General features: G+C 51.3%; 5 protein-coding genes across 6 annotated transcripts in view; 4 read left to right on the forward strand and 1 right to left on the reverse strand.

Annotated features, from left to right (window-relative positions):
• LOC111139563 (TCF3 fusion partner) overlaps positions 1–2,609 on the forward strand; it is an 8,440-nt gene extending 5,831 nt beyond the window's left edge. Inside the window, exons 4-6 of the mRNA XM_022491879.1 lie at positions 1,769–1,838; positions 1,933–2,151; positions 2,455–2,609. Of these exons, the coding sequence (XP_022347587.1) occupies positions 1,769–1,838; positions 1,933–2,151; positions 2,455–2,574 (409 nt within the window). The 3' untranslated portion in view covers positions 2,575–2,609. The remainder of the gene's footprint in view (positions 1–1,768; positions 1,839–1,932; positions 2,152–2,454) is intronic.
• Positions 2,610–2,659: 50 nt separating this feature from the next.
• Positions 2,660–5,018, reverse strand: LOC111139570 (NADH:ubiquinone oxidoreductase subunit A3). Its single transcript, XM_022491887.1, has 4 exons — positions 4,923–5,018; positions 4,626–4,700; positions 3,230–3,307; positions 2,660–2,810 (listed from the first exon to the last, which is right to left on the reverse strand). Exons 1-4 carry the CDS (start codon positions 4,930–4,932, stop codon positions 2,719–2,721), a joined length of 255 nt encoding a protein of 84 aa, XP_022347595.1. The 5' UTR covers positions 4,933–5,018; the 3' UTR covers positions 2,660–2,718.
• An 870-nt stretch (positions 5,019–5,888) lies between these two features.
• LOC111139567 (osteoclast associated, immunoglobulin-like receptor) lies at positions 5,889–11,176 on the forward strand. Of its 2 annotated transcripts, XM_022491882.1 has the most exons (5): positions 5,889–5,925; positions 6,624–6,656; positions 9,255–9,554; positions 10,384–10,668; positions 11,049–11,176. In XM_022491882.1, exons 1-5 carry the CDS (start codon positions 5,889–5,891, stop codon positions 11,174–11,176), a joined length of 783 nt encoding a protein of 260 aa, XP_022347590.1. The 2 variants fall into 2 exon arrangements, with proteins under 2 accessions (XP_022347590.1, XP_022347591.1); XM_022491883.1 differs by lacking the exon at positions 6,624–6,656.
• Positions 11,177–24,659: 13,483 nt separating this feature from the next.
• LOC111139560 (T-cell-interacting, activating receptor on myeloid cells protein 1-like) lies at positions 24,660–37,836 on the forward strand. Its single transcript, XM_022491874.1, is given in 12 exon segments — positions 24,660–24,711; positions 26,622–26,691; positions 27,258–27,293; positions 27,422–27,712; positions 27,988–28,057; positions 28,059–28,282; positions 33,079–33,123; positions 33,529–33,612; positions 33,715–33,742; positions 34,172–34,233; positions 34,781–34,818; positions 36,122–37,836. Coding segments are annotated over 11 exon segments (1,083 nt in total). The 5' UTR covers positions 24,660–24,711; positions 26,622–26,630; the 3' UTR covers positions 36,266–37,836.
• A 2,513-nt stretch (positions 37,837–40,349) lies between these two features.
• On the forward strand, positions 40,350–49,848 carry LOC111139564 (T-cell-interacting, activating receptor on myeloid cells protein 1-like). Its single transcript, XM_022491880.1, is given in 6 exon segments — positions 40,350–40,383; positions 46,431–46,466; positions 46,597–46,887; positions 47,163–47,232; positions 47,234–47,457; positions 48,722–49,848. Coding segments are annotated over 6 exon segments (798 nt in total). The 3' UTR covers positions 48,865–49,848.
• The last annotated feature ends 19,740 nt before the right edge of the window (positions 49,849–69,588 follow it).

Below are 69,588 nucleotides of genomic sequence, written 5' to 3' on the forward strand. Positions count from 1 at the left end.
CCCCAGTTGTACCACTAGCCAAGATTCTCTCCTACAGTAAAACCAAGAGAGTTTATGGAAGGGAAGGCTGACCTTTCTGGTTCAAACATCCGAAGTTCGGGAGGGCGTCTGCACATGCTAAAGTTCCCTTAACTGTACAGATCAGTCGGGGTGATCGTGCCTTCGGAACGGTCCACCTGGAGCTCAGCCCCGTGCTTCTCGGAGCGTGGCCCCTGGACCAGGGACCTGGGCACTACCTGGGGACTTGTCACAAATCCAGGTTCCAAGGCCTCACCCCAGACCTACTGTGTTAGAAATGCGGGGGGTGGCCAGGAAGCGTCCTAAAGTTTAAGACATGCCACTGTGTAAAAACTACATGGCCATTCCCCCAAATTTAAAAACAATTACCCTACGATGTAGCAATGCCACCTATCCATAAGCCCCCCAGAAGAGTTGAAAAAAGGGGTCACTGATGTGTCTGCCCACGATCATAACCGTATTCACGAAGCGGAAGCATCGAGGGTCTATCTGGGTGGATGGAGAATCCAGGGTGGTCCCCATGGAGGAGGACCACCCACTCTCAGAAAGGGTGCCGCGCCACGAACCGCAGACATTGTGCTGAGTGCAGTGGGCCAGTCCCAGCAGGACAAACACTGTGTGATCACACTCCGGTGAGGGCTGACGATCACGGAGCCCAACAGGAGAGCGGTGGCCGCTAGAGGCAGGGGCGTGGGGAGCTGTTTAATTTAGGGAGGATGGAGAGTCCTGGAGACAGATGGGGGTGATCGCTGCACAAAGTGTGAATGTGCTTAATCCACCGAGCTGGACACTTGACTGTGGTGGCAAATGCCGTGTTAGGTGTATCCTACCACAATTTTAAAAATTCTTTTTTCAAAAGTTAAAAAAAAAAAAAAGGAAAGGCAAGATAGACCAAGTCACTTCTCTGTTCAGAACCCTGCAAGGAGTCCCACCTGAGTCAGAGCCAGAATTATCCTACAACGGCCAATAAGGAAGGCCCTTTGTCACAGCACACATGCTGCTCCTGCGCAGGGCCTCAGCACTGGCACTGGCTCTTCCTCCCGCGCCACTCCCTCACCTTCTCAGTGAGGCATCCCCCACCATCTTTTGGAGGTTCCAGCCCTCTTCCGGGCATCCTGTGTCTGCCTGCCTAGCTTGCTGTGTGTTGATGTGCTGATGTCCCCCGAGTTCAGTAGGCACAGGGGATTTTGTGTGGTTCCCCGATGTAGCACTAGGCGGAGAACCCCTGTGAGCCCGTGGGACACACACCCAGTAAGAGACTGGACACATGGGGCGTGTGAAGTGCCCCGCCGGGGTGCTGGCCCCCAGGCAACACTCAGAGCTTACAAAATCCCCGGCGTTCTTAGAAGCAGGCACAGGGGGGAAGCAGAGAAGGCAGTCCCCGCAGGAGGGCTCCGCACCTGTCTTTCTCTTGCCCTCCTGTTACTGATAAGGACACCGGCTGACCGCGGAATGTAGGCCAAGCACTAGGAGATGCCCCTTCTACCTACCCTGTCACCCAACCCCGCTCACGGTTGTCCTGTCCTGTTGACAGAGCAGGAAACAGGTGCAGAGAGGTCCCCTTGTCTGGCCCAGGGTCCCGCGGGCTGCTCAGATATTTGGCGCCCAGGTCTCAGACTTGGAAGCCCCGAATCTTCTGGGTCTGTGGGTCCAGGGCAACCTTGGCTTCAGAGCCAGGGATGGGCTGTGGGGTGTCCCTTTCCCCACCCACCAGACGCTGAGTTGCAACCCTGGTGGCCTCCGGACACAGGTTCCTCATGAGAGTGCTGGACGCTTATGGCGATGACTACCGCGCCAGCCAGCTGACCATCGTCCTGGAGGTGAGTGCGGCCTCCGGGCAGGCCAGGGGGGCAGGGGGAGCAGGGGCTGGGCACCAGGACAGAGCCTTCACTGGCTGCCCCTTCTCCCCACCAGGACGAGGGCAGCCAGGGCACAGATGCCCCCACCCCTGGCAATGCTGAAAATGAGCCTCCAGAGAAAGAGGGCCTGTCCCCGCCCCGAAGGACACCTGCACCCCCAGAACCCAGCAGCCCGACCCCCGGTGAGGGGCCCAGCGGACGCAAGAGGCGGCGAGCGACCCGGGACGGACGCCGAGCGGGAGCCGTGTTGAGTCCAGAGCTGGCCCCGGTGCAGGTGGGACCAGGGCTCCTGGGTTTGGCAACAGTGCTGTGGGGGCTGGGGACCACTGGGGAAAGGAGGTAGGGCTGGAATGGTTGGGGTGGGTAGGGATGGAGAAAAAGCTGGGAAAAGCCAGGTGAGGGCTCTGGTGGAAAAGGAAGGAGAGAGACCTGGAGGAGGCTGGGGGGAGCAGGAAAGAGGACTAGAGTAGAGAGGGAGGGACAGTCGGAGGCCACTGGTGGAAGGGAAGGCGGGAGTGCCGGGGTTTTCGCCCCGGTGCACAGGGGAACCCTGCTCACGCCTGCTCCTCTCCCCCAGATTAAGGTCGAGGAAGACTTTGGCTTTGAAGCAGATGAGGCCCTGGACTCCAGCTGGGTTTCTCGGGGGCCAGACAAACTGCTACCATACCCCACCCTAGCCAGCCCTCCCTTTGACTGACCCCCACCCCCAATAAACTGACCCCCACAAACGCCTTGGCCGTCTACTGTTTCCACCTGTGCTCACACACGAGCTGATTCTGGGGTTGCTTTTCGCATTTTATTGACTCCAGGGGAGGGTCTGCCTCCGTGTCACCGGGGGTGCTCACAAGTTCTTCAGCCACTCCAAGCTGGGGCCCTGGGGGTCCTGAGGGTGGCTGGGCACGTCAGGCATGTTCCCATCATCCCGGACGGGCACTGGGGGGCAGGAGGGCGGGCCACTGAGACCAGCAGATCTTGGGAGGCTCCTAAAGGCTAGTCTGTCAGTTCATATTCAAAGAGGGAAAGGGAACCCCAGGGGAGAGAGAGGACACAGAGAAGCAGGACGATAGAGACCTACAGGCATGGGAAAGCACAGAGAGAAGCAGAATGACGAAAATCCAGAAAGGAATACAAATGTGGAATGACAACAGAAACTCAACAAAAGTGTGAAAACAGACAGGAAATGAGTTTTACGGCACATGGACTAGATCTCAGAAGAAAGAAGTCCACCCCACACTGCAGATTCTCAGACCGCGGCAGAGGAAAGACCTGCCCATGACTCTTTCTCCTCTGGCAGGAGGAGGTTACCCCACAACCCCCACTCCCACTTGGAGCCAGTCCTTGCTCCCACTCACCTGGATAGTTGTAGGGCGTGACCTGGTTGATCATGGCGGCGTATTTGGTGAAGGGGCTGAAAGCCGGCAGAATTATAGCTGTGGAGAGACAAGGGTGAGGCCAGGGGAGGGGGGGGGCTTTCAGGCGGGGGTGGGAGGGGAAGGGGCAGAAGCAAAACCTTGGCAAACTATGAGTCAAATACATGGGAGGAGGGGAGCAGGGAGTTCCTGACCCTCCAGGAGACCCCCTGGCGTTATGGGATCCCCGTTTACCAGCAGGAGAGGAGATGGGAGCCAGCAATTCAAGGACACATGGGATCTAGAGGGTGGGGGGTGGGGGAGCCATGGGGGTGGTCACAGTATTCAGTGCATGTCCAGAGGGGGTCAGGGAGCAGAGGGCAGTGCTGAGGGGAGTGCTCTGGGAATTTTCCAGAAGAATCATGAACTGTTACAAACTGAGGAAGGGAGGGCTGTAGGAGGACTAGTCACTGGGAAATTACAGTCCACAGTCCGCCCAGGGTGGGAGCCAGGAGTCTGGGGGGCAGGGGTAGGGGGTAAGAGCAAAGTTCCAGGCGACACTGTCCGATAGAATCGTGAGAGCCACACCTTAGTTTTACGCCTTCTAACAGCCACATTAAAAATAAAGTTGAAAACACATCAATTTTTAAAATGATTTAAGCCAGCATAGGGGAAACGTCGTTTCAACGTATGATCGAAAGAAGCGGAGATATCTTGTAGACTTGTCACCCTCTCCGCAATCCAGCGCGTCCTTTCCGCGAGCGGAGTGTACCAGCTCAATTCCTAGGAGCTGCGCTTCAGGCGCTCAGCGGCCAGGGTGGCCCGTGGCTGCCGGCAGGGACAACAGCTCTCCAACCTCACCCGCGGCGTGTGACCCACAGACCGGCCGCGCCGACAAGATCTGGGGGCCCGGGGGATGGGCCGCGTCCCCGACCCCAGCCCAGCCCCGAGCAGTGACAGCCTGCGTCCTAGCGACCTCCCGCACCTGACAGCGCGGGCTGCCCCGATCTAGGACAGCGCCTGTCCACAGAACCGGGGAGGGATTTTCACAGCACACGGCTTCCCCTGCGCCACCGCCACCCCACGAGCTCCCCACCGAGCGTGGAGGGGGCGAGGGTGAAAGACGGGGAGCATCTGGACACTTATTTTTGTCGCTCAGGTGGTTTCAGGACACAGCGGGGCTGAGAACCTCTCCTTGGGGAGTCAGGTTGGTGTGCCCGGGGTGGGAAGGAGCGGGCTGGTGAAGGGGTCATAATATTAGGGATGGGGTGGGCAAGAGGTCGTCGTGGGGGGGGGCCGACACACGAGGGGGCCACGGAACGTGGAGGGGTACAGGATGGAACGCTAGTGGGGAGCACGGGGCCTTGGGGCACGGTGGGGGCGATGCACGCTCACGCACCGAGGCTCCCGATGGTGAAGGACGCGACCAGCACCGGCTCCTTGGCCCAGGCTTCCTTGAGGAAGGTGGCGAGTCCTGGAGGGGCGGGGGAAGAGGGTCACCCCAGCAGGGGACGACTCCGGTGACCTCTAACCCTCCCGCGCCGCCCCCGCCCTGGAGAAGCCCTCTCGTGACCTCGGCACCCCCTCCGGCCAGGACCCCACCGCCTCCACGGAGGTTCCGCCGTGCCCCAGCCCCAGCACTACCGGGGCTCCCGGAACCACCGGACCCCGCGCGCCCGCGGCCTCCCTCACTTACTCCCGGCCATCTTGGTCGCAGCGTCGGCGGCAGCCGCGAGCCAGCGCGCGGAGCACTCTGGGAATTGTGGTCCCTGCGCCAGAGTCTTCGCTCTCCGAGTCTGCGCGAGAGCCCTGGCACGGAACTACGGTCCAGGGCGGGGGGGCGGGGGGCAGAGGGCGCGAAGCACTCTGGGAGTTGTGGTCCCCGCGCGCCAGCCTCAGCCCCCTGAGTCTGCGCGTGCGCACTGGAGAAGAACAGCTGTCAGAAGCGGTCGCGGAAACGCCGACGGCGCTGCAGAATTAAACGCCGACCTGTCTCCTCACCCAGGAGTCCAGCCTGAGGTGTGCTCCATCCAAGCCACGGCCCATCCAAGGCGGAATGCAACAGTCTTCATTTTAGAGTTTACTCACGAAGGCCCGTTTCACAGACGGAGAAACGGAGGCCGGGCGAGGACAGATGACACTATCATTTGCGGTCGCAGCTCAACATCAGTTCGTCCTGGAAGCTTTCACTCTCGTCCCAGAGGAGACCCAGAGGGTCTCGACCCAGGGGTCGTCTGTGGATCCTCTCAGAGCCACCTGTGACTTCCAGGGTAGCTCACTTTCTTTTGTAACCCAGCTGGTCCGCCTGTCTTTAATTCAGACTGGGCGCTGCGCTAGGGCATTAATAGGGTCTGACGCCTCTCTGTGCCCCCAAAGTAGCGCCGCACAGGGTCTGGTACATAATACATGATACTTTCTAGTCTTTTTTTTTTTTTCTTTTTAAGCTTACTTGATAAACACAACTGGTTATGACTGCCCCTTCTCCCAGGTTTTTCCGCAGCACCATGGGGCTGTGACACAGTCTCCCAGAGGCCCCCACTTCCCTCCTCCCTTCCTTAAACAGAGCTCTGGCTCTGGCTCTCGGACATTGCATTTCCTGAGAGGTGAGACGGCACAGCTGAGCCCTGGCTCCTGCTTCTGCTCCAGCCGAGATCTGCCCGCCATGGCTCTGGTGCTGATCCTCCAGCTCCTGACCCTCCGTGAGCCACCGCCCCCTTCTCCCTGGGTCTCAGGCTGATTGGGGTGCAGAGAGACAGGCTCTGGGGACCTGGACACCCTGAGTAGAGAGGGGGAAAGGAAGAGGGCTACTGACTCTCCCTGGGGCAGGTGCACCGTGGTCAGGCAGCCCAAGCTGAAGGTTTGGAATTCTAGACCGGAATAAGGGGACAGGACCTAGATCCTTGGGTCCTATCAAGGAAGGACACGTGGGTCCTGAATTCCTGTTCCTGGACAAGGAGACTGGGGGCAGCATTTTCTGGGTGTTGAGGCAGGAGGGTGCTAAGGACCTGAACTCCTGGGGATAGCAAGTAGAGTCCAAGATTTCAGAGCAGGAAGACATGGAGCCAGAACACCTGGATCTCTGGGAAAGGAGGGAGCTGGTGACCCAGACTCCTGATGCCCGGGGAGAAGAAACTGTGGGCTCCGATTATTGCTTTCTGGAAAAGGGGGAGTCCAGAGGTCTGAACACTGGGTGTAGAGGCAAGAGGGGGCTGGGGCCAGACTTCAGGCTTCTGAAGTAGGTGGGGATTACGAGCCTTGAGTTAGAGCTACTGAGAGAGGACTTATGGGTTAGATTCCCATTTCCCAGAGGAAGGATTTAGATTCCTGAGTTTGCAGCGAGGTAGGACTGGGAGAAGCCTAGCGCTCTGAAAAGACTCAGCTCCTCCACCGTCTACAGGGCCTCTGTGTCATGGAGACGTCACTCCAGCTGGTGAGTAATATCGCCCATCCACTCACCTGCAAGCTGCTAGAAGCCCATTTCCAGTTACTCACATTTTATTTTGGTGCTCCGCCTCACCTCAGGTTTCCATATTTCCCTCCCTCTCCTCTCTTCTTTCATCTTTTCCTTCCCTCCCCTCCTTCCTTTCTTTCCTTCTTATCTTATTTCCTTTAGTGACCAGCATAGGTGGGTAGAGAAGACCATGAACTTTGGAGCTAAAGAGACCTAAGCTGGAACCCCACTTTCACCATGTTATTCATTTACAACGTTGAACGAACCACTGCTTGCTACTCAGTTTCCTTCTCTGTGAAATGGGCTGTTGTGAGGATTTACTAAAACCACCCACGTGTACGGGGCGCCTGGCTGGCTCAGTCTGTGCAGCATGTGACTCTTGATCTTGGGGTTGTGAGTTTGAGCCCCATGTTGGGTGTAGAGATTACTTAAAAAATAAAAGAATTTAATGAATTTTAAAAAATCACATGTGTAAAACCCTTGACTCAAAGCTTGGCACAGTGTGGGGCTCAAGAAATAGGACCTCTGGCAATGCCAATTATTCCCCCATTTGGAAGCCCATTTCCACCAGAGTAGGATCATTCACCCGGAAAGAGCCTTGAGTTTCTTTCCAGGTCTCCTGACTGGTGAGATCTCTGTCTCTCAAACCTCCCCACTACACCACAACTTCAAATAAAAATCTCCTGGAAAACCACTGATACCTTAGCTATCAATTTGTTTTATTTTTTAAAAGATTTTATTTATTTGTTTGACAGACAGAGATCACAAGTAGGCAGAGAGGCAGGCGGGGGGGTGGGGAAGGCAGGCTCCCCACTGAGCAGAGAGCCCGATGCTGGACTTGATCCCAGTACCCAAGGATCATGACCTGAGCCGAAGGCAGAGGCTTTAACCCACTGAGCCACCCAGGGCGCTCCAGCTATCAATTTATTTTAAGTTATTATTTTTAAAGCTAAAGCTAACATATATTCATGGTTTAGAACATGATTCCCAAAGGACATATAACCTCCCTCTTCCCCTTCCTCATCTTCCTTAAATAAGCTCTAAATCCTTACAAGAAATTTCCATGCATTCAGACGCATACATATATTTATATACTCCCTTGTTTTCTTGCCAAGGCAAAATGATATTTCATGACACATTGTTCTGCACGTTTTTCACTTTACAATCTCTCTTGGAGATGTGGCCATATCGTTATAATTAACTGCATGGTTTTTTTTTTTTTTCAAAAGATTTTTATTTATTTATTTGACAGACAGAGATCAAAAGTAGGCAGAGAGGCAGGCAGAGAGAGAGAGAGGAGGAAGCAGGCTCCCCGATGAGCAGAGAGCCCCATGCTGGGCTCCATCCCAGGACCCTGGGATCATGACCTGAACTGAAGGCAGAGGCTTTAACCCACCAAGCCACGGAGGTGCCCCTAACTGCATGTTTTTAACAGCTACGGAACATTTGCCGCTGTGTAGCTGGGGTCTAGTTGGCCCTCTTCATGCATAGTTAGGTTTTTTCCTGTGTCCTTCCCCAGCCCCACGCCAGTCAGCGCCTCAGTGAGTACTCCAGTGTGAACTTTCTGTGCCGGTGTACGTACTGTGGTCTAGCATGAAACGGTGGAATCATGAGGGTATGCCCTTCATGTATTTAGACAGAAAGGAATAAACCGCTTTCTCAAAAGGTACACTCAAGTGTACCTACCTACCTGTTTCACCGTGTCTTCACCCAAATAGAATATAAACCATTATTTTAAGTTTTGACAACCTGATAGGCAAAAAAACCCCTGTTGTTTTAATTTTTTTAAATGATTGCTAGTAACATTAAGCAACTTCCCCCCCTCCCCGTGTGTTTTCACCTATTGGACTTCCTCTTCTGTGCCCTGCCTGATTCATGTGTTTTGTCCAATTTTCAACTCGGCTGGGTTTGGGATTTCTTTCTATACTCTTAATCTATGTGATGAATGAATGAGTCCTTTCTGCCTGTGATGTTGCTTGCGGTCTAGCTCCATTTGTCTATTCTCCTACACAACTTTAAAATTTTGCAGTCATCAAATTAACCTTGTCTCTTCTGAATTTTTTGTTTTATATTTTAAGATCACTTTCTCCATCCCCAGGACGAATGCATTTTCCTATATTTTCTTCTAATACTTTTACAGTAAAATAAAACAATATAGGTCTTTAATTAACCTGGAATTGGTTTGGGGGAATTTGGTCTGGAATTTGGTCTGAGGTAGGGCTATACCCTCTCTTTTGTTTTATTTTTTTCTCATATAGATAGCAAGTTTTGGCAACTACTGAAATATGTTGACCATGTCACAAATAGTTTGAAGAGCATTTAAAATTACAGATTTCTGGGACCCAATCCCTTAACACTATGTTTAAAAACCATGGAGTAAAGCTTGGTAGTTGCCCAGCTATGCTCCTTTGCAGTGAGGGCTGCCAACCCCTGACTGGGGTCCACCATCTCCCCTATTTTAGAAGCAGGAAACTAAGGATGAGAAGGAGGAAGGGGCTGCCCCAGGTGATTCTCTTCCCACCCCCATCTCCTCAGGCTCCCAGGAAGCCCACGGACCCAGCAGCCCTGTTAATTCAGTCCCCCCAGCCTTATCCCTCAAGCCATCGCTGGGGGCTCAGCCTGCCGCAATTGTAACCCCTGGGGTCAATGTGACCTTGAGGTGCCGGGCACCTCAACCTGCCTGGAGGTTTGCACTCTTCAAGTCTGGGAAGATCACCCCTGTGCTGTACCGGGATGTGTCCATGGAGCTGGCAGAGTTCTTCCTGGAGGAGGTGACCCCAGCCCAGGGGGGCAGTTACCACTGCTGCTACAGAAATCCAGGCTGGAATCTGGGTGTCTGGTCTCACCCCAGCGATACGCTGGAACTGCTGGTCACAGGTGAGGTCCTGGCAGGGGGGGGGGGGGGGGGAAGAAGGGACTTTGGGGTGTGATGAGGGATGGAGAAGGAGGGACGGAGACATACAGGGAGAGATATAGTGAAAGAGACATACAGAGACAGACTTGTACGAGGACCCAGAGCAACAAGATCTATGAGGGAGAGAGAGAGAACTGGAGAAAGGGGTGATCCTTAACCAGGGGACTGTGCTCCCCAGGTGACCTTTCTGGCAATATCTGGGGACACTGCTGGTTGTCACTACCACCAGAGACGCTGCAAAACATCCAACAATGCACAGGACAGTCCCCATCCCCACCCCTACAACAAAGAATTATCCAGATTTGAGCGCTGAGGTTAGGAAACCTTGGGAGAAACCCAGAACACCGGAAGCAATTCCAGAGGCCGCCTCTGAGATCCAGGTAGTGAAACACGCAGGACCGGACTCAGGAAGAGAATTTTGGTGAGGCTCCCCGGCCAAGAGAGAAAAGGGGACATCCAGGGAGAGAAAGAGCCACAGAGAAAGGTGCACTTGGGGACAAGACACACAGGGAGCCAGGGACAAGGATGCAAAGGGCACAGAGACCGACAGGGAGGCAGAGACACTGTGGGAGACACTGGCAGAGATAAAGAGAGACACGATGGGGAGAGGTAGTGCAGAGTGAGGTACAGGCTAGGGGGCCGGTGACGGGACTGAGGGAGAGAGGGCAGGAGGGAGGGAATGAGGAGGGAGGTGGGGGACAGGGCGCGGGAGGAGGGGCGGGAGCGAAGAGGGGCGAAGGTCCGGCGGCGCAGGGCCACGCCAGCGCTCGTCCCGGTCCGTGCCCCTCGCAGACCAGCTCCCGCCCCCGTCGCTGGTGGCGCTGCCCGGGCCGGTGGTGGCGCCCGGAGCCAACGTGAGCCTGCGCTGCGCGGGCCGCCTGCGGGGCATGAGCTTCGCGCTGTACCGCGCGGGCGAGGCGGCGCCGCTGCAGTACCGCGACTCGGCCGAGCCCTGGGCCGACTTCCCGCTGCCCGGCGCCCGCGCGCCCGGCACCTACAGCTGCTACTACCACACGCCGTCCTCCCCGTACGTGCTGTCGCTGCGCAGCGAGCCGCTGGTCATCCGCGCCGACCACGGTGAGAGCGGCGCGCCCCGCCCCGGCCCCTGCTCCGCAGCCCTGGGTCCGACCCCGGTGCCTCTCTGTTCCCCAGCCCGGGGCGTCCGACCCCGGTGCCTCCCTGTTCCCCAGCCCGGGGGGTCCGACCCTGGTGCCTCCCTGCTCCGCAGCCCAGGGGTCCGAGCCCCAGCCTCTCTCCCTGCTTCCCAACCTGGGGGTCAGGACCCTACCCCCCTCCTCCCCAAATCCAGGAGTCCAGGACCCCTGCCCCTATCCACTACAACTTTGAGACTGGGAGCTGTGTCCCCAGTCTCACCCTGGAGGCTGGAGACCCAGATGGCAGGCCCAGACCGTGGGTTCCGGAGCCAAGGCCTCTCCCTTGCCGTCCTGCAGGCTCAGGATCCTGGGACTACACGCAGGGCAACGTCCTCCGTCTGGGGCTGGCCGGCCTGGTGCTCATCTCTCTGGGCACACTGATCATTCTTGACTGGCGCAGCCAGAACCATGCCCCAGGTGTCAGGCCCTGAGCCCCAGAGGACTGGATACAGATGCCTGCAGTGTGAGAAGACCTCCCAGAGACCAGGATTCCTGGGGTTGGACTGGCCCTCCCAAGAGCCCCACAGTCCCTCTGGCTGTGCCCAGCTTCTGGGTCATAATACGCTTCCTACAGTGTGTTCTAGCTCCCTTCTGGGTCATTCTTCTAGTAGGTCAGTGGAAGGCTCTATCCATGGTTAAGGCTTCCTGGTCACAAGGACTGGGTTCAATTCCCAGTGCCAGCCACCGCTCACTCACTGGATTATTAAGAAAGAGACCTTTCCCAAGTCTCAGTTGCACTGATTGTAAAATGGGCTCACTGATAATGCCCACTTCTTAATCTTGTTGTAGGATAAAGTGGGCAATACACGCAAAGCCCTTGAAAGTGACTGGCCCATAGTAAATGCTCAATAAATGTTAGCTATCCTGTATCTGCGGTTTCATCTGGGCTGGAATGACGTTAGTTAGCTCTTTTTCTCCCCCTCCACCGCACATGAAAAGCTGAACCTTTAAGCGATTCACTGCCACTTCCTTCATGACATCATGGCAAACCTCTTCCAAACCCCTCCTCAGTCCTTCCCCAAAGGTAGACCCAGATCAGATCAAGGACAACTTCTTCCCTATTTAAAGCTTCATTTGCATGCAGTGCAGGCTGTTTTCTGGAGCTGTCATTATGATTAAGCGGAGTCCATTGTCAAGGCAAGAGCAAGGGCAGTGTGTGCCCTAGAGCTCCGACCTGGACACTTACACTGGTGCCTAGCCTGCTTCCCATGGCTCTTGGTGGCCTCCACAGTTGTAAAGATAATGCAAACCCTTCCCCCTTGCAGCCTGTTTGCTCTCCCCTCCTGCCTCTCTTTCTGGAAGGCCTGACTACATTCAGTTTCTCCAGAGTTTATTAATTTAACTTCTGTTTTAATCTTGGTAACTCAGATGCCTTTATCATCCTCATACACACATTTTCGGTCTCTAAGCACCTCTTACCGCTCCTTTCTTGCTTTATACCTAATTTTGATGGAGCATACATCCTCTTCGACTGTTACTAAATTTTCCACCGTCCTCTCCTCCTCTCCCCACTTTATGAAGGAGAGGATGCCTTCCATTTTTTGGAAAGCCCCTCCAGGGGGATGGAATAGCCTTGAGCTATCTACAGACCCTCCTGAGTTTTTAATCCCTGAAAGAGGAGGGGAAGTATCTACAATGTTGGTTGGAGATAACCAAACAAGATAACTTCTCCCCAACATGTGGAGAGAGATCAGAAAAGCAAAGGTCAGCAGTTTTAACCTATCCTGCCCACCCCCCTTTTGGGGAGACATGAGCAGGAAGCAAAGCTTACATCACAGCCCTGTACACAGATCCATTTACATCTATAAACTAGAGCTCGAGTTCTATGAAGCCATATTCACATATTATTTTATTATAATCCACTTTATTAAAAATGCTGATCATGATTCTCTTCACTGATGGAGCAGCTCCCTAACACCCATGATGAGACACGATTTGAGGAAGTTGAGCAATATTTGTTGGTGTTCTTTGGTTACAGAAACTGATCTCTGGACTTGTGTAAAGACTGGGAAATTCAAAATACAGCTAAACAGCATAAAATGATGCTGTTTCAATACCCAGTTCTCCTGGTGGCTGAGATTTGGATACTGCAATTAAGCAGAACTGAAATTTGAAGTCAGATTAGCTGCCTGGGTCCACCGACTTGCTGAAGGGATGGGAGGAGAGACTGGAAGCAGGACTCTCTGGGTCTGTACTGAGTCATGATGCGGGACTCCTGCGGAGCATATCCTGGGCTATCTCCCCATGAACTGGATGTGGATGTGGGAAATCAAGGGGGAAGCGGGGACCCGGTATCACAGGAGGGACCCAGACCTGGATGGGGCTGCAAAGGCATCAAATCCAGGCTCCTCGTTCTACAGATGGGCAGTGGCAGCATGGAAGGGTGGCATGAAGCCCCCGACAGTCACACAGGAAGTCAGTAGCCCATGAGGGAGGCTCCTCATGAGCTCGTACTTCAGCTCCCTGCATCCATTCATTCTCCAGTTCCTTCGCTATCCAACCACTCCCCCCACTCACTGTCATCCACTGATTCTCATCCTTGTTTCTTTCTGTCCTGGCCAACCATTCATCCCCTTTCCTCTTGCTCTTTCTAAGATTTTATTCATTTATTTGACAGAGAAAGAGACACAGCGAGAGAGGGAACACCAGCAGGGGGAGTGGGAGGGGAAGAAGCAGGCTCCCCACAGAGCAGGCAGACAGATGCATGGGGCCGGGCTTGATCCCGGGACTCTGGGATCAAGACCTGAGCCAGAAGGCAGCCGCTTATCAACTAAGCCCCCCAGGCGCCCCTCCTCTTGCTCTTATTTGAATATACAACCTTCCTTTTGCCCTTATGTATCATTCATTCATTCTTACATTCATTCATTCCTCGCTTTATTAATCAGTTTGTCAGTTTATGAATCCACTGACCTATTTATACTTACTCAGTATCCATCAACCAACCTATGCGTTTATTTATCCAATGAGCCTGAAGATTTCTTCTTCACTGGGCAGAGGGGGAGGGGGAGTTGGAAAATTTAATAACAACAGAAGAGGATGTGTGCCCCACGAAAGGTAGGCATAAATCAGGAAAGGAACACATGAGTGTTGAGTGGTGAGAAGTGCTCTGAGGTGGAAAATGTGTGTATGAAGATGAGAAGGGAATCAAGGCTAGCTGGATGAAAAATGTAATATTATTGACAGATAATATTGATAGAATATTATTTTTATTTTTAAAGATTTATTTATTTAAAGATCATATTCATTTGTTTGAGAGAGAGAGAGAGAGAAGCAGCACACGTAGTGGGGGGAGCTGCACAGGGAGAGGAGGAAGCAGGCTCCCCGCTGAGCAGGGAGCCCAATGCGGAGCTCGATCCCAGGACCCTGGGATCATGACCTGAGCCCAGGTGAAGCTCAGACGCTTCACCAACTGAGCTACCCCGGAGTCCCTATTTATTTATTTTGGAGATAGAGAGAGTACATGAGAGCATGGCGAGGCGCAGAGGAAGAGGGAAAGAAAATCCTCAAGTAGACTCCCCACTGGGCCTGGAGACTGACGTGGGGCTTCATCCCAGGACCCTGATATCACAACCTGAGCAGAAACCAAGAGTCGGCGGCCCCACCTGCTGAGCCACCCAGGCGCCCCCGTCACTTCCACTTTTGAATGAGGAAGAGAAAGGGGACTATTATCACATTTAACTATTGCAAAGCAATTTACTGTTCTTGAGGCAGTGGTTCCTCTTTCTTTCTCTCTCTCTCTTTTTAAAGATTTATTTTAGAGAGGGGGAGGGGCAGGGAGAGAGGGAGAGAATCTCAAGCCGACTCCCACTGAGCGTGGAGAACCCCATGTGGGGCTTGATCCCACGACAACCCTGAGATCCCAACCTGAGCCGGAACGGAGAGTCAGATGCCTTCCTGACCGCACCACCCAGGTGCCCCCAGGCCGTGATTCCTTTTGTCACCCACAAATGCTCATCACTCCCAGGGTGCTCATAAGGCCCTTGTGACAGACCAGCTCTCCTTTCTACGCGCTCACGCCTGCGCCAGCACGCCCCTCCTTCTGGTCTCAGACTGGATGCTGTCTCCACTGCAGACTGCTGCCCGGCCCAAGTGTGTTCCCACAGAGCCCTATCGGACCCGAACTGTATTCGGATCCTCTCTCTCCCAGACGAGACCACAAGCTCCACCCAAGAGGGACCAGGTGTGTCCGGGGCCTCGCAGTGTGGCCCGCGGAGCTCAGCACGCTGCAGGTGACCTGAGTGAGCTCCTTTGGCCTTGTGCCTTGGGCAGAATGAGGTCCCCCGCCACCCCCACACGTGATGTCCCAATTCCTGGAATCTGGGAAAATGTTGTAGTGGCCAAAGGGCCCTCACAGTTGTGATGAAATACAGCATCATGAGGTGGCAGTGGGAGTGGGGTTATCCCAGATTATTTAGGTCCTGTGCAGCACAAGGGTCCTTATTTGTAAGAGGGAAGGGATCTGAGTCAGGGAAGCGAACATAGACCCGGAAGCAGAGGTCAGCATGACGCAGGGTCACGAGCCAAGGAACGCGGGCTCCTCCAAATCTGGAAAAGTCAAGGAAGTGGATTCTGCCCTAGAGCCTCCAGAAGGAATGCAGCCTCTCAACCCATTTCGGACCTCTGACCTCCAGAACGCAAGGATAAAAAATTTATGTTTAGGCCACTACTTTGTGACCCTTTGTCATGACAGCAAGAGCAAAACTAATACCGTCAGCTTCAAGGGAACCTCTTTCCTCTTCCCACAAACCCAGGCATGTTCACCCTTAGGATTTCCATTTCTGTCCCCAACCCTGCTTGTCCCCCCAAGTTCCCACTCATCCACTTGCACACATCTGTCCAATGCTCACCACGGGCGGGGCGCTGTGCTGGCGGCAGGCATAAGCCTGAAGCTTAGGGGGAGAAGCTTTAACCGAATTGCTACACACCGTATTGATTAGGGAACACTTCGAGTGGCTGTAACAAACAGACCCCCTCCAAGGAAAAAACTATGTGATTTTATTTCTCGGGGCGCCTGGGTGGCTCAGTTAGTTATGTGCCTTCGGCTTGGGTCATGATTCCAGGGTCCTGGGATCGAGCCCCATGTTGGGCTCCCTGTTCGGCAGGGAGCCTGCTTCTTCTGTGCCTGCCTCTCCCCCTGCTTGTGCTCCCTCTCTCTGTCAAGTAAATAAATAAAAAATCTTTAGAAACATTTATTTCTCTCTTACTTAACAGTATGCAGTTGAAACAGCCTAGGGCCATTATAACGGCTCTGCTCTTGTCGACACATGGCTTTCCTGCGCGGTTCTGAGCCAGCATGAAGGAAGAGCGAGAGGGAGAGAGATCACACGGTCATTTTTAAAGAGCAGGACCCCAGATTTGAACATGTGTCTTCTGCCCTCATCCCATTGGCCAGAACTCAGTTCCACAGCCAGGTCTAGCTGCAAAAGTGGCTGGGCTCTAGCGTGTGCCCTTCTAAAAATGGGGGGGGGGGCTCCTGCTACTTAAAGGAAGGAGGGGCGCCGGGGTGGCTCAGTGGGTTAAGCCTCTGCCTTCGGCCTGGGTCATGATCTCAGGGTCCTGGGATCGAGCTCCGCATCAGGCTCTCTGCTGGGTGGAGAGCCTGCTTCCCCTCCTCTCTCTGCCTGTTGCTCTGCCTACTTGTGATCTCTCCCTCTGTCAAATGAATAAATAAAATCTTTTTTTTTTTAAAAAAAAGGAAGAAGGGAACTTGGGTTCTAGGAACCTGTGAACTGTCTCCATCAGTACGGCTATAGCAAGAAAGAAGAGGGATATTTGAAAGCCTGTCATCGAGGATCTGATCTCATCTCAGAGATCTCGGATGGCTTTGCTGAAATGCAGAGGTGAGATCTGAAAGTTGAGCAGGCTTCACTATAGGTGAAGGTGCTGGAAGCCCAGCAGGTGCAGAGGCCCCCTGCAGAGGAGGGACAGCGGTGGGGGTGGGGGGGAGAGAGGGGAAGCAGTGTGCTACTGCCACCTTGTGGTCACACCCCCCCCCCCCCGAAATCCCTGAATGCCCTAACAGGCGCTTCAGGGGACTGTAGCCATCCTCCTCTATTCTGGCTGGACACTGAGTTGTGACTGGCAGTGACCCATGTCGCTTCCGAGCTGGAGCATGTCACTGTAAGGGCTCCCTCCTCCCCACTCCATGCTCCCTCCTCTCCTGGACACAGTGACCAGCAATGTTGGAGATGGCGGCTGCTCCACTGGTCTGCATGCCTGAGGGACCAGGATGAACCCGGGCCCCAGCCAGCTGTTTCTACTACAGTCTCCCTGCCCCACCGGACTCCAGGCACTCCTCCCAGGAGCCCATTGATACCACCATCTTTTTGTCCATCTGTCTCGGTCAACTCGGGCTTTTAAAAAATGCCATTCACTGGGTGGCTGGAACAACAGAAACTTACTTCTCACTGTTCTGGAGGCTGGGATGTCCGAGACCAGAGGGCCAGCATGGTTCTTGTGAAAGCCCTCTCCCTGGCTGGCAGGTGGCCTCTTGTATTCTCACAAGGCAGGGGGAGAGAGGGAGAGAGAGAGAGAGAGAGAGAGAGAAGAGGAGAGAAGAGAAGAGAGGGAAGGAGCGAGAGAAAGAGACCCAAGGTTTCTCTCATGTCTCTTCTTTTAAGTAGGACACTAATCCCAACCATATGGTCTCCACCCCCATAATGTCATCTAAACTAATCACCTCCCAAAGGTCCCACCTCTTAATACCAGCACACTGGGGGCTAGGGGCTTGATCACAAGAATTTTGGGGAGACCCCGACATTTAGTCGGTAACAGCATCCTTCTGGAGATCCTGTATCCCCTGCTTATTTTTAAAGAATTATGGAAAGTTCATGCTGTGGGAAGGGGGTGGGGAGGCTCTGCTATGGGATCCTGGAAACCCTTCCCACGTCCGCAGAGTCAGACGCTGGCCCTGCAGCTACTGCGAGTCTGGGCACAGTGCCTTGGGATCCTCCTGGAACATGAGAAGACGAGAGGCTGGTGGGGAGCTGCTGGGAGCCCGTGTCCTGCTCACCTTACTTCCCCAGGGAGACTTGCGCCACATGCCTTCCAGTTGCTTCTCAGGTTCCAGTGAGCTGAGGTGCTTTCTGCCCTGTTCCCCTCAGACAAGAGGCAGAAGATAAGCACACTTAGCCACAGTCTAGATTGCGCTCTTGTGATTCAGTGGCCTTTGTTTCTGGTTCCTGGCACAGAGCTCCTAAACCCCTTATTTCCTCAGTGACAGGAGCATTTTTTGTGCAAAGGAGGCCACTCTTTTTTTTTTTTTTAAAGATTTTATTTATTTATTTGACAGAGAGAGATCACAAGTAGGCAGAGAGGCAGGCAGAGAGAGAGGAAGGGAAGCAGGCTCCCTGCTGAGCAGAGAGCCCGACGTGGGACTCGATCCCAGGACCCTGAGATCATGACCCTAGCCGAAGGCAGCGGCTTAACCCACTGAGCCACCCAGGCGCCCCAAGGAGGCCACTCTTGATGAGCCTCTAGGTACCTTCGGGATGGGGGCTGGTCGTCAGAAAGGCCAGCCATGCGACTAGAAGCTTGGAAACTTTAGCACCAGCCCCATTTCTGGGGAGAGGGGAAAAGGCTGGATATTGAGTGAGTCACTCAATGGCCAATAATTTAATCAATCATGCCTCTGTAATGGAATAATGTAATGTGATAAAGATTATTTAAGAAATCTGGTTAGGGACACCTGGATGGCTCAGTTGATTAAGCATCTGACTCTTGATCTCAGGGCAGTGAGATCCCCGTGCTGGACTCCATGCTGGGTGTGGAGCCGGCTTGAAATTCATCAGTCAGTCTGGTTAAGGTATGAAGGTGAAAGCTTTGCCCAAAGTATCACTTTTGTTCCCTGATCCAAGTAGGAGAACGATGTAAATATTCATTCATGACTTTTACTAAACTCTTCTCTGTTGAAATAAATCTATGCACAGAAGTGATATTTAAACAAGAGTCTTATAAGAGTCTCAAGACTTTAAAAATTGTCGCCACGTCTTTTGAAAATCGCCTTCAAAGAAACGCCTGTCATTATAGTTGGTTTCTCTCCTTGATAATCCATTGCCTTGTTGATTTTTCTGTATCACTAAATGGAAAGACAAGTAAGCCCTGTCAAGACAATCATCTCAGGGGCGTGGCGCTTGTCTCCCAAACGAATGGTGTGAAATTCATAAAAACCTACCATGTGCTTGGTTTCTTATTTTCACAAAGAGATTGAAAATGTTGTCTTATTTAAATTAGCATATCTATCAAATACTGTTTGTAGACTTGTAGTTCGAAGATTTGAATCCTGATTTTTAAAAGAAAACTGACAAAAAGAGTGGATTTGAGATGATTGAGGACATTTGGATCCTGGCGGGATATTAGACGATATCAAGGAAGGACTGTTAGTTTTCCTGGGATGATACTGCTTTGGTGGTTACATATTTTTTAAAAAGATTCTCATCTGAAAAAGATAGCTGTGTACTGAAAAATTGGGGGATTAAAAAGATGAGTTCACAAGAGAAGTCACTCAGTAAAATTTAACTATTACTTTATAGCTACTATATATTACTTCTTTGATTGCTGTGGCTAGGACTTCTAGCACAATGTTGAATGAAGTGGTGGGAATGGACATCACATATATATGTGTACGTGTATATATGTGTGTGTGTGTATATGGTGTATATGTGTGTGTGTGTGTATACACATACACATATATATGTACATACTATATATAGCTCCTGACTATTATTTAAAGTTATTTTTTAGTATGGTTGACACTATCGTTTTCAGGTGCACAACAGAGTGACACGGCTTCTCTCTATGTTACGCTGTGCTCACCACACGTGTAGCTGCCGTCCATCTCCACGCAGCACTACCACAGTATCAGGGATACATTCCCTGTGCTCTCCCTTTTATTCCTGTGACTCATTCATTCCGTGGCTGGAAGCCTGTATCTCCCTCTCCCCTTCACCCATTTTCCCATCCCTCCCCCATCCCTTTCTTTCTGGCGACCATCCACTTGTTTTCTAGTTGGATTTCACATATGAATGAAATCATACAGTATTTGTCTTTCTCAGTCTGACCTACTTCACTTAGCATAATACCCTCTAGGTCCATCCATGTTGTTGCAAATGACAAGATCTCACCCTCTTTATGGCTGCATAATATTCGTGTGTGTGTGTGTGTGTGTGTGTGCGTGTGTGTGATTTCTTTATCCATTCATCTATTGATGGACAGTTAGGTTGCTTCCATATCTTGACTGTTGAAAATAATGCTGCAATAAACATAAGGGTGTATATGTCTCTTTGAATTAGAGTTTTCATTTTCTTGCATAAACACCCAGTCGTGGAATTATTGGATCATAAGGTATTTCTATGTTTAATTTTTTGAGGACCGTCCATACTGTGGCTGCACCAGTTTGCACTCCCGCCAACAGTGCAAGAGGGCTCTCTTTTCTCTACCCTTGTCCATACTTTTATATCTTGTTTCATTTAAAAACATTTTTTAATATTTATTTTTTATTTTTTATAAACATATAATATATTTTTATCCCCAGGGGTACAGGTCTGTGAATCGCCAGGTTTACACACTTCACAGCACTCACCATAGCACATACCCTCCCCAATGTCCATAACCCTACCCCCCCTCTCCTAACCCCCCTCCCCCCCATCAACCCTTAGTTTGTTTTGTGAGATTAAGAGTCACCTCCCTGATATGAGGGAGAGGAGATAAAAACATTTTTTTTAATTGTAACCATTCAGACAGGTACCTCATCGTGGTTTTGGTTTGCATTTCCCTACTGATGTTGATGCTGCTCGTCTTTTCATGTGTGGGTTGGCCACTGGTATATCTTCTTTGGAAGAACATCGATTCAGATCATCTGTCCATTTTTTAATTGGATTGTTTGTGTTTTTTTCTGGTGTTGGGTTGTATAAGTTCTTCATATACTTTGAGTATTAACTTCTTATCAGATATATCATTTGCAAATATTTTCTCCCATTTAGTAGGTTGCTTTTCTGTCTTGTTGATGGTTTCCTTTGCTGTGCAAAAACTCTTTGTTTTGATGTAGTCTCCATAGTTTATTTTAGCCTTTTACCTTTTGCCTTAGGAGGCATATCTAGAAAGATGCTGCTATGACTGATGTCAGGGAAATTACTGTCTGTGTTGTTTCCTAAGATTTTTATGGATTCAGGTCTCTTAGATAAGGAACAAGACAAGGATGTCCATTCCCACCACTTTTATTCAAATTGTCCTAGAAGTCCTAGCTACAGCAATCAGACAAGAAAAAGAAGTAAGAGACATCAAACTGGTAAGAAAGAAGTAATATTTTCACTATTTGCAGATGACATGATATTGCACATAGAAAACCCTAAAGACTCCACCAAAAACAAAAACAAAAACAAAAACAAAACAAAACAAAACAAAACAAAAAAACCCACCAAACTTGGGCGCCTGGGTGGCTCAGTGGGTTAAGCCTCTATCTTCAGCTCAGGTCATGGTCTCAGGGTCCTGGGATCGAGTCCCGCATCGGGCTCTCTGCTCAGCAGGGAGCCTGCTTCCCCTCTCTCTGCCTACTTGTGATCTCTCTCTGTCAAATAAATAAATGAAATCTTTTTAAAAATTTCTTTAAAAAACCCACCAAACCTACTAGAAGGAATAAATGAATTCAGAAAAGTTGCAGGATATAAAATTAACATCCAGAGATTGGTAGCATTTCTATATACATTAATAATGAAGTAGCAGAAAGAGAAAACTAAGAAAGCAATCCAATCAGAATTGCGCCAGAAAGAATAAAATACCTAGGAATAAATTTAACCAAGGAGGTGAAAGTCCTGTACACGGAAAACTGTAAAACAATGATGAAAGAAATTGAAGGAACGGAAAGGCATTCCACGCTTGTGGATGACAAGAATTGATATTGATAAAATGCTCATAGTACCCAAAGCAATCTACAGACTCAACGTGATCCCTATCAAAATATCAAAGCATTTTTCACAGAACCAGAACAAATAATACTAAAATTTAAATGGAACCACAAAGACCCCAAAATAGCCAAAGCAACAAAATCTTCTATCAGGCATAAGCACGGCCCTGATCCATTTCCCCTCTACCCCGAAAGGCAACCATAACCTGGTGCAAGTCCATTTTTTTTCTTTTTTTTTTAAGATTCTTTTTTTTTTTTTAAATAATTTGAGAGAGCAAGTACGCCTGAACACATGAGCAGGGGAGAGGCAGAGGGAGAGGGAGAAGCAGGCTCTCCACTGAGCAGGGAGCCCAATACAGGACTCGATCCCAGGACCCTGAGATCATGATCTGAGCTGAAGGCAGACGTTTAACCCACTAAGCCAGCCAGGCTCCTGGAAATTTTCCTTTTTAAACACTGCTGTAAACTACACATAACATGAGGGCGCCTGGGTGGCTCAGTGGGTTAAGCATCTGCCTTCAGCTCAGGTCATGATCCCAGGGTCTTGGGATCAAGCCCCATATCAGGCACCCTGCTCATCGGGGAGCCTGCTTCTCCCTCTATCTCTGCCTGCCGCTCTGCCTACTTGTGATCTCTCTCTCTCTCTCTCTCTCTGTCAAATAAATAAATAAATAAATAAATAAATCTTAAAAAAAAAAAAAAAACTACACAGAACGTGCACCATCTCAGCCATGTTTAAATGCATGGGTCCATGACGCTAAGTACATTTACCCCGTTGGGCAGCCACCACCACCGTCCACAGATCTCCTCGAGCTGCACAGCTAGAACTCTGTGCCCATCAAATCACGCCTCCTCCTCCCCTCCCACAACCCCCGGTTCCACCGTCCATCTTCTGTCTCTATGAGTCTGACTGCTCTATGGACCTCATTGAAGGGACTCGTACGGTATTTGTCTTTTTGTGTCTGACTCATTTTGTTGAACATAATGTCCTTGAGGGTCACCCCCATTGTGGCAGGTGTCAGAATGCCTTTCCTTCCAGAGGCTGAATAATATTCCATTGTGTGTATGGACCACATTTTGTTTGTCCGTTTATTCGTCAATGGATACTTGGGTTGTCTCTACCTCATCTACTGCGAACGGATGGAGAAGTATCTCTTTAAGACTCTACTTTCAATCCTTCTGAATATACGCTCAGAAGTGGAATTGCTAGACGGTGATTAAGTTAATTCCGTTTTTTGAGCTGTAGTGAAGCCCCAGAGTCAGGGGTTGTGACTTTGCTTTCTGGTGCCCCACGGAAGACATGCACCTGCTTCTTTTCCAGTTCCTGTAATTGTATCAACATTTCTTTTTTTTTTTTTTAAGATTTTATTTATTTGTCAGAGAGAGAGAGAGGGAGAGAGAGCAAGCACAGGCAGACAGAATGGCAGGCAGAGGCAGAGGGAGAAGCAGGCTCCCTGATGAGCAAGGAGCCCGATGTGGGACTCGATCCCAGGACACTGGGATCATGACCTGAGCCGAAGGCAGCTGCTTAACCAACTGAGCCACCCAGGCGTCCCCCTGTATCAACATTTCTTGTCCTACATTTGCTCCTTCCTCATTCCCTTTCTTCCTTCTTAGCTTTTGCCCTCCTAATGAAGCCCTTTAATGTCTTTCAGTGAGGTTTTGGGAAGAGATATGTCTGCCCCATCTGCATGGTTCTGTGGAAGTTCTTGTATCTGTCCCTAAATTCAGCAGTCCCAGATTCTAAGCTTTACAAGAATTCACTTCTTTTTTAAACTTAGAGTTTTTTCATCCCACAGCACCTCACTTAAAATTTCTAAAGGCTTAAATTTCAATAACATCTAAAAGGGTAAAATTAACTTATCAGTTTCAGCCAATTTATAAAGCACATATAAGCAAAAGGAACAAAAAAATATCGAGCACGATTCTACTACTCAGAGAAAAACACTTTAAATAAACTAGATTTACCTTCTAGATTTTTCCACGTGCACATCAGCCCCTGCCCGTCGCCTGGGTCCACTGTCTGGGTTGTCTCTCACTGTCTACACCTCCACCAGATGCAGAACACAGCTCCTCGAGTTCTCCTGAAGAGCCTCCTTCCACCCGAGATCTAATGACAGGGGATTTCCAGAAGAGATTTCACGGAGGAGATAGTTCCCATCGTGTCCCCACGACAAACCACTTACAAACCACCGCAGACATTTCTCTTCTTCAATTTCCTTTTTTGCCATGCTGCCTGCCAGTGAGGGTTCTTCTGTCTTACCTTCTTTTTATAGGGCCTGTTGCCACATTCTCCTGGATCCCCACCGCTCCCTGATGCCCTATGACTTCCCACCTCTTTGCCCTCAGCTCTGACCCCATTCCTGCCCTCAGCGTCCCTGGGACATTACCCAGAAGTTGTGCACGTCACTTCGCTCACATCCTGTGACCAAAAGGGCCCCCGGTTTCCTGAGGGAGAGAATTATTGTTTTTTTTTTTTTTTTTTAAGATTTATTTGAAGGGGTGGGCAGAGGAAGAGGGAGAGAGAGAATCAGACTCCCCACTGAGTGCAGAGCCCAACACAGGGCTCCATCTCACAACCCTGAGATCACAACCTGAGCTGCACCCAAGAGTGAGATGCCCAACTCACTCAGCCACCCAGGGCCCCGAGAGAAATGTGGTTCTTACTCTGGATCCCTGGGAGCCCAGGTATTTGCTGTCACTGTGCAGAAGGGGATGATGGTGATTGGGGTCCCACCGGCCCCATCTCCCATGTTTTGCATATTCATGGCTATGCCCTAGAAGTGGGTGACTGACTTCTGTGCTGTTGGGAGGACTCAGTGTGTCAAACCTGTGGGAAGTGGCTTGAGAGCGTGTTGCAACAGTCATTTCCGGATAGAGCCTAGAAGACAGAAACGGGGTGTGCAGAGTGGAGGATTGAAACACCAGGGGCAAAGCTGTTCCTGTACGTCCTGGAGTCAAGACAACATCTTGGCTTCTCACCGACAAAAAGACTGACGGAAGATCCTTGGAAGAGGCTTGTGGGTGCCGCCATGATGCCCCAGCTGCTGGCTCTGCTCTGCACTGGTATGTCGTCCGGGAGGGCGGCTACTGGAGGGGTAGGGCTGGGCTGCAGTAGCAGCTGGAGTTGGTGGGGCTTGTGGGGTGGGTAATGGTGTGGGGTGAATAAACACAGACTAGAACCTTCCATTCCCTGAATGCAAATTAGGTGCAAGGGGGGGTGTTGGGTGCTTTACACACATTCTCCCATTTCTCCAAACTCAGTCATCCCTGAACTTCCCCCATGACATTTTCCTCTATGTACGTGACCGCTGTATTCTTTCCCACGTGATCTTCCTCTTCAAATTTCCCAGGTTTTTATATTATTATTTTTGTACTCAACTCTATTTTAAAAGAAAACCTGTAAAATACTTCTGTTAGTGGAAAATCAGTGTCCCTCATCAAAAACGGACCCTGACCACCTCTGGTCCATGGTTTCCCGGGTCCTGTTTCTGAGAGGAGGCAGTGATTCCGGGAAGCCAGCTTCCAGCAAGCAGCCGGCTGTGATATTCTTCCATGGGATCCGAGAGAGAACCAAGAACAGAGAAGAGAGACTTTCTCACACAGGCTCAGTGACCCTTCCTCTCCCGTCATTGTATGACCTGAAGTCACCTTCCATCTCTTAGAAAAAGTCTCCCAAATAGTTCTCTTGACCATACTGCATTCAAGGAATCTGATAGTCACAGCTGACGTATGTGCCAGGGTCACTCTTGTTCTAAGCAGAGAAGGTGAATTCAAATTCTGGTCTGCACAGTGCCAAAGACCATAGTTTTCCACTGGTCCATATGAAGGAACCAAAAAGGTCCTATTTTGGGGACATGGGGGTGGAAATGTCCGGAGGGTGGATGAACGAAGTCATGATTAGAAAAACCTCAAGAAAGTAAATGAACCGTGGATCCAGTGATCTTAGTGGGTGCTGGCAACCTTCTCCTGTAGAGGGCCTCATAGACAGGCTCTGTGGTTTGCGTGGTCTTTGTTACTTACCATCCAACACCTGTCAGGATGGCTCTCACCAAGAAGCCATGAGACAAGACATGTTGGTAAGGAAGTGGGGAATAGGGACGCGTGCACTGGTGGTGGGGATGAAAACTGGTGCAGCCCCTGCAGAAGACAGTATGGAGGTTCCTCAAAAAGTTCAAAGTGGGGGTGCCTGGGTGGCTCAGTTGGTTGGGGACCTGACTTGTGATTTTGGCTCAGGTCATGATCCCAGGGTCATGAGACTGAGCCCCAGGTCAGGTCCTCACTGAGCGCAGAGCTTGCTTTGGATTCTCTCTCTCCCTCTGCCCCTCCCCTATGTGCTCATGCTGTCTCTCTCTTTCTAATAATAATTTTTTAAAAAGCTAAAAGTAGAACTGCCATATGATCATCAGCCCCACTTTGGGGTTATATATCTAAAGGAAATGGAAAGAGGAAATTGAAGGGAGGTCTGTCCCCATGTTCACTGCAGCGTTATTCACAGCAGCCAAGACATGGAAATGACCTCAGTGTCCATCCACGGACAGACGGTTACAGAAGATGTGGTCTGTATGTAAAATGGGATATTATTCAGCCATGAGGAGGAAGGAAATCCTGCCATTTGTGACAACATGGATGGACCTTGAGGGTGTGGCCTGAAGTGAAACAAGGCAGGCAGGGAAAGACAAATACTGTATGATCTCACTTAGGATCAGTTTGGTCTAGATCTGAAAGTAAGGCCACCAGAGGGGAAAGGTGGGGACATGCACCCCACCCTTCCAGGTAATACCAATCTTAGATTTTTGAGATTGACTCTGGGGCACCAAAGAGAGGACTCATGGCCAAACCTAACATCAGGAATGCATTTAGGCCATTCCCCAGGGGCAGACAGAAGCTTCTCCACACAAAGGACTGAGTTCTCAGCAGCTAGTTGTCCCTTCTCATAGGGCAGGGATCTAACCACCCCTTTCCCCCACCCTCAGTTGACTCAGATGGTTATGCTGCTGCGTTCAGAGAGAAATTTGAGAACTCATCATTTCTGGAACTTACCACGTAAGGAAATGCAAGGTGGCGGGTGGAACTGAAGTTGCTTATCAGCTGGTCTTAAAGGAGGAGGCTTCTTCCGGATTATCTGGGTGGTCACAGTGTAACCACAGGGTCCCTAGAGCAGGGAAAGAGGCAGAAGAGGGTGTCAATGCACCAACCACTGCTACTTGTAGAGGCAGAGGCAGAGGGCGCCACCAAGAGGTGTGGGCATCTCTAGAAGCTGGAGAAGGCCAGGAAATGGGTTGTCATCTAGAACCCCCAGAAGGAATGCAGCCCTGAAGTGGTTGGAGCCAGTGGGACCTGTGTTGTTGGCTTTCCTAACCCATGGAACAGCAAGATGAGAAATCCATGTTTTCACAAGCCACTAAACTTGTGACAACTTGAGACGCCAGCAGCCCCAGGAAATTAACCTAAGGGCAAACCAGCACTCATGCTAGATGGGTTCTCTGGCAGGAGGCTGGGACCGCTGCTGAGTGTGATGACAGGGGTCCCTTCTCAGCGGCAGCCCCCGGGAGGCCCCGCGGGACGGGCTCCGGGAGAGTGCTCGTGTCTCATGGACGGTTCTCTTGCAGGGCTGTGTGCTGGCCAAGGAAGCAGGGGGACCAACGGTGAGATCCCTCAGACAGATCCTCCTTCTCCTTCACTCCAAACTCCCCGTATCTTCTCTTTCCTTCAAGGGGTTTCTCGGGAGCAGACAAGGGCACCAAACCCCATCCTGATCTCTGCTTCCTTCCAGAGTCCCTTCCCAAGCCCTCCCTCAGGGCCTGGCCCAGCTCGGTGATGCCTCACTGGAGTAACGTGACGCTGCAATGCCAGACTTCTACCAAGAATGCCAACTTTGTTCTCAGCAAGGGAAAAGTTCCTTTGGAGTCTGGGCAATCATGGATTTCCACAGATGGGCCGGCTGAATTTCACCTCACTGACCTACAATTCAGCAATGCTGGAAAGTACACCTGTGAGTACTACAGACGGGGGGCCCCGAGCACACGTTCACAGCCCAGTGACGTCCTCCTACTACTGGTGACAGGTGAGGAGGGTGCCTCGGAGGGACACAGGGTCTTGCAGGGACAGGTGTAGGGGAGGAACCGAGGGAGGGAGGGGGCAAGGCGAGACGGAGAGACACAGAACAGAAAGAGCCAGGGCTTGAAAGGGAAATCGCCTTCCCGCTGTCAGAGTGGAAGGAGGGTGAGACCAGGGATCTGTCACTTCCCCCACGTGGCGGGAGCCCCTGCCGGGAGAACAAGGGTAGGTGGGGGATGCAGGGCTTCTCCCCATGACCTTGGAGCCCTCCTTCTCTTCCAGGAAATTTTCCTAAACCTTCCCTGCAAGCCCACCAAAGGGGTGAGGTGACCGCAGGAGACACCGTGACCCTGATGCCAGACGGCAGCCAATGTTTACGAGACTATAATGTTTGCTCTACTGAAGGCGGGAGCAGCAGGGCCCGTTCAGCTCCAGGGTCCAGTAGAGAAGGAGACGGACTTCTCCCTCCAGAATGCGACAGCTGGTGACACCGGGAACTACAGCTGTGTGTACTTCCAGACCAGCGCTCCTTTCTGGGCCTCCAAGCCCAGCAATCATCTGGAGATCCGGGTGACAGGTGAGGTTTGTACTGCCGGGTGGACCGTACCTGGATTACCTGCCGCTGAGATGCTGGGACCTGAGGGAGTGCGGTGTGGACACAGTCTGTCTCCACGAGACTCCGCAGCTTGGAGAAATCTTGAGGAAGAACCAAGGGAGGGCCGGGATTCTGCAGAACAGTATAGAGGATCTTCTGCCAAGACAGAGCACAGAAGGTGGAGAATCACATAAGAGGAGGCTGGGTGGGGGCTTCCCACTGTAGGTGGCCACATGTGCTCTGGGTGAGGGGGAGCAGCCTTCGGGGTGAGGGGAGATCTGCAGTAACTGACCCCCCCTACGCAAATAAGATGTAGCCACAAAACCATCACACATCTCCTGGGCAGGGCACAATTCATTTAGACTAAAGTGTGAATGACACCTCCTGGGGTTATGTGGGTGGAGATTCTAGCAAAAAGGCAGAGGAGGAGGGAGAGAATAACAGAGCCCAGGAGCATCTTCTTGAGAAGGACTCGCAGACTCCAGGAAGATCTGTGTTCCATTTTCATTGGGACTCCAGCACTCCTGCCTTTTAGCTTAGCTGAGTCGAGCTTTTCTCTTCCTGCCAAGCCCTTTCTTTCAAGACGCCTGATTTTTTACAAGTTATGGCAAAAGTGTATAATGTAACAGTTACCACCTTATTTTCAAGTGCACAGCTCAGTAGTAGTGCACCTACACCAGCTGCCTCCAGAAAGCCTTTCGTCTTGCAGAACTGAAACTCTGTCCCCATCAGACAGCCTCTCTGTACCCACCGGCCCCCAGCTCCTGGCTCCCACCATCCTACATTGTCTCAATGCATCTGACTAATCCATCACTGGGACCATATGCTGCTTGTCTTTCTGGGATTGGCCTTTCTCACTCCAAAATACATTCTCAAGGCTCACCCATACCGTAGCATGTAGCTAGATTTCCTTCCTTATTGAGGCTGAGAACATCCCATTTTAGGGACAGGCCACATTTCACTTACCTCGTCATCAGCTGATGGACATTTGGGTCCTTTCCACCTATTTGGCTACTGGCCTGTCACCTCCTGGCCACCAAGTGGCTATCAGTTCTTCCAGATGTATATGCAGAAATGGGATTGCTGGATCATAGGATGGTTCTCCCTTCATTGGGGACCCACCATCATACTGTTTTTCTGAGTGGCCACACGGTTCTACATTGCGACCGACAGTGCACAAGGATTCTGCTGGTTTGTTCAGGAGACGGATGATTCCTGACCCTTGTGCATGAGGACTATTTTTGATGACTGAGTTTGTCCAGGACGAGGGGAGAAAGAGAGACCATTAGGAACCAGGCTTCCTCCTGGATGGGGGCTGAGCTCCCTAGTCCTGAAAGGATGACCAGTCATATCAGCACAGGGCAGTGAACACAAGAGTTGTGTGTTCCACAGTTTCATGTTGAAATCCTAACCCCTAACGGGACAGCACTGGAGGCAGGGCCTTTGGGAGCTGTTTAGGTCATAAGTGTGGAGCCCTCATGATGGGTCTAGTGCCCTTATTAAAGGAGACCCCAGAAGCTCCCTTGTCCCCTTCTGCCACCCAGAAGAGCCCCGCTCCCACCCGTGGACCATGCTGGCACCCTGATCTCAGACTTCTAGTCTCCAGATCTGTGAGAGAAAGATGTCTCTCATTCACCTGCCCCGCTCCCAGCCTGTGGCATGCCATTAGAGCGGTCCAAAGGGACTAAGATGGCTAATGAGGGTGAGTGTCTGCTCAGCAAAGCTGTTTGCTACAGAATTACAGAGCCCTGGACAGAGCAAGAAAATTCCAAGGTCCCGATGCTGATCTGGAGACCACGGGCAGCGGCAGGTGAAGGAGTTTTCTCTCTACCCCAGGGTCAGGCCTCGGAGCCCAGGCAGGGAATTCCACGTGCCTAGGGACCCCTTCCCTGCATCTAAGACCCAGCTACTCTGTTGTCTTCTAGGTCAATGTGAAGGACATTCCCCCCCAGAGAGAAGTCAGGTAATCGGGAGAAAGGGAAGACCAGTCTAACAACCACAGCCACTTTACCAGGGACAGCACCTGCCACTTGGGTAGATGGCCCCCCTGTCTGGAAGGCTGTGGACCCCCTCTTGTTTTGCAAATAATTACAAGCCTTTGGATTTTAGCTCGTTAACAAGCTATCTGCCTACAGATTACTTATCCTCTGCCTCAGCTTCTGTCCCTGTTGAATGGGATTGATAGTAGCACGTACACAAGGGCCTCAGGGATGAGGTTTTGAGGAGTTAATTTACCTAACTCCTTCCTAAACTCCGTCTGTTGGACGGCAAGTGTCATCTAAGTCTTTCCCGTTACGGTCATTATGAACGCCCAGAATTTCTCTCTCTGCACGCCAGAATAGCTCTGCTCAGAGCCGCACTCCTAGTGGGAGACTTGCCAGGAAGCAGAGAATGTGTGTACCCCGCAAAAGCTGACGACAAGTATCTTCACCGTTACAATGACTCACAAATATCAGTGGAGAATTGCATGACCTCCTGAGGTCTTCCAGGGTCTAAAAAGGCCAACGGTGCCCGTCTGTGTCTCTAACTCAGCTCTGTCGCATGTGACAAGGCTAAGCACAGAGGAGATGGTCTTTTCAAGACACAACACTCAAAGAGACAAAACCGGAAGAAAAATATGGTAGGCTGGACCTGCTCTCTGCAGAAGGCAGAAATTTTAAATAATTTTGGGGTATTCAACGACTGGTGAATCACTTTTTTTGTTCTCTTCTTGCTCCTCTGAGTTTCTTGCGTGATGGTCATCCACAGGCTGCCCAGCCCGAGTACGTGAGCGACAGAGCGGCTCACCGGGAGGGACCCAGGATGCTGTCATCACGCCCACTCGCCACCCTTTCCTGTTCCTTCAGCCCCCATTCAAACCCTGACAATCGTCGCCAAGGGCAACAGGCTGAGGAAGACAGGAGGGTGGGGAGCGGGGTGTTTGGCACGGAGATGACTGGATGCAGGTGCAGGGACAGATTACTGCAAATGGGGCCCAAGAGTTTCCCTCTGGGATTCGCCAGAGCCTTTCATGAGCCCTTTTGGCATTTCTGGTGGTCACCGCTGGGGATGGGGGATAGAGCATGCTCCCCGCATCTAGGAGGTTGAGACCGTGGAAGCCGCAAAACATCCCGGGATGCCCAGGACCCCTCTCCACCAAGAGCCCCTGAAAATTGATGGCGCCCAAGTCGAGCAACCCTGCTCCAGACCCTCTGTCTGATCTCCAGCTAGACTCCAGAGTGCCTGCAGGGATTTTGAGGGTGGAGACCACACTCTCCTCCAATTCCTGAAGCCTCTGATTACTTAAACTATGTGCCCCAGACCAGCAGTTTTTCCAGAAACCACCTACCAGAATACTGGCATTGTTGCCTTCCTTCAAAGTCACTTGTGGTGTTCTAGGTTTTTTTTCCCTTTTATTCCAAACTATGGTTTGTCTCCAGTTTCCCAGCGATTTCTTCAGAGCCAGACCCTAGGGTCCTGATGGTTTGTGGGGTTTACTCACCATCTCTGAAGCTGGAATGAGATCAGTGATGTCTCTGGTTTGGAGAGAGCAGAAGGCAGCTGGCAGGGGCAGGAGGAGAGAGTGAGTAGACAGGAGGGGGTTGAGTCCAACTGTCCTGACGGTGTGGCTCCGTAGGACAGAGGTGAAGAGCTGCGGGGGATACCACCCGGAACAGAGGACACTGTGGCCCGGAGTGAGCACACATCCCAGGCCTGCTGCCTTCTTTGGAGCACAAGGCTGGGGGAGGAGGTGGGGTCTTCAGATGGTCTCAGGGATGTGCTGCTTCTGCTTTGGTCCACTCGCAGCTAGCACAGCTGTGGATGGTGAAGTCAATGAAGAGCAACGTGGTGAGTATCATCACATTAGCGGGAGTCCCACCCCTGGCTCTGCTACTCACTAGCTGTGCGACCCCAGGCAACTCCTGTGGCCGGCAGGGTAGACACATGGGAGAGAGCTGATGTTGAGTCTGGGGGCAGCTGGAAGCAGAATTCCTTCACCCTCAAAGGAGATCGGTCTTTCTCTTCGGACTTTCAACTGATTGGATGAGGCCCACCCATATTATGGGGAGTAATCTGCTCTACTTACACTCTCCTGACTTAAGTGTTAATTACGTCTGTTTCTAAAAATGCATTTTAGTTAAGATTGCATTTCTTTTATTTTAACTCCAGTGTAGTGAACATGCAGCATTATATTAGTTTCTGGGGTCACCTTCCTGGCAACCGGTCCAGACGGGTATTTGACCAAGTAACTGGGTACTGTAGCCTAGTCAAGTTGACACAGAAATTTCACTATCACACCCGCCACCCGCGAGTCTTGGGTTTCCTGAGTGGGGTCCGGACACTTCCAAATACACTTGCCTTTTCTTTCTGTTCTGTTCCCTAGATAGACCAAAAACTCAGCAAACCCTCCCACGACCCAGCAAGAGACCTGATAAGAATTTCCTTTCTTTTGAGAAATCTGAAAAATACTGCCTAATAGAAGTAACAATCAAATAAGAGATAGTCCCATATCCACAGCCCGGAGTTAGACTTGTTTATAGTTTGTCGTATTTGTTCCAAACTGTTTTCTTTCCACAAATAAAGATTCTAAAAAAGACAGTCCTCTTTCCTTCTCAACATTATTCCCATGATTTTCCCCCTTCCAGAACCTTCTGCCCTGAAGTTCGTGTTATTTCTGTGCATGGTTTTATATATTTTTTTTACTACATGGGCATGCCTTTGTAAATAACGTATAGAGTTTGAAATTTTATTTAAATTTGTTTAAATTGAAAGCTTGACTCAAGAATTCTGTCTTCTAGATAAAACTGAAACAAAGCGTCCCAAGACGGTGGGAACAGGAATAGGTAAGAGAGCAGAGCTTCCCGGGACATGCACTCATCCACCCGCAGGATGAGACATCCTTGTGAAGCCACCAGTCATCCACCCTTGGGAAAATTCGTGAGGATGTCTGTCTTCTGGTGGAGCCTGAAGGCTGTGGCTCAGTGCAAGGTCTTTCGAGGTGGGGAGATCACAGGCACAGCTCTGCCTCCTCGGTAGCTGGGCCACTTTGGAAATGGTACTTTAACCCTCTGATGCTCTGCATCTGTAAAATGGGCACCACTGTCTCTCTCCCAGGAGACCTGTAGGTATGAACATAATGTAGTGAGCTCTCTGGCGCGTGGTAGGAACTTGATCAATGGTAGACACACTGAGGCACCAGAACGTGTCTCAGGAGACCATGGGCCCTCTTACCCCTCGCCTCTCCCCAGGGACCCCTGGGATCACCCTCATTGTCATCTCTATCTTTCTCGTCCTCCTTGGAGCCTTCCTCATCTGCAAATACACCCGGTGTGGTGAGTTCGGGAAAACAACAGCTAAATATTTGGGAGGAAACGGGAGAAACAGAATGGGGAAGTAACACCATGGGGCTGATCCTGTCTCTCTTTTGTCCCCAGGGGCAGCTCCTGAGAAGGTGACCAAACGGTAGGGCTGCTCAGCGGATCCCATGAGCCCTACTGAACGTTTCCTCTATTGCTGCCCTGACTACTCAAGACCTTCTCTCTTCCCTCAACAATTCATGTGGCCCCAACCAGCCCCAGCGACCCTCCCAAGTGTCTCTCCATGTCCTCTCTTCTTACGACCACCCTCCACTTCTCACTCTGCATTCTTTCCTTGGGTCCTTACCTCACGGACCACGCTGACCCCAACCACTTCCCATCCTCAGCTCTCAAGACTGGGCTGAGCACCTGAACAACGTGGGGACCACGGAGGGGGGTCAGAGTGTGGAGGAAGTGGGGGGACTTTGGTTTACACATGATCTTGCTTGGCATCTCCCTCCACCTACCCACAATGATCCCCATGTCCCACTCCAACTACCTTTACCTCCAATGCGTCTCGGTTTCTCTCCTTTAGCTCCCACTCTGAGGGACCTGAAGAAGTGAGGACTTGTACTCAGCCTGAGAAAGAAAGCGGTGGTGGGTACACGTGTGTGCGTACTTGTAGGTGTGCTGTGTGCATCCATGTGTGCAGCCTGTGCTCGCGTAAGCGTGTGCATTTGAGCGTGCATGCGAGTGTGCACGTGCGGGCACGCAGGGATGCCTGTGTGCATGTGAACACGTGTGTGCACACGTGCGAGAGCATGCATGTGCAGGCGTGCGTATGAGTGTGCTGCATGTGTACATGTATGGCTTGCACGTTCGTGTGCATGTGGGTGTGTGTGTGGGTGTGCATGCACACACATGTGCATTGAGAGAATACATGTATGTAGGCATGTATGGTTGTGTATGTGTGCTGCACGTGTACATGTGTGGTTTGCACGTTTGTGTGCATATGACCGAGTGTGCGTGCGTGCGTTGAGTGTTCGTGTGTGGACATGCATGTGCGTGCGTGTGAGAGCACACACGGGTGTAGGTGTGCGCACATGAGGGTATGTGTGGTGAGTGGGCGTGTGAGTGTGTGTGTGTGTGCAGACTTAACCCCCAGAGCCTGGGATGAAGCAACAGCACCATGTTTCCCCCTCAGATCCGTCCGCAGCTATGACGAGCAGCTCTCCGGCCTCGGTAAGTCTCCCCTGGGCCATTCCCGTTCCACCCGTAGTCCCAGGCTCTCTGTCACTCCCGCCCTCCGGCTTTGTCAATGGTTTTCGCCTCCGCTTTCCTCCACCCCTACCCTCGCTCTACTGTCCAGGAGAATCTGGTCTGAAATCTTCTGTGGCTTCTCTGGCCAGGGGACCTCCATCCCATGACGAGTCCTTTTGGGGAACATTTCCCCTGCATGACATGGGGTTGACGCTGCTGTTATTATAAACTATCTGTTTCAATCCTGGGCCGATGACCTTCCCGCCCCGAGCCTCTGTGTCTTCATCTGGGCAAAAGGAACAAGGTGCTTTTTATGAAAATATGTGAGCTATTTATGAAAATTCGGCAGCCGCCGACCATGAAGTGGCCACGTAGAACAGCCTGGAGTAGCCCTTGCTTTTGGCATTTACACTCCAATTTTTAAAAAATAGTGGCAAAATGCACATAACACAAAATTCACCATTTAATCAGTACAATTTAGTGACTGTTGGAGTATTCACGATGTTGGGCAAGAATCACCATTATCTAGTTCCAGAACATTCTCATCACCCCAGAGGAAACACCTGTAAGCACACTCTGCATGCCCGCCCCCCCCCTGCCCCCAAGCCCCTGACCGCCACTAGCTTTCTGTCCCTAAGGACGGACCTATTCCGGACATTTCATATTAACGCTCTCTGTGACGGCTGTTTATGCGGATTATCTATGGGTTCAATAACCAATCAGCCCAAACACGCGACTGAGGACAACGCTTACATCTCAGCGGGGTCCACAGGTCGGGAATCTGGGTGTGGCTCAGACTGGGTCCCACAGCCTGGGATCAAGGGGTTGGCCAGGGCTGGTTCAGGCTTCAGTAAGAAAGGGTTTGTTTCCACACTCACTCAGGTGGTGGCTGGCAGGGGTCTGTTCCTCACTGGCTCTCCGCCAGAGACCACCCTGGCCACATGGGCCTTTCCACAGGACAGCTCGTAACACAGCAGCTGGCTCGGTCAGCATGAGCGAGCGACCTGAAAATAGGTGGGAACAAGAGGGAAGTCCTGTCTTTCGTCACCTAGTCTTGGACACGAAGGCACGGGACAGCCCATCCTTTTCACTTATCCTGTTGGACACAAGCATGCCTGTAGGTCCCACCAACCTTCCAGAGGGTAGGGGAACGCACCAAGACTCGAAGAGCAGGAGGCTCTTTCTAACCCAGCTGTCTACCACACTGCTGTCGCAAATGCCAAATCTTCACGACCAACCTCCTCCCCAGGAATACTTGGTTCCTCTTCTCCTTGCTTCCCTTCAGGATAGAGCAGCCCTGGTCTCAAGAGCTGAGGAGCCCCACGGAGTGACTTATGCTGAGCTGAACACCAGAGCCCTGAGCAAGGGTCCCTCCAGCCAGGCGGAGCAGCCTCTGGAAGCCTGTGTGTACTCGACCCTTAAGGCATAGCCAGGGGACCCCAACAAGGGGACGGACGAAGGAAAGAGGACCCTTGAGGCACTCGGTGAATGGGAATCCCTTTCCTCAAATCTCCAATGAAGACTTGTTTCCTTCTTCTAAAAATTTATTTATTTTTAAATGAGAGGCATCATTTGCATAGAGAAAACTGCACAAACTTTGCTAAGTAAAAAGATATGTATATATATGGGATATCGCTACCTATCCCCTTGGGTATAACCACCGTCCAAATAAAAACAGTATTTCTAGCACTCCAGAAGGCTTCTTTGTGCCACTCTCTGGCTAACCACCCTTCCCCCGAGATCATTCCTTTTTCTGACGTGCATCACCTTGGAGGACTTGGGCCCGTTCCTCGCATGAACTCACACCACGCACGACACCACGTGCATTCTTCCACGTGGGCTGCTTCCACGCGAAGACGTTGTTTCTGAGGTTCATTCCGGATGTAGTTACTCGCATTGTACCTCCTTCCCTTTTTACTGATGAGTATTACTCCACCGTGTGTTCATGCCGCAGTTTGTTGATCGGTTCTCTGGTGGGACGCTCGGGTTGTTTCCAGGCTGAGGCTTCTGTGGGTCAGCTTGCACGAACGCTCTTAGCTACGTCTTTGTACGTACAGGTGCGTACGCAGGCCTTTCCCTGGATTATACACACGGGGGCGGCTGGGTCAAAGAACAGGTGTGTGCTTCATTCCATGAGACACTTCTGAACAATCTCCCAGAGGGGTTGTCCCACTTCCTGCTTCCTTCTTCACAAGTGCCCAGTGCCTTTCTTGACTGCCTCCCTTCTGCTCCCACTCCCTTCTCTCCGCAGAACTGCCTCCATGACCCCACACACGTTTGTGGGCTTGATGAGCCTCCACTGTGGCCTGTGACCGCCAATCATTCTCACTCCTGGTATCTGTGCCCCTGTGTGATCCCCTCCCCTGGTTTCGGAGACTTGCTCCTAACTGACAGAAGACAGCAAAGGAGACGGGATGTCACTTCAGCAGTCGTGTTGATAAAGGATACACCCACCACCTGGCCAGCAGGCTCCTTCCTGCCTTCTTGGATTGTGCACTCACACGATGACGTGAGCTCCCCGTTTTGGAGAAGCCCCCTGGGCCAGGAACCGAGAAGAGTCTCTAGCCAGGGAGGAACCGACTCCTGCCAGCACGCATGTGGGCCTGCATTGTATAATAAAGAAGTGGGCTGGTCTTTGTCCTTGGTTCTTGGGAGGTAATCTTGACGCGACGTGCGTGGAACCTCTCGCATGGCAGAAGCATCTTCGTTCTTTGCAGTGGGCGCTTCGTACCACACCCGGGTTTATGTCAGTGAGGTGACCCAGGATGAGGGCTGGTGATGCCAGGAAGACCAACCCTGTAATCACAGCCTTGACCTCTGAGGATGACAGGGGGCTGGAGACAGAGTTGGGCATGTGGGCAATGATTCAATCAATCACATCTGTGAGAGGAAATCCTGATGAAAACTGGGGACATTCGGGGAGCTTGCCTGCTGGTGATGCATCGTGAGGACATAGGAAGCTTCGCTTTGGGGGCTCTCCCAGACTCTCCCCTGTGTGTCTCTTCAACTGGGTGGTCCTGATTAGTATCCTTTATAATAAAAACTATTATCATAAGTACAGTGCTTTCTTGAATTCTTCGAGTGGTTCTAGCAAGTTCATGCACCTGACAGGAGTACAGGACCCTCCAGACTTTAGGACATCAGCTCAGAGCTGCAGGTGCCTCGGGAACACCTGAGCCTGCGGCTCGTGTCTGCAGCGAGGAGGTCTCGTGGGCCCTGAACCCTCAGCCGCGAAGTCTGTGCTGACTCCGGGTGGGTCGTGTCAGGACAGCAGTGCAGCTCGGCAGTCGATCTTCCCCGGCGGAACTTTCAGATCAGACCCCAGCCCTGGCTGACACGGTGACTGGAGCCCACGGGGGATCCCGGTTGCGGTGCTTGGGTTCCTGGCCCCAGAAACTACGAGATCGTGAAGGTGTGTGGCTGAAGCCACCGTACTGGCGGTAAGTTTGTTACAGCAACAGAACACCAAAACGCTGAAACCCTCATGTGCGCCCTCCACACACTGAGTCCGAGACGAGGACGCACCTGCACCACTGCTGGGGAGGCTCCGATGGTTTTCTGGGTTCCAGAAGCTGGGTCCCAACTCTTGCCCCTGCCTCTCCCACCTCTACGCCTTTGCACAAGGGAACCCGCCCCGCTGCCCTCACTCTACATATTTCTAGTTAACTTGCCCCTGCCGCCTGGATTTTACCAAACACGGTTTGGCACAAAGCACACTGGTTCACCTGCATCGTGAACTCAGCAAGTTGGTCAAAATGTAAGTGGATGGGGACTTACATTTGCAAGTGGCAGAGACACACTTTGCTACCTAGAGACAAAATCAGGGAGGGCGGGGAAAGAAAATGGGAAGCTGTCATTTCAGACCTTCTGATAATTTCATTTCCTGGCTAAGAGCAAGCCTGTGAATCACACACAGCTTTTCCAGGAGACAAAAATGATTTGGGGTACAGAGACTGTGGCCTCACGAAAGTCACGGCAAGTAGTGAAGAACGTGGCGCTGGGCCCACGCATGCTGGTTATTTGGGCGCAGTGCTGTGAAGTCTGTTCCAGCAGGAATTGTCTGAGCTCTTCTGCTGACACGCAAATGTACCCCACGACACCGACCTCTGCTCATGGGATGAAACCCACTGGTTAGTAGGGTTGCTCTGTAACCCCGGATCCGAACTGTCCTGGAGGGCTCTGTGCCAGCTTCTCAGCATAATTTACTGGTAAACATTGGCACGATGATTGAAACCAGCTCCTGTGAGACCCTCCGGAGGGCTCTGCCGCTGGGACCAACATCATGCCCATCATGGAATAGGAGACCCCAGCCAAGGACCCATGCTGGGTTTCCGGGTTCTGGGGGCTTTGCTAGTGATGCCTGCCTCAAGAAAGAAAGTCCATCTAGGAAGTTGTGTGGAAGGAGAGAGATCCTTTCTGCCTGGGGTACACACTCCCACTTCAATGCCAGGCAGCTGCTCTCCTGTATTCTTCTCCAGCCGCACTCGGTGTTTGGGTCACACACGCCTGCTTGAGCAACTGAACCTCATTGGCAGAGTCAGCGGAAGAAATGTCAGGTGGGGCACCCAGCTGCCGCACTCAGTGGAGCATGTGACTCCTGATCTCAGGGCTGTGAGTTCGAGACTTGCGATGGGCAGGAAGTTCACTTAAAAAAAAAAAAAAGAGGGACGCCTGGGTGGCTCAGTTGGTTAAGCAGCTGCCTTCGGCTCGGGTCGTGATCCCGGCGTCCTGGGATCGAGTCCCGCATCGGGCTTCTTGCTCATCGGGGAGCCTGCTTCTCCCTCTGCCTCTGCCTGCCGTTCTGTCTGCGTGTGCTTGCTCTCTCTCCCTCTCTCTCTCTGACAAATAAATAAATAAAATCTTTAAAAAAGAAAAAAAAAAGAAAAAAGGAACTATTTGACTGTAGTCCTTAGCTCTTAAGACAGTGGGCAATGTTGGGGTGCCTGGGTGGTTCAGACGGGGAAGCATCTGCCTTCGGCTCAGGACACGATCCCAGGTTCCTGGGATGAAACCCATATCAGGCTCCCTGCTCAGCGGGGAGCCTGCTTCTCCTTCCTCTTCTGCCCCTCCCCCCGCTCACACTCTCTATCGCTCTCTCTGTCTCAAATAATAAAATCTTAAAAAAAAAAAAAAAGTGGGCAATGTCTAGCAACCTGTGTGTCCAGGATTTTCCGATCTTCTCAACAGCAGAGTACCTTCATGTCCTCTGAGGAACCCTCTAGACTCAAGCCTCAGGCACTTGGTGGGAGTCACACATTTGACCCCTGATGTCTGAGACCGAGGAGGACTTGCTGTGAGCCACCGCCTTGGAGCTCAGTGTGTAAGAAATATGTTGTAATCAGCAAGTCCAACACTGTTTTCAGACACAGTGTGGAAGGAGGAAGTGAAATTCAGAAAAATCATTACTTCCCATGCTCTAGACACAGGGCAAGGCTGTGGCCGGCCCAGTTCCTCGCCCATCTGCGGACGGCAAATCCAGCAAGGCATCGAGAGGCTGACAGGGACGTGCTGCCATGATCTCTAAGCTAGTGACACTCCTCTGTCTCAGTAAGTATCCCGGGGAAACATGTTGGGACCATAGAAAACAACAGAACTGGTACGAGGTTTGGACTGAGGACAGGAAGAGAAAAGGTAACACCAACTTGGGTTTATCGAGCGAATACTATGAAACAGAAATCTCGTGGAGTGTGATGTGTCTGTCACCTCTGAACCGAGGCTTTGGAAATCTCACTCTTGTTGCAAGTTCATGATTTCTGCTAAATGCCTTTGCTACCTGGTCTTATTGGCTTAATCGGTTTTGTTTTTCATACAGAGTCAGCCTTTTGTGCTTAAAGCGAAGTGCTTAGAATACAAACCCTCCATACTATGAATAAAAATCCAGGTCAAATACAAGAATTATAAAGTAAACGCAACAATAAGGAAACAATGTTAAGATATTATAACTACACGCGCTGGTCCTCGTCAGCTTCCGAGACTGAGACCTGCTAGTTCTTTGCTATAAGGGCAATTAGCCACGGGGTGCCTGGGAAGCTCATCGATTAAGCATCCGCTTTCAGCTCAGGTCATGATCCCAGGGTTCTGGGACTGAGTCCTGCCTCAGGCTGCTTGTTCAGCGGGGAGCCTGCTTCTGCTTCTGCCTGCTGCTCCCCCTGCTTGTGCGTGCTTGCTCTCTAACAAATAAACAGTATCTTAGTATAAAGGCAATTAGCCACAATCCATATGTATCAGAGACTAGATTCAAGGAGGCTTGCTTTTTCTTTTATTTTTAAGATTTTACTTATTTATGACAGAGAGAGAGAGAGCGAGCGAGCATGAGCAGGGAAACATCAGGCAGAGGGAAAGGGAGTGGGAGAGGGGGAAGCAGACTTCCTGCTGAGCAGGGAGCCCAATTCAGGGCTAGATCCCAGGACCCCAAGATCATGACCTGAGCCGAAGGCAGACGTTTAACGACTGAGCCACCCAGGCGTCCCTCAAGGAGACTTTCTTGGTGACAAATCGAAGCTGTACAGGAGTGCTTCCTGCATGTGATCATTCAGTGCCTTTTTTTTTTTTAAGATTTTATTTATCTGATAGAGAGAGAGATCACAAGTAGGCAGAGAGGCAGGCGGAGGGGGAGGGAAGCAGGCTCCCTGCTGAGCAGAGAGCCCGATGCAGGGCTCAATCCCAGGACCCCGAGATCATGACCTGAGCCGAAGGCAGCGGCTTAATCCACTGAACCACCCAGGCGCCCCCCAGTGCCTTTTTAAATAAAAAAGATTTATTTATTTAAGAGAGAGTGCTCATGCGCGCATGCGAGAGTTGGGGGAGGGTCAGGGGGAAGAGAGAGAGAGAGTCTCTCAAGCAGGTTCCACCCTGAGCACAGAGCCCTGTGTGGGGCTCAATCCCAGCACCCTGAGATCAAGACCTGAGACAAAACCAAGAGTCCAAAGCTTAACTGTGCCTCCCAGGGACCCTCATGTACTGCTTTGACTGTCCTTCCTTCCACCTAAAATCATCACACAAAACACGGATGGGAGGTATTCCTCATTTGGGGAATAACACTCTGACCCATCCCCCTCAAGAAACCCCAAAAACCTCCGAGAGAGAACGAGGTCCACTTTTACAAATGAGGAATCGCACTCGAAGAGATTTGCCTTGGACTGCGCAGACTTGCCCCTGTGCCAAAGGGCAGCCAAATCTCAGCCCAGAGCTGCTGAGCTCCAAAAATGTTTCCACTCAGCCATGACGTTAAACCAAGAGGGACACATGCACGGGGTCCACGGTATGGAGCACTTGAGGCGTGTCTGGAAGGACTCTAGGCTGGAAAAAGCCTGAGGATGTAGAGAGGGGTGGTTCAGAACGTCCCCAGTTACAGGGCTGGAACTGTACCTCAGAATGAACTGGTTTCCAGAAACCAACAAAGGTCATAGCCACAAAACGTCAGGGGACGAGGACTCACCTCCGTGTGGCCCTCTGCACTCAGCTTCCTGTTCTGGCCACGGTTCTCTGATCCTGAGACCTCAGGCTCCTCCCCGGAGCGCCCCTGACGCCAGAGGCTCGCCTCGGGAAGACCCAGCTGCTTGTGTGCAGAGAGAAGGCAGGGACACGGCGACCACCACCGAGTTCTGAGGACCCCGCTCCCGCACACAGTCCTTGTGGGGCCTCAGGGAACACATGCCCATCGATGCAACTTCCCTCATCTTTTGGAATTACTTTCACAGTCAGGTTCAAGCATGCACGACCAGTCCCTGCTCAGAAAGACGCTCTTTTCATGTTTACCATTCCTTGCATCGTTCATTCTCCTCTGGCCGAGTGAGACGCTGATTCCACTCGAGCCCGTCTGGAGAGCTTCCCTGGACACGCGTATGAGACTTTCTTTCCTTTTCGTGGCTGAGGACTATGCTGCTTATGTATGGGTCCCGTTTGATCTGCCCACTTGCTGGTGGTCCCCTGGCTTGTTTCCACCTTTCGAAGGTTCCTGATCTTCCTCACGAAAATGAGATTAATCTTTCCTTTTTTTTTTTTCTTTTCAAAGATTTTATTTATTTATTTGACAGAGAGACAGAGAAATCACAAGCAAGGGGAGCAGCAGAGGTAGAAGGAGAAGCTGGCTTCTTGCTCAGCGGGGAGCTTAATGCGGGACTCGATCCTAGGACCCTGGGATCATGACTTGAGCTGAAAGCAGACACTTACCCCACTACACCACCCGGGCATCCAGGATTAACCTTTTCTTTTTCATGTTGTCTTTGAGAAATAGTGAGTCTCTCCTAGTGGACTTCCTGTTGTTCCCCTAAGCAACGAAGTTTCTGAGCTGAAGACTGAGAGAAGATGAGATGAGATAGGCTGGGCTGAGCTGTGCTGTGCTGGGGCCTGGGAGCCCATGATGAGTCCCATGTAACCTGAGGGTATGTCCCACCACCAATGACCCAGCTCTGCAAAGCCCTGAACCCGCTTTGAGCTACCAGAGCACAGGCCATGGAAGGGGTTAGACCCGTGTTTCTGAAAGATTCCTTTTTACCCCATATGGACCAGTTTTGTGCCTTGGAAGTGAAAAGGGGGATGTTACCAGGTCTTTGTGCTAAAACTGCCTCCCTACCACCAAAGTTCTCTGATCCCAAGACGTCAGGCTGCCCCAGAGAGCGTTCCTTACATCAGCTCCTACATCCCTCACAACACCTCCCTCAAAGGCGTTGGGACCTGAGTGTCTGGGCGAGTGCAGGAGAGGGCTGATGGAGGAGGTTTTGCAAAAACTCTGAATTTTCTTTTTTAAAGATTTTATTTATTCGACAGAGAGAGATCACAAGTAGGCAGAGAGGCAGGCAGAGAGAGAGGAGGAAGCAGGCTCCCTGCTGAGCAGAGAGCCTGATGTGGGGCTTGATCCCAGGACCCTGAGATCATGACCTGAGCCGAAGGCAGACACTTAACCCACTGAGCCGGCCCCAACTCCAAATTCCCACAGGCCTCAGAATGCCCCATGAGCCAAGAGTGCGCCCACTCGGACTTCCCAGCCCTGACCACAACCCCCCCGCAGTGTCCATGCCATCGGGAATTTATATTCAGATGCCCACTTCCTCTGGGCATCTCACACAGCCCAGAGACGTCCTGCGTCCCTAAGAACTTACAGGCGCTTGCAGGGTCGTCCGCAAGCTCGTGCTCTTCCCTTGCTCTCCGCCGCAACACGAGGCTGCTGTTCACAGATGGCTCTCACCTGCTGTGCGGAGAGAAGGGACCCCCACTTCCCACTCAGCGCGGTCCGTCAAGAGGGCACAGGCTCTGTGCCACAGGTTCCTCTTCTTCTTGACCAAGCATGGCAGGATGAACGAAGATCTGGGCTCCCAGGGCTTTGGTGCTCAGAGAACAGGCTCGGCCCAGAGTTCAGGTCATGCTGCTTCCCAGGCACAGGGCGGGGGGGACCTCTAATACATTCGGGTGTCCACCGATGCGTGCTCTGCCCACCTTTTTCCTGTTTCCGTTCTCTGTGGATTCACTGACTGCGAGAGTTTTCAATACCCTAAACACACCCATTATGCTCCCCATTTTATTGTAGCACATTACACATAAATAACATTTATCCTCTTAACTCTCTGTATCTGGTCGGTGGCACTTAATGCATTCACAATGACGCACGCCTTCACCCGAAACCTTTTCATCATCCCCAACATAAACTCTGCACTCGTTAATTGAAAAGCGTTCTTCCTCTCTTTCTCCCCAGCCCCCTGATATCTTCTGGTCTATGTTCTGTCTGCATGAATTTGCCTATTCTAGGTACTTCGTGTAAGTGGAATCATACAATATTTGCCCTTCTGCGTTTGGCCGATTTCACACAGAATAATGTTTTCCAAGCCCACTGGTGCTGTGGCATCTATCAGAATTCCATTCCTCTTTACGGCAGAATCGTCCTCCCCTGTCTACAGACACACACACACCTGGTCTCTGTCCACGTGTCCGCTGGTGGATGCTTGGGTCTCTTCAACTTTTGGCTCGTTATCGCTTTTTCAAAACGTGGAGAGTAATATTTTTGATTGGTCCATGCAATTTTAACACAAAGGTAACTCCCCCCCCTTTACACAACTAAGACACAAAACTGTTTCACACAGGCAAAAAAAAGTAAATTTCTTAGAAACATAGGTCCAACCAAGTATCTGTGGACTGAGAGCAATCTCTCTCTTCCGGTAAATTCTGTAAACAGGCTTATCTTTATTGTTATCTTTAACAAGATCTTAGAACTCAGGCCAAACTCTAACCACCACAATTGGGCAATATTGGTGGTGCCCGTGGGGGTCAGAGAGGCTCATGCCCACCATCGCTTCCAAGTCTCTCTCTAGGACAACGGATTTCGAACTGTGCTGCAGCCTTGAGAAATGTTTTTCTAGGTTTGGTCACTCAGGGGAATACTTGTACCTCCCTGGAAATTTCGCAAGTTTGGTGCCTGAGCCCTATCCCAAGTGACTGGGATTCGAGGCTTTCATGCTTTGGTCTGGGCCCTGGGCTCTCTAAGCACCCCCGCCCCCCAGGGGAGCACAATGTGCAGCCAAGGCCAGGAGGCACGGGGTGGGGTACCCTACAGACGGACCCAAGCGTGGGACAGCGGAGGAGGCAGGTTCTCCCCGTTCTGGGATGTCCACGGGGATTCTCTGAGGCTTGTTTGAGAGGACAAAGCAGTAACCTCTGTCCTACTTGGAGTACCAAAAGATGGAAAGAGATCATGGCAAAGATGGGATCAGAACCTCACCAGATTGAAGGCTGAGGCTGACTTAACTGGCCTTGTCCAGGGACAGAGCTCCCTCCGTCTCTGAGCCAGCCCCGACTCCCACGTGGACGTGGGTGACCCGGTGAGGTCTGGAAATGGAGCTGGCCTGGCGGGAGGAGGATGGGGAAGGTAGGGAGACGCTGCCTCTCGTCACATCCTCGGAGAAGCTGTGTTTACGCGCGCATCTCATCAGCCCGTCAGCGTGCGTTTGCTGAGGTCCTCCCGTGTGCCGGGACGTGCACAGATGCTGGGCACGCCGAGGGGAAGGACACAGGCCCCGCCGGCCAGCTGCTCACAGGCGGTGACGCCCGTGGCCCCGAGGTGCGAGGCGCACAGCTTCTGTGAGCTGAGTGGTCAACTGTCACCGCGGCACCCGTCAGCCCTCGGCAGGCTGCTCCCGGCGCGCGGGACACTGTCAGCAGACCCTCGTGCCGCGCAGGGTCTCCAACCACTCCAGAGGTGGGCTAGGCTCCCACTCCAGTCCTGTGCTCCCACATCTTTCCCACGGTTCCTGCCTTCTACCCCCCAAGGGTGAGGTGCGGGCAGTCCACAGACTGGAACACCGGCTCGAGAGAAACGCAAGACGGAGAGTGGCTCAGGGCGGAAGCTGCGAACAGAGGGGCTTGCGGACATCCGGGGAACCAGGACAGCTCCTGGGGCCGTGGGAGGAGCGAGCTGCACAGGAGACCTTCTGCGAGAAGCGGGGAAGGAGCCGAGAGCAGAGCTGGAGCCACAGGCCAGCGTGGCGAAATGAGAAGCCCCAGAGGCCTGACCTCCAGGGTCCCTTCTCAGCGGCAGCCCCCGGGAGGCCCCGCAGGACGGGCCCCGGGTGGGTGCTCGTGTCTCATGGACGGTTCTGTTGCAGGGCTGTGTGCTGGCCAAGGAAGCAGGGGGACCAACGGTGAGATCCCTCAGACAGATCCTCCTTCTCCTTCACTCCAAACTCCCCGTATCACTGCTCTTTCCTTCAAGGGGTTTCTCGGGAGCAGAAAAGGGCACCAAACCCCATCCTGATCTCTGCTTCCTTCCAGAGTCCCTTCCCAAGCCCTCCCTCAGGGCCTGGCCCAGCTCGGTGATGCCTCCCTGGAGTAACGTGACGCTGCAATGCCAGACTTCTACCAAGAATGCCAACTTTGTTCTCAGCAAGGGAAAAGTTCCTTTGGAGTCTGGGCAATCATGGATTTCCACAGATGGGCCGGCTGAATTTCACCTCACTGACCTACAATTCAGCAATGCTGGAAAGTACACCTGTGAGTACTACAGACGGGGGGCCCCGAGCACACGTTCACAGCCCAGTGACGTCCTCCTACTACTGGTGACAGGTGAGGAGGGTGCCTCGGAGGGACACAGGGTCTTGCAGGGACAGGTGTAGGGGAGGAACCGAGGGAGGGAGGGGGCAAGGCGAGACGGAGAGACACAGAACAGAAAGAGCCAGGGCTTGAAAGGGAAATCGCCTTCCCGCTGTCAGAGTGGAAAGAGGGTGAGACCAGGGATCTGTCACTTCCCCCACGTGGCGGGAGCCCCTGCCGGGAGAACAAGGGTAGGTGGGGGATGCAGGGCTTCTCCCCATGACCTTGGAGCCCTCCTTCTCTTCCAGGAAATTTTCCTAAACCTTCCCTGCAAGCCCACCAAAGGGGTGAGGTGACCGCAGGAGACACCGTGACCCTGATGCCAGACGGCAGCCAATGTTTACGAGACTATAATGTTTGCTCTACTGAAGGCGGGAGCAGCAGGGCCCGTTCAGCTCCAGGGTCCAGTAGAGAAGGAGACGGACTTCTCCCTCCAGAATGCGACAGCTGGTGACACCGGGAACTACAGCTGTGTGTACTTCCAGACCAGCGCTCCTTTCTGGGCCTCCAAGCCCAGCAATCATCTGGAGATCCGGGTGACAGGTGAGGTTTCGTATGATTTTCTTAGGGCATTTTAAATTTTTAATTAATTTCCTAATTAGTTTCTTCTTATTTTGACTATTTTATTGGCTTTCTTGAGTTTTCTTGACCTATAACTGACTTATAACACTGTGTTAATTTAAGGTGTGCAACATTTTTTTTTAACCGGAAAACATTTCTTCTGTTACTTTCGGATTCCTGTTTCTCCTTCGCCTTCCTGGTCATCTCCTTTTTAAACCTCTCCTTTCCTACTTTCTAGTCTTTGGCCTTTGTTGCTTGGCCTTCTTGGAGACTTTCTCAGCTTGTTCTTCCAAACGACCCATCCCGCCCCCACCAGAGCCCCTTCTGCCACCCCGGGCATCCCCGAGAGCTGTGGTCCATCCTGCTGACGGCAACTTCATGGCAGTACCTCTCTCAGTCTTGGAACACGCTGCTCCCCGGCCACCTGCTGTCGTGACACAGCTGCAGAATCTTCTAAACTTGCTTCTTCAGGGGAGGCTGAGCCCACGTCCTCGGCCTTGTGCATGTTTGCGTGTGCACTGTGGTCGGCGAACCTTCTGTAGTTAGGACGCAAGGTCAGGGCGGGCAGTGCCGAGAGGTGCAGAGGGCATCCTGGGCCTAGCGGTGTCCTCACGGGCCTCTCCCCACGGACTCTGTCTCCGGGGAGCGTTGCTGCTGATGGGTTCAGACGCGAACTCTGCGCTCCTGGCGTGTGTGAGCTGGAGGAGTCAGATGCCGGTTCCCTCTGGGAACCAGGGCCAATGGCGAGCCCGAGCTCTTCCTGGGTGAAGCTGAAATGAAACGCACAGTGGTCCCGACGCCCAGCTACTAAGCTGGAATTTTCTTGGGCTCACTGGCTGCACAGAATAAGTCTTTGCTATGAGAGCAATAAGGAGGGGAGCAGACGCAGCCCCTGAACGACCTCCATTCTCTGTGCAGCAACGGTGGGTTTTGGGGTTGCTGCTAAGCCTGGTTCCTACTAGGAGGAGGGAGAAGGGGAAAGGGCAGTGCAGGAGGGTGGAAATGAGATGACGATCAAGGACAGGAAGGGGGAGCGGTAAGGCAGAGAGACTGGGAAGGAGACCAGGGAAGGGCCACTACAACTCTCCGGAAATCCCACGTTGTGTTGAGTGACGACAGCGTCAGGGGAGGTAGAGCTGAGCACTGACCAGGAAGCGCCAGCGGGTGCAGGACAGTCACACCGGGCAGGTCCTCGCGAGGAGGGTTGCTCCTTTCCAGCTGCTGCTCATCCTCTCCTCTCTCCCAGCTCCCCCAGGGGCCGCGTCCCGGGATTACACCTCGGGCAACCTCATCCGACTGGGTCTGGCTGCCGTGACTGTGGTGATTATGGGGGCTCTCGTGGCGGAAGCCTGGTGCGGCCAGAAGGAGTCTCCACGTGCATCCACATAAAACAGCTGAGCGCGTCTCTTCTTTGGGCTGGTGTCGCGACACGGGGCTCTCTCAACACCAGACTCCACCATGGGACTTCTTGTGGTTCTCAACGTAGACACAGACGGCATTTTGGGTGGGACAGTTCTTCATCACAGGGGACTGTCCTGTTTGTTGTGGGAACACTTAGCACCACTTCTCATTCCCATTAAAGAGCAGTTGAAGCCCCAGTCATCGTGGAAGAAGATAGCAAACAAGTTCTATTGTGCTTTTCCCAACACCCCTAGATGTGGAGGACGGGAGTGGGGTGGTGTTGTCCTGGTGGACAGCCTGCATGAGGAGGCCAGGGAAATAATATTCTTCCTCTTCCTCCCTCTCCTGGCCTCAGGTCTGTACTGCCCACATGCCCCTGGCTGCCTAGGAAGGATGAGCACTGGCGGGGAGCCCTGTGGATTCTGAGTCCCACGGAACCTGCACTCTTCGCTCTATGAAGAACCACTCGCGGACGAGACTCACCTTCCCTCCTGCTGCAGCTTCGCCTGGGGCTGAGGACAGGCTGGAGCCTAAAGATGCACCTCATAAACTTGGAGGACCTGAAAAAATGCTTAAAGCTTCAGAGTCAGGCTGGGTAACCTGTGTCGTCACTTCTGTAGGAACTGTCATTCCACTGAAAAGTGGGGAAAACACTGCTACCCACATATCCATTACTGACTCCTCTCCATTCTCTATTTCGTGCTTCTGGACCAATGAGTCGGGTATTTAAACTTCCGTACTCATCGCACGTGTCTTTCGACTTTGATTTCCCAGAGTCCCAACATTCCACCTCATTTGGGAGACTTCCTCTCAGTTTCTGGCACCGAGCTGCCCCCGAGGTGCGCCCACATGTCTCATTTCCTGGTGCAGCTGTAAAATGTTCCATAGTATTTTCATGTTCAAGATCTGTTGTTTGTCAATAATCTTGTTCTTTTTCACAAATACCCCTTCTTATTTTAGAGCTGGTATCGCCTCCCTTACAACCCGAGAGAGACGCTCATAAAAACCCAGCTCTGATAAGAGTAGAAACGGTTCTTGTGGATGTAATTCTACAGTGCGTCTTCTTCCTTTCGTTACGCCGGCTTTCCACAGATCGTGGCTGACCCTCCTTCGGGGTGCTGGAGGCAGGCAGGAGCTCCTCCCGGGCTGTGCATCTCATGGCAGGCTTTCTCAGGGTGGACACTCAGGGAGGTTCAGGCAGCTGTTCAGTATTTCTCCCCCTTCCACCCAACGAGTAGTAAAACTCAGGGTTCCTCCCGGGTTCCTCCTTGCATTGCTATTGGTCACGAGTGGTCGAAATGGACAGAACTCTGGCTTTACAGCCGGCACAGGCCGGCACACCGGATGCCAGCTGCTCGGTCTATAGCCGCGTCTTGCCGCAGTCTCCGGACACCGTGGCCACTGATGGTTCGTGATGTGCCCATTCCCTCACGTGTGACTGCCCACGGCTCCTTCGGACTGTGTCTCCTCTTCCGTCAGATCCTACTTTTACTTTGAAATCGTTCAATTTCCAGGAAGTTGCAAACTCAATGCAGATACTGGCACCCTGGACCCAGTTTCTCCGATGGCGCCGTTGTATGTCCACCACAATATGAAAACCAAAGAGTTGACCCTAGGACAGCATGTAGGGTTCTAGGTCATTCTATCATGTTTAGATTTGTCTGGCCACCGGCATAATCAACATACGGGCACAGTCTCTCACCATGACGATGTCCCTCACGGTGTGGCTTACTATCACACCCAACCTCTCCCCCCAACACCACTGTGACCACGGGCTTGTTCCCTACCTTTAAAATTTTGTCATTTTCAGAATGTTCTACATCCTACTACCTGGTTTTCACTTCCTCAATGTGGGCGTGACACAAAAACGTGTGGGTCACATAAGAGGAAGGAAGGGAAAAGCTGGAGGAAAGAGGTCACCGCCCACACTAAGCTTCTCTCCACCCGGTGACCGCAAAGCTGAAGAGGGGTCCTTATAGCAAGCAGCAGGAACAGGGCCATGATTGTGGTGATTAGTAGGAACTTTGGTAAGTTCCTTAAGATTGAGGGTTCAATTTGAGGGTGGGGTTCCAGAGGAGAGTGGACTGACACACTGAGAGACATGAAGAATGCAGAAGAAACAATGCCGGCTTGTGTTTGCGGACTGCCTCACACATGTCAGGACCCACGCTCGAGTTTTCTCCAACATTCACATAGGTACATTCCACATTCGTGACGTGCGCCGTGCCTAGATCACCTTCGCTTATTTAATGATTGACTGACAGTGAGTCAACATTTTTTCTTTAAATAAAGGTATTTATTTGAAAATAGAAACTACTTAGCAATAGTTGAGTAATGCAGGGTCACCACCTATGTTAATGCAGGGAATTAACATAAACATAGAATACTATGGAAAAACAGAAAATGTTAGGACATTTTAGCCTTTTGTGGTTGTTATGCTTCTGACCCCATGGCTGACCACTTCCTAGCTATAAAGGGTGATAAGCCAGAGAGAAAGTTGTTCTAAGTCCACCATAAATGGAACTTCTCCCCTTGATGGGATCAGAAGGGCTTGACTGAAAGGGTAATAACTTTCCGATGCTGTGACCAAAATTATAGGGCACTGTGCCACCATGTGGCCTAAAATCACCTCCTCGGGCACCTGTGGTTCATATGCCACCCCGAGGGAAACACCACTCTGACCCTTGCAAACAGTCCTGCGTGGTGGGAATTAGGCCCAGGGGTCAAAGAAGGACCCTGAGACCGACAGCTGAGGGCTCCTGCTCAGGGCCGCACGGAGAATGAGCAGAACAGGCAAAACACAAGCCCAGCCTGCCTGCCTCTAACGTCACGACTGCTTCCACCAGCTTATACCAAGAAATTAAGATGGATACACGTATGGTGTCTTCAAAACAGAAATGCCCTTGGAGTGACCGAACAGATGCTGACAAGGGGAAATTCTAGAGACATAAAAGAGGATTAGCTCATCATGGCAGGTGAAAGACCTGTCACAAAAGGCCACATGCTATACACGATTCCATTCATATGAAAGTCCAGAATAGGGAAACCCACAGAGAAAGCAGGTTACTGGTTGTTTAGGGCTGCAGATGCTGGGGAGAAGAAATACAACAGAAGTTGAAAAGTAACGGGGTATCATTTTGAAGCCATGAAAGTGTGTTAAATTTGACCGTGTGAAGTTTGCACATATCTGTGAATGTAGGAAAGCCCATGAATGGCGTAGTAAAAGGGCAAACTATATGGCATGTGAATTACATCTCGATAAAGTTGTTTTAAAATTTCCTGGGTGTGGGGCACCTGGGTGGCTCTGTGGGTTAAAGCCTCTGCCTTCGGCTCAGGTCATGATCTCAGGGTCCTGGGATCGAACCCTACATCGGGCTCTCTGCTCAGCAGGGAGCCTGCGTCCCCCTCTCTCTCTGCCTGCCTCTCTGCCTACTTGTGATCTCTGTCAAATGAATAAATAAAATTAAAAAAAAAAAATTCCTGGGTGTGAAACAGGGTACAGCTCAGGATGTCTGTTTGCAGGTGCCAAAACCCCTCATTTCCTCAGACAAGGATAGCGTGTGGTTCTTGGCTCGTATTTGGGCACCATGACTATAGATCTGAGTTCTTACCACATTTCTCTGAACCCTAGACTCTAGGATAGTCTATACGGCTCTTTACTTCAGAACCCCACCTTGGGAAAATGAAAAGTATTCTGTTGTTAAGCCTTCTGTTTGTGTTTCCAGTAAAGGAGGAATCGGATGTGTGTCTTGGGAGCCTCCACGCCTGCACATGCTGGTCGAGTGTCTCTGAAATACATCCATGGTGCTGGGGCTTGGTTTCCTTATCCACACAGTGAGGGCAACGACGAACGTCTGCAGGCCCACTGCAGTGAGTAGAGGCTGTGCACGCACAGGAAGATTACTGTTACTCCCATGGCGGAAGGAATCCTTCTGCCACCCCCCTCCCTGGCTCAGGCGCTATTTCTGCTGGAAATCCCCCATGGAGAACTCCCCATCATCGGTGAGTGAAGCAAGCACATCCCTTTGCCCTCCTCTGTCCTTGACAGAACGTGTGCCCTGTCATCCAGCTCCAGGCACCCGCCCCTGGTGAGGTAAGACTTCTGAGAGCGTCTCCTCTCATCACTGTGTAGGTGACGTGCAGAGCTGACATGAGACGCCAGTCAGACAAGAAGCCAGGAGGTCCAGAGCGTGTCCAACCAACATGTTCTCCCAGCCACGCTGGCTGAAGCCCTCAAGCCTCCGAGAGACACCCAACTCGGGAGGCGGTGGAGGGTCCCGGTGCCCCCTCAGCAGTGTCTGCAGGGGTGCGTGAAGGCAGGTGTTGAGCAGGCAGGGACTGAAGAGGTCTGGAGGTTTCAGAACCCTGAATGGTCCTTAGCTGGGAGATGGCACATTGAGGGCACTGAATTCTGGTAGGAATTCACTTAAAATTACTTCATGATGCTTTATGATGATGTTTTTCTTAACTAAGTTTAATTTACAGTTAAGCTGGGTTCTCACCCCCGAATTCCTCCCTTTGCTCTGATTTTTCCAACAACTATGAACAACTTAAAGTACCTTCGAATTCTTTGACTCTAAAATATCACACTCGCTCCCACAGGTAATCCTACTTCATCGCTAACTCTGCTCACTTTGCTCTGTGCACTTGCAGGAGGTTGTCTGATGTAGGCCTACCATCTACCTACTTTCAGCAGCATCGGAAGGGGCACATATCCTGCTCAGTGGGGAAGGGTCTGTCCTGGGAGTTCCACCCATTCTGCAGGGACTGGGCAGGAGGCACAAAGGTTCAGGCCCCCAGGGCTTTGATGCACAGGGCCCAGGCTCCGTCCAGAGGTGCGGGTCAATGCTGCTTCCCATGTGCAGCTTCCGAGTGGATTCGGGTCTCCACACGCCTCTGCTGTCTCTGTAGTTGTCCTTTTTCCATTTCCTGGTTTCTCTGACTTTGCAATAACATTTCTTCACATACCTCAGCACATGTCCACTACCTTCCATTTTCTCAGACTACAGATTAAATTTGCATGAGGTATGCATGTGTTTGCACCTAAAAGTCCTAATAACTTCTCACTTTCCCCCTGAAACATCAAACTGTTCCTCCATACAGGAGAAAGAAAGGAAATTTCTGTTCTTGGAATCACAGGGATAACTAAACCCCTACTCCTCCTTGTTAACATAATATCGTCACTACAATAACATTCAGGTACAGGCATGTCAATTTCCAGGCAATTTTAGCACTCAGGCCAAAGTATCCTCCTCGCATGGATACTCCACAATGATAGTATCACCCTCCTCTACCCCAAACTGCATCTAATCTAGCCACTTATTCTACAGCCTGCGTTACATGTTCTAAATTGCTGCACCTGAGAGAGGAGGCAGTAACCGTGGGGAAGACTGGTGACGGGGTCTGACTCTAGCCACCTCCTGCCATTACCCAAGGCCATCTGGCATAAAGTGACCAGGAATCTTCTCCCTCAATAACAGCTTATATCCCATGGGTGATTCCTTTACAGGGCCTGGCCAAAGGGACACCACAGATGGTGAGTGTTTTTTCTTATTTAGATGCTACTTGTTTTTTCATCCAAAATTCCCCATCCTTCCCTTCTCCTTCTTTAAGGGGAAAGTAAGGTGTGTGCGTAATCTGACTTGCGCTCTACTCCTTTCCAGGGTCGCTTCCCAAGCCTTCTCTCAGTGTCTTCCCCAGGTGGGGGATATCTCCCAAGGGCAACGTGATTCCCGAGTGCTCAGCTCTCACCAGGAAGGTAAAATTTGTTTTCAGAAAGGAAAGCCGCTCTTGGATCCCATGTAGCTACCCAGTTCTACAGGGATCTACAGCTAAAATCTACCTCTTTAACCTGAGTCACAGTGATGCCAGGGAGTCACCTGCGAAGATTCCACGGAAAAGGCCCCTTTCAGACGCTCTCCAGCCGTACCTCTGTACTGATGGCTACAGGTGAGGAGGGGGTGCGTTAGGACGACTCCTGCCCTCAAACACAGGCTTCCTTGACACAGAGAACGGAGCGAGGCAGAACTAACAGAAGACTGGGAGATAAGGAGGGCTCAACCTCCTTGCCCCGGACAGAAAAACAGAATAATCCGGAGTCGGCTTGAATCCACGCCTAGGTGGGAGTAATCAGGGGTCAGCCATCTTTTCTCCCAAGTGAGAGCTCCCTCCCAGAAGGCCAAGGGAAGGAGAGAAAAGAGGATACCTCTAACACTGTTACCGGAAGTGACCTTCCATTACCGGAAGTGACCTTCTATTACCGGAAGCAGTCTTCCACCACTGGAAGTAACCTTTCCTTACAGGAAGTGACCTTCCCTTACAGGAAGTTTGCGCAAACCTTCTCTCCAAGCCTTTCAGAGGCATAAGGACACCCCGGGAAGAAACGTGACTGTGCAGTGTCATTGGCCAGACAATATGCTCAAAGATGTAATGTTTGTTCTCCTGAAAACAAGTACCAGAAAGCGTGGATAGCACCAGCGACCTGAAGGACAAAGGAGACTTCTCCCTTAGGAACGTGACAGTCAATGACACTGGAAACTACAGCTGCGTCTACTACCAAAGGCTCCTTTCTTGGCCTCAGACCCCAGTAACCGCCTTGAAATCTTGGTAACGGGCAAGGTTTTATGTGATGTTAAGAAAGATTTACTTTTCAAAAGATTTTTATTTATCTGATAGAGAGGGAGCAGCAGGCAGCGGCCCAGGGAGAAGAAGACTCCTTGCTGAGCTGAGAGCCTGACGTGGGGTTTGATCCTAGGACCCTAGGATAGTGACCTGAGTCAAACGCAGAGGCTTAAGGGACTAAGCCACCCAGGCGCCAGATTTTTTTTTTTTTTTTTTTTAAATCAGAGAGTGTTCTGTTAGTCTCTGATTCTCTTTTCTCCGTCACGTCCATTATGTTCTTTTTAAATCTTTTGTAATTTCCGTTTCTTTGCCTTTTCTATCTTGCATTCTTGGATGATCTCTTACGTTATTCTTTAAAATTATTAAGCGAGTCACCAGCAGAATTCCTTCTACTATTGTCTGCGGCTCTTACGATTTTGGTTTACCTTGGTATTAGTGATTTCATTCTCTATTACTTTGTCTTGTTCTCCAAACGTGGTGTTTCCCCAGCAGACTGCTTTTGTGTCGTGGATGCAGTATATACTTGTGTCTCCTGGCCCATACTACTAGTTGCCTTCTAAAATTACCTTTTGTTTCAGGGTGCTGGGTGGCTCAGTCATCAAGCGACTGTCTTTGGCTCAGGTCGTGATCCCAGGGCTCTGGGACTGAGCCCCACATCGGGCTCTCTGCTCAGCAGGGAGTCTGCCTCTCCCTCTCCAACTGCCCCTCCCCTAACTCATGTTCTCTTGCTCTCTCTCTCTCTCAAATATATAAATAAAATCTTTAAAAATAAAATTATCTTTTGTGTCCTACTATAATTCTGCTTCCCTGGAAGCTACACACTAATTTCTTGGTTTATTACTTTCTGTCTTACTGATTCTTCCCATAGTCAGTGTATGTTTTATAATTAAAGGTCTGTATGGTCAGTAATAAGAGGTGGAGGGTGCTTTCTAAATATGGTGGCATCATTACCATTTCTCTCCATGGGCCTTGCCTCAGAGAGTATTGTTACTGCTAAATTTAGAGATGGACTGGTCATAACTGGGATGCAGGAGGTAAGACATTCCCTGTTTACATGTAGTAGCTGTGCCCAGATCTGCTGAGGGATGACACATGCACAGGCTCCTCATGAGGAACCAGAGCCACTGCCAATCTCAGGCTCTTCTTGGGTGCAGCTGAAATGCACCGTGACCCTGAATTCTAAAATTCCTGTGCTCAGTCCCTGTATGAAATCAAGTTTTGTGCTCTGAGGAGGATACTGGATCGGCTACTAGATTTCAGCACTGTGGGTACTATAATGGGTTGATTTTTTGTCCCCCCCAAAAGTATGTTTGAGTCCTCCTAATCCTGCTACATGTGAATGTGATCTTACTTGGAAATAGCATTACTTTGTCTTTGTAGATAGTCATTTGTTAAGTTCACATTAAGTCATACTGGATTAGGGAAGTCTCTTACCCAATAGGACTGCTGTCCATAAAAGATGAAGAGTAAAGACACAGAGACACACAGAAGAAAGACGGCCACATGAAAACCGAGGCAGAGACTGGAGTGATGCCATCACAAGCCACAATGCCTGGTGCTTCCAGAAGCCACAAGATGCAGAGAGAGAAGGATGAGAAGGATCTTTCCCCAGAATCTTTGGAGAAAGTGTTGCCCTGTCAATACCTTGATTTCAGACTGTGAGATGATACATTTCTGTTATTTTAAGCCTCCCAGTTTGTGACACTGTTACGGCAGCCCTCGGAAACCAATGAAAGTGCTCTAAGTCTTTTGTGTGCTCCTAAGACTAATTCCTAATCTATGGAGGAGGAAAGGAAATGTGGACGGGTGGAAATGAGATAAAAAGCAAATAAATGAAGGAGAGATGAGGCAGAGAGAATATAAAGGAAAAAAGACAAAAGGAGGACCACTACTGCCCTCTTGAAATCCTGTATTGTATTTTCAGTGAATAAAACTTCAGTGCAGGTACAGGTAGGTGACTGCTGGCCAGGAGACACAAGTGGGCGGGTGACAGTCACATTTGGTAAACTCATTTGAGCAGATGGGATACCAGTAATGAACTCATTCTCTCTCTCATTTTCCCCAGGTACAACACTGGGGGATTACACCAAGGTTAACCTCATCACACTGGGTCTCACTGCCATGTATCTGATTATCACTGGAATTTTGGTGGCTGAAGCCTGGCATAGCCAGGAGTCTCCATGAGGATCTACATAAAACATTTGAGTACTTACCTTTTTCATGGGCTCAGGGTTCTTAAAGCACCAACCTATATCAAGGAGATTTCCCATTTCTCAGTAGGAGGACCAGTGATGCTGGGCTATTTGTCAGGTGTGCCTGTCCTCTTGACTATGGAAACATTAACCATCTATTTTCCTTCCCCATTAAATACCAGTTAAACCCCGCAATAAGTATGGAAGAAGAGAAAAAGCAAGTACTATTGTACTTTCTCCGTATCCCTAGATACAGACAATGGGGAGCAGGGTGTTTGGAGGCCAAGAGAAATAATCTTCCTCTTCCTCCCTCCCCTGACCTCTCTCTGTTCTTCTCTACCTCCAGGCCCCACAGCTGCCCAGGGGAATGATGGGTGTCGGTCAAGTTAGACCCACTGACCATGAACAGTTTCCAGTGGAACGTGCATTCTCACCTCTGCTGAGAGCCACTCCAGGACTAGATGATGGTTTCCTCTTCTGCACTCCTCAGCTGGGGTAGAGGACAGGCCTGGGCATAAAGATTAATCCAACAGGATATTAATTTATGCAACACAGAACATCTTTTCCCCTACTGATATGACGTACCATTTCTGTCATAAAGCAAACTTCCATAAGCATACAGATCTGTTTCTGGCTTCATTATTTATTTGGTCAGTGTGGCTTTACTGTGCACTTTGCTGACAGCTAATGCAGTCGAACATCTTCTCATGTACTACTGGATAGATGTATATATTCCTAATGAAGTATCTGATGAAAGATTTTACCTTTTTTTTTTTTTTTAAAGTAGGCTCCAGGCCCAGTATAGCGCCCAATGTGGGGCTTGAACTCATGACCCTGAGATCAAGATCTGAGCTGAGATCAAGAGTTGGACACTTAACTGACTAAGCCATCCAGGCACCCCAACTCTGCCCATTTTTAAATTGGGTTGTTAATCTTGATACTGAGTGGTAAGAATATATATATAATCTGGGTACAAGCCCATTAATATACAGTATGGCAGATACTTACTTCAGTCTGTTACTTCTCTCTGCCCTTTTATTCATTTATTTATTTATTTTAAAAAAGATTTTATTTACTTATTTGACAGAGAGAGAGAGATCACAAGTTGGCAGAGAGGCAGGCAGAGAGAGAGAGAGCCCAATACGGGGCTCAATCCCAGGACCCTGAGATCATGATCTGAGCCGAAAGCAGAGGCTTTAACCCACTGAGCCATCCAGGCGCCCCACATTTCGTTGTTTATTTTTAAAGATTTTATTTATTCATTTGAGAGAGTGAGAGAGAGCATGAGAGCTGAGGTCATGGAGCTGGGAGCCTGATGACGGACTTGGTCCTGGGACTCCGAGATCATGACCTAAGTTGAAGGCAGTCGCTTAACCAACTGAGCCACCCAGGCAGTTTGGCTATCCTGGACATTGCTGCTATGAACACTGGGGTACATATGGCCCTTCTTTTCACTACATCTGCATCTTTAAGGTAAATACCCAGTAGTGCAATTGCTGGGTCACAGGGTAGCTCTATTTTGAACTTTTTTTTTTTTTTTTAATTTTATTTTTCATAAACATATAATATCTTTTTATCCCCAGGGGTACAGGTCTGTGAATCGCCAGGTTTACACACTTCACAGCACTCACCATAGCACATACCCTCCCCAATGTCCATAATCCCAACCCCCCACATATTTTGAACTTTTTGAGGAACCTCCATACTGTTTTCTAAAGTGGCTGCACCAACTTGCATTCCCACCAACAGTGTAAGAGGGTTCCCCTTTCTCCACAACCTCTCCAACATTTGTTGTTTCTTGCTTTGTCAATTTTTGCCATTCTAACTCGTGTAAGGTGGTATCTCAATGTGGTTTTGATTTTTATAAGGAGACACCCTAATGACCTCATCTGAACAAGTGTACATTTGCAAAGACTGTATTTCCAAATAAAGCCACACCCATAGGTATTAGAGATTAGGAGTTCAGCATCTTTTGGGGGCCACAAACCAACCCATATAAGAGATGGCTGACTTGCCTATCTACTCCCATTATTTTAAGTAAATGCTTGTATATCCTTAGTTGGAATCCCTGTAACTATTTCTCCGCTCGACCCTATTCATCAGATTATGGAAAACAATGCTTACAGGCACAGCATATGAAAAGTATATTTCAGGGGTGCCTGGGTGGCTCAGTCGATTAAGCATCTGACTTGATTTTGGCTCAGGTCATGATCTCAGGGTGGTGGGATCAAGCCCCGCACTGGGTTCTGCCCTCAGCATGGAGTCTGCTTAAGATTTTTCTCCCTCTCATTCTGCCTCTCCCCTCACTCTCTCTTAAAAAAAAAGTATATTGCATAATAGAGAAATTTCTACTCATGAAATAAAGTTCTTATTCTTTCTTATAGTCAGAGGACCAACACTAGGACATGAATTTTATCTTTTACCTAGTCCTTTTTTAAAACTGGATGGTCTTTATTGTTTTTTTTTTTTTTAAGTTTTTATTTATTTATTTGACAGAGATCACAAGTAGGCAGAGAGGCAGGCAGAGAGAGAGGGAGGAAGCAGGCTCCCTGCCTAGCAGAGAGCCCGATTTGGGGCTCGATCCCAGGACCCTGGAATCTTGACCTGAGCCAAAGGCAGAGGCTTTAACCCACTGAGCCACCCAGGCGCCCCCTTTATTGTTTTTTTTTTCCCTTTGTTGTTTTTATCATATCTGCTACTTATAGAAAACACGAAAGGTAAGACACAAATTTAAGAAAAAGCACAAGGAAAATACGTAATAAGTAATTTGATTACGAAATTCTTAAAACTTCTTCAGTATCAAAGTTTGATTCCTGATTCTCTTTTTGACTTAGAAACTCTAGTCTATACTGGTGTATTTTTGAACTAAGAATTGTTATGGAGCAATAATTTTCAATTACCAAACACTACAAAAGATATAAAACGCATGGAGCTTTCTTTGGCATTTATTTAGCTTACAGTAGTTCTGAAATCTATTAATAATGAGGATGTTTCTACTACTGATTCTTAAGGGAAACCTAAATAACATCTCTATAATGGAATAAAGAAGTGTATATCAAGTTAGAAAACACAAAAAATTAGGGCTAAAATAACCTCATGGGGTGCCTGACGGGCTCCAGTCCACAGAACATAGGACTCTTAATCGCAGGGATGTGAGTTTGAGCCCCAGGCTGGGCACAGAGCCTAGTTTTTAAAAAATTTAAATAATCTCAAAACATACAAATACCATCTTTTTAAAGAAAGATGCACTTTGTAGATATTTCATTTTGCAGCAACTTCAAACCTGCACACGGTTTCCAAGTACAGCACGAAAGCCTTCTGATTTGTAAACCAATCAGACTGCACAACAGTGACGCTCCCAACATGCAGTCCGTTGTGTGACCCCGATGAGTAACGGTGTTCCCTTCTACGAGCGCCAGACACCTCTGAGCCGGGACTCGACACTGATCCATGACTGCCTTCCAGTACTCAGAGCTCGTCTGAATTCTGACAGTTGTCCAGACCTCCTCCTGCAGCGAGATGACCCACGTCCGGGTCTCGTGTTGCCCTTAGCAGCCGCATTTCATCTTCTTCACTCTTGAATGGTTCCCCCCAATCTTCAGGACCTGAGATTACAGGCCAGTTACTTTGCAGAACGGGTCTCAGTGGGGTTAGTATCTTTCTCCTCACATTCAGACTCGGGTTACCTGTGCGCCTTCAACGGGACCTTCACAAACACGATCCTGGGTCCTCACTACCTCCCAGCGAGTCGCACACCATTGTGACTTGTCTCGTTGGGAGGATGCTTAACACTTTGTCACTTTCCCTAAAGATTTCCTAAAAAATCCTCTCCTCTAAGAGCATGTGATGAGCTACAGAGATTTTGTGCAGGACTGCAGAGAGGACATCACACTCTCTGCCGCACCGACCAGGCAGAATATTCCAAGGGCTCAGAGCTCATCCCCCAGGAGCTGCCGAAGGTGAGCCTTGAGGGGAAGACAGGCTTTTCCTAGTAACATGTAGTGTTTGAGCAAGGCAGGCCAGCTGAGTTCACCCTTCCCTGCACACTTCCCTGCATTCTAGCTGCTAGAAACAAGTGACTAAAAAAAGGCCCATGTTCAAAGAGAGGAGATTTTGACTCTAACTTTTGATGTGATGAATAGAAAAAAATAGAAGGACACATTTAAACCGCCAAGTCCAAGGTACCCACCGCAGGCTCCGATCTCCTAAATACATATTCAACTAGAAACTAGAGCTCTCAGGAGAGACACAAATGTTCCCGTTCTTTCGCTTTCCTTCCTTCTTGCTTTTAACAGTGCACATACCGGGCGCCTGGGTGGCTCAGTGGGTTAAAGCCTCTGCCTTCAGCTCAGGTCATGGTCTCAGGGTCCTGGAATCGAGCCCTGCATTGGGCTCCCTGTGCTCAGCGGGGAGCCTGCTTCCTCCTCCCTCTCTGCCTGCCTCTCTGCCTACTTGTGATCTCTGTCTGTCAAATAAATAAATAAATAAATCTTTAAAAAAAAAAGCAACAAACAGTGCATATACCTATTGTGGTAAATGCTCCATGTGCCCTTGAAAATAATATATATTTGGTAATTGTTGGGTATAGCAGGATTCCAAAAATATTAATTAGGTCAAATTGGTTAATCACATTGTTCCAACTTCTTTAGCTTAACTGACTTTTTAAAAGATTTTAGTTATTTATTTGACAGAGAAAGAGAGATCACAAGTAGGCAGAGAGGCAGGCAGAGAGAGAGGGGGAGAAGCAGGCTCCCCGCTGAGCAGAGAGCCCGATGCGGGGCTCCATCCCAGGATCCTGAGATCATGACCTGAGCTGAAGGCAGAGGCTTTAACCCACTGAGCCACCCAAGCGCCCCAGCTTAACTGATATTTTTGTTTGTTTCATCAATAACTACGCAGATAAAAACCTTCCATGATAGAAGACCCTCGTGTGTGCGTTTGGGCGGACGGGTGACCGTGTTTCACAGACTTCCTAAGGATGGTGATGAAGTGTCTCACTATATCCGTGCAAACATGGATTCAGCAGTACTGATGACCTCAATTCATCCCAGTGTCCAGCATCTTTCCTATGAGCCAGGGAAGGGGCAATATTCTTGATATCAACCTGCCTCCGTCTCCTGAAGAGAATCCTCTGGTCCCAGCCTTCAGGCTTTTCCAAGTTAGAACTGGGACCTGCACTTGAGTGTGTTCAGATGAGGATTCTGACACAAGAAGCGGTTGCTTGAAGCTGTTCGTGCACACCACCTGGCTCTCACCGCAGGAATATGGGCAAGTCACGTAAGTCACAGGAGAGGAAGAAAGGGGAGGGTCGGCCAGCGCTGCCACCACGGGGGCTCTCCTCCCTCCCATGCTTGCAACACGGAAGGAGGGCCCCTCGAGCAGGCTGCAGAGCCAGTATGACCCCCGCGTTCCTCTCCCTCGTCTGCTTTGGTAAGTTCCTTGGATGCGTATACTGGGACTTGAGACGGCGGTGGACTGAGGGAGAGACCTAAGGCAGGTGATGAAGCGGGGAGCGGACACCATCTGCTCACCGGCGTCAGGGCCCTGCTGGCGGCTCCAGACAGGCTTCCTCTAACAACTAATGTGAGCACTTACAAGTTTACATCCTGCATCCATGGCTGTGCTCTGCACCTACATCGCCTCTCCTCTACTCCGCATTTCGGTTTTAGTGACTTTAGTATTTTTAATTTAAGTGTATTTATTGGAGGATGGACACTTCCAAACAATACTTTCAACAGCCACCCAGGGTCACTTGCTAAGAACGGAAGGTTTCTGTAAGGGTATGCGTAAGGAAAAGGAAGAAAACGTTAGGATTTCTAGCCACGGGCAGTTGCTGGTCAAGTTTCTGAGCTCAGGGTGGCTCACCTCTTGTCAGAAGGGTGATCAGCAAGACACGGAGGTGCCCACCCCTTAACGTGACTGGAAGTCACTGATGCGTGATCAATACTACAGAACGCGAGGTCACTGCATCCCCTCAAATCATCCCACAGAGCACCCGCGGCTCCTCTCTCGTGCTGCGGGAAACACCACTCTGAGCAATGCCAAGTACCCTCGGGAAGGAACTCAGACCCGCGGGGTAGTGAGGGCCTGCAGCCCGAGAGCCGAGGGCTCCTGCTCACGGCCGCACAGAGGAGCAGCACAGTCAGCATTCAGACCCAGGCCTGTCTGGCTCCAAAGTCCCTGCTGTCTCTGGCCGGCCACAGCGGGACATTACGAGGAATGCGTGTGTGGGGTCTTCAGAGTGCAAATGTCCTCAGACGGAGTGTACAGACGGACAGTGGGACACCTACGGAGGTGACACAGGAGTGGGTCACACAAGCGTAGGGAGGCTCTCAGGACATCCGGCCTCTCAGGTCTGTCCGTAGGCACCACAGAAGCCTGGTGTCCCCAAGGGGGGTGGGTGTGATCCCCAGGCAGTGGTCACCGTGGCCGAGCTCTGTCTTCACCACGTTCCTCTGATCCCGATACTCCAGACTAGATCTAAGAGCCCCGTCTTGGGAAGGTGAGCGGGGTCCACACTGAAGCCGCCCACCTGTGTTTCCAGGAGAGGAGGAATCAGGTGTGCGCCTCGCAGCCTCCACGCCTGCACACGCTGGTCGAGTGTCTCTGAAATACATCCGTGGTGCTGGGGCTTGGTTTCCTTATCCACACAGTGAGGGCAACGATGACCGTCTGCAGGCCCACCGCAGTGAGTAGAGGCTGTGCACGCACAGGAAGATTATTGTTACTCCCATGGCGGAAGGAATCCTTCTGTCATCCCCTCCCTGGCTCAGGCGCTATTTCTGCTGGAAATACCCCACAGAGAACTCTCCATCATCGGTGAGTGAAGCAAGCACATCCCTTTGCCCTCCTCTGTCCTTGACAGAACGTGTGCCCTGTCATCCAGCTCCAGGCACCCGCCCCTGGTGAGGTAAGACTTCTGAGAGCGTCTCCTCTCATCACTGTGTAGGTGACGTGCAGAGCTGACATGAGACGCCAGTCAGACAAGAAGCCAGGAGGTCCAGAGCGTGTCCAACCAACATGTTCTCCCAGCCACGCCGGCTGAAGCCCTCAAGCCTCCGAGGGACACCCAACTCGGGAGGCGGTGGAGGGTCCCCGGACCCCTCAGCAGTGTCTACAGGGGTGCGTGAGGGTGTTGAGCGGGCAGGACCTGAAGAGGTCTGGAGGTTTCCGAACACTGTGTGGTGCTCAGCCGGGAGACGGCAGGTCAAGGGCACCGAGTTCCAGCGGGAATCACTCAGGACGTGCTTCATGATGCCGAGACTCTTTCCTTAACCGAGACGAACTGGACCTTCGGTCCTCAATCTGTCCTCTGCCCTGATCCTCCACATCTCTCGGCCGCCACTCCGGTGTCCACTGCCCTGTCCGCTCCCTTTGCTCCATCCGTACTGCGAGCCCTCCGCCGTCGCACAGCTACAGCCAGAGCGGCACACTCGCCCCCACGGCACAGTCACTGCAACGGGGACCGGTCCGCCTCGGGGCTCCGCCTGTCTGCAGGCACTGGGCAGGAGGGACAGGGGCCCAGGCCCCAGGGCTCTGGCGCACAGAGGCCGGGCTGTCCGGTCGGGGGTCCTGCTCCGTGCGGAATGCGTCTTCCCCACGCCTGCTTCCCCGAACTCACGGACTTGCCAGCGTGTGTGCTCTTGGGAGCTGGGAGCTCCCTGAGATGTCATCACTTTCCACTCCTTCTCCAGGAACTCAGAGTCCTCCGTCTCCTTGGAGTCCATCCCTGGGAAGTTCCCACGTTCCCTGATGCTGTTGTTTGCTTCCTCGGGCCTCTTCCAGCGGGGCTGCGCCGGGTCGCCTCTCCCGGCCTCTCCGGGCTGGCGCAGGTGGGCTCGCCCCTGGAGGCAGCTGCGGGGTGTCTGAGGTGTGGGTGACGCAGGTCTCCCACGGGACCGGGCCTCGGGGCCTCCAGCCGGGGAGGGGGACGCAGCAGCGGCACAGGCCCTGGGAGGACAGGGCACGTCAGCAGCTGGGGCTCCTGGGGCAGGGCCCCCCCCCCCCGCAGGGACAGCCCCAGTCCCAGGGAGCCCGAGCGGCTGGGACTGTGGACCGTCAGCTGGGATCGGCCTCGGGTGAATACTGTGGGGCTCTTGGGGGTGAGGCTTGCTGGGTTCCCCCATGCGGTGCAACCCCTCCGAGGGGATGTCCCCCCGGGGCCCAGCTGCTCTGCACTGGGGGACACAGGGCTGCCGGGCGAAGGCGCCCTCGCTTCTCCACGTGACCACACCTGCCTGTCGCGCTCTCAGCACTTCTGCTGCCTCTTCGCCGCGGTCGGAGATTCCCCAGAGCTATTTCCATCCGTCTGTAGCTGTTTTGCAACTGTTCTTGTTTTTGTGGGGGACCCCACAGCCCACCATCTTGCTGATGTCACCATCTGCTCTGGGAGTTTCCACAGCCCCCCCGGGGAGCCCCGCGTGCAGCCAGTGTTGGAGCACACCCCACACACAGCTGTTGCGTGGGACAGGGGAGAAACACGGTCTGTTCCTGAGACCTGTTTTAGGGCGCTACACAGGGAGCTCTGTCCTGCTTGGAGAAATAAGGGATGAAAATATTTAACAGAAAAGATGGGCTCGGAGACGTTCCAGCACAAAAGGCTGTGGCTGTCCTCACTAGCTCCTTCCCCTGAGAGGACATGCTGCACCTTCCCGCCCCGTGGAGGTGGGTGATGATGGTGTCTCTCTGGCACCGGGGGGGAGGAACAAGGGCAGTTGTTGTAAGTTTGCACTGTCTGAATGAACAGACCATCCACTGGGTGGAGACTTCCAGACGGTGCCAGGAACTCAGTGGGATGAACGGACAGCTGTCACCTCTAAGGAAGACTGCGACCGAGTCAGTCGGATTCATAAATGGAGCCAGCGTCTATCTGGAAAGCTCTGGCATTGTCTGCTGAGGATTAGGACAGGACTGAAACAGCCCTATGACTTTGCATCTTCTACCACCTTCATAAAGTCTGAGCTGTGCTTACCCGGGCACCTCGCCAGCCGGTCAGTGTGCGCTCGTGGGGGTCCTACTATCGGCCAGGGCCTGTGCGGACACTGCGCATGCCGAAGGGAAGAACACAGGGTCCCAGCCCTCCAGCTGCTCACACGGAGTAACATCTTCTGTCTCCTGTGGCATGAGGGGCAGACTTTTACTTGAAGATTTTATGACCCACTCACCTCTGCCCGAATTCATGGCACCCAGGGCACTGGGCAGCCTTCATTATGGGGGACACTTTCATCACAGAGGAGACTGTCTGGGGGCTTCCGGGCCCACCGAGGCTTTGCACATCAGCAGGAGTTAAGCTGGCTCGCCAGTCTCCTGCCTTCTTCCCTGGGGCATGGGGAGTCAAGGAAATCGAACACAGACTCTAGCAGCAAACGCTCAGAATAAGGGTCCTTTGACAGAGGATGTGCATGGAAGGGCTTGCGGACATCTGGGGAACCAGGACAGCTCCTGGGGCCGTGGGAGGAGCGAGCTGCACAGGAGACCTTCTGCGAGAAGCGGGGAAGGAGCCGAGAGCAGAGCTGGAGCCACAGGCCAGCGTGGCGAAATGAGAAGCCCCAGAGGCCTGACCTCCAGGGTCCCCTCTCAGCGGCAGCCCCCAGGAGGCTCCACGGGACGGGCTCCAGGTGGGTGCTCGTGGCTCATGGACGGTTCTGTTGCAGGGCTGTGTGCTGGCCAAGGAAGCAGGGTCCGACGGTGAGTGTTTCTTGCGGATGCGCCCCTCACCGTCATTGTACAGCCCTGAGGCTTCTCCTCTGGCTCTGGTCAAGGAGCAGAGGATTCTCCTTCCTCTTTTATTATTATTTTTTTAAATTTTATTTATTTATTTGAGGGAGAGCACAGAAGCAGGGGGAGAGGCAGAGGGAGAACCAGACTTCCTGCTGAGCAGGAGCCCAATGCAGGACTTGATCCCAGGACGCTGGGATCATGACCTGAGCCGAAGGCAGAAGCTTAACTCACTGAGCCCCCCAGGCGCCCCATTTTTAAAAGCTACAAACGTCATATGACATCATAATAGTTTCAGGTGCACAACATGAGTCAAAATTTGTACATGTTGGGAAATGATCACCACAATAAATGTAGTTAACATCCACACCACACAGTTAACCATGAGTCAAAATTTGTACATGTTGGGAAATGATCACCACAATAAATGTAGTTAACATCCACACCACACAGTTAACCATTTTTTGGTTGCTTTTTCTGGTTATGAGAACCCGTAAGCTCTACTCTCTCAGCCACCTTCAAGTAAGCCCTACACGACTGGTCACTACGGTCCCGGTGCTGCTCGTTACAGCCCCAGGACTAGCTTTGTAACTGGAGATTCGGACCTTTTGGCCCCCTTCGCCCATTTCACTCGGGCAACCATCTATCTGTTTTCTGTATCTACGATTTCTTTCCTTCTTTTCTTCCTTTCTTTGACACTCCACACGTAAGTGACGTCATAATAAATACAGTAAATATAGTATTTACGTTCCCACGTCTGATTATCATAGTGTGATACTTCCAGACCCAACCATGATGACACAAGTGGCAATATTTCCTTCTCTTCTGTGTAATATTACGTGTAATATTCCATTACACAATTACCCACACCAAATTTTCTTTACCCATTCGCTCAACAGTGGTCACGTTTTGGCTGTTGTAAATAATGCTGCAGAGAACATGGGGGCGCAGACGTGTTTCCATTTCATTCAGCTATATTCCCAGCAGCGGGGCCGCTGGATCTCGGGCAGATCTACTCAGAACCGCCCGACTGCTCTCCGCAGCGGCCGCCCCTCCTTACGCTCCCAGCGGCAGCGCGCAGGGTTTCCTGTTCTCCTCATCCTCGCCGACACCTGCCATCTCGTTCTCTGGGTGCACACCATTCGGACAGGTGCGAGGGGACATCTCATGAAAGAGCTCGCTGAGAACTGGCGAACTCATCAAATCCAGCCCCAGAATCTGCTTTTTTCCAGGGACGCTCCCCAAGCCCTTCCTCAGTGCCTGGCCCAGCTTTCTGGCACCTGCCGAGGGTGACCCTGCGATGCTGGACTGCCGTCAGGAATGTGGAGTCCACTCTCAGCAAGGGAGAATCCCGCTGCCCTCCGAGTCCATGGTGTCCGTGGGCCATTCAGGAAGGATGGCTGAAGTCCCCCTCATTAACCTGAGTCAGCCAGACTTGGGGAAATATGCCTGCAAATGCTGCTGGACAGAGGGCCCGCACCAGTGCTCCCCAGCCACAGACGTCCTTCTTGTGGTTCCAGGTGGGAAGGAAGCATCCCAGAAAGATCTGGCCTGACCCGTCCGGCCCTCCCACATCAGAGGATGAAGAGGGACTCAGAGGAGAGGACAGTAAGTGGCCTCTCCTACGGCGGGGCTTGAGGTCGGCAGGAGCAGCCTGAGGTCACTGGTTTGATCAGGGATTAGCGAATGGGAGGTCCCGATTCCTCAACAAGACTTTGCCCCCAATTGGGCAAAGTTGCTTCTGGTATTCTTGGCTCACATGCCCTGAGGAAACACCTTCGAGGACACCAGGGATGACGGGGACCCTCAGCTTCTCCCCGTCACTTCTGACCCTCTTTCTCTTCCAGGAAGTTTACCTAAACCGTCCTTCCTGACTCAGAGAGGCTGACGGTGACACCAGGAGAGAACGTGACTCTTCAGTGCCAGAAAACAGACCTCATGATGGCATCTGTCATGTTTGCTCTGCTGAAGCCGGGCGCTCCTGAGCCTGCCGACGTCCGAAGACCATCGCGAACATGGCTCACCTCGCCCTCGGGACTGTGTGAGCCGGAGACGGTGGCAGCTACTGTCTACTACCAAGCTGAGGCTCCTTTCCGGGCCTCACAACCCAGCAACAGCTTAAAACTGTAGGTGAGAGGTAAAGAGGGGGGACGAATTTATGATTAAATAACCCTAACCCCTC

This window comes from Enhydra lutris, unplaced genomic scaffold (genome assembly GCF_002288905.1).
Source record: "Enhydra lutris kenyoni isolate GAN:26980312 unplaced genomic scaffold, ASM228890v2 scaffoldscaffold111, whole genome shotgun sequence".
In the NCBI taxonomy this organism is placed as follows: Eukaryota; Metazoa; Chordata; class Mammalia; order Carnivora; family Mustelidae; genus Enhydra; species Enhydra lutris.

What these genes read in the sequence shown, in the direction of transcription:
- LOC111139570 (XM_022491887.1), bottom strand. An exon ending in CTTCACCATCGGGAGCCTCG is followed by an intron (nt 3,308 to 4,625) that starts GTGCGTGAGCGT and finishes GTCTCTCCACAG; the next exon opens with CTATAATTCTGCCGGCTTTC. An exon ending in CACGCCCTACAACTATCCAG is followed by an intron (nt 2,811 to 3,229) that starts GTGAGTGGGAGC and finishes CCTGCCCCCCAG; the next exon opens with TGCCCGTCCGGGATGATGGG.
- LOC111139567 (XM_022491882.1), top strand. Translation starts at nt 5,889, where the DNA reads ATGGCTCTGGTGCTGATCCTCCAGCTCCTGACCCTCC. An exon ending in CCTCCAGCTCCTGACCCTCC is followed by an intron (nt 5,926 to 6,623) that starts GTGAGCCACCGC and finishes CACCGTCTACAG; the next exon opens with GGCCTCTGTGTCATGGAGAC. An exon ending in TGGAGACGTCACTCCAGCTG is followed by an intron (nt 6,657 to 9,254) that starts GTGAGTAATATC and finishes CTGTTAATTCAG; the next exon opens with TCCCCCCAGCCTTATCCCTC.